The following is a 71,848-nucleotide window of genomic DNA, read 5'->3' on the forward strand; positions in this document are numbered from 1 at the left end:
GTTTGTAGGCTTGCTTGGAAACTAGCAGGAAAAGAAAACAAGTAAGGAACTCTTCATAAGGAACAGCTATTATTTATGATTCCTGTGAAGGAAGGAAATGGAGTAGCCCAGGTGAAGAGGTTAAAAACAAAAGCAAGACACAACAGCACAAATGCTGCCGAGAGCTTGCACAGATGTCACAGCGTTACGGCTTGAGGTAAAAGGAATGTATTTCCTCTTGTCGCATGAATGACTGCATGATTTTATAGCCTTCTGGTGGTGTTTATCAAATTTTTCTCTTTCCCTTTGAGTTAACAGAAACTCAGTTGCTCTCAGGTGAGTGAGACCATACCACAGTTTCTGACTGCAGTGCAAACCTGGCTCTGGAGGAAGGGAACCGATCCCAATAGTTAAAGGCATTTTACAGCTACAGTGTCAAGACATAGATTCCATAATTGAGGTCTCTTCTCACTGGCGTGTACAGGAAGAAGAGTGGTGCTGCTGAGCAGCACTGTGTTTTTCTAATGTTTTGTATTTCACTTGCCAGACCTAATCTTGACCTTGCTATCTGAGAAACACTTGCCATCTATACAGAGCTGGCTCAGAGCACGAACTTTTTACAAAGAAATGGCAGCTTTTTAAAATGCTTGTTCCTAAATGGGACTTTTACAAGGAAAAATACATCAAAAATAACAGTATGTGTCTTTTCCATGGTCTCCCTACCTGTTCTTAAACTTCAGAAGTTGATTGTTAGTGGTGCCTATCTTTCGGTTAGCTTCCCTCAGATTTATGTCTTGCAATTAGTTAACTGAAACTGTATTTAACAGGTATCTATCAGCAGATGACAAAGTACCCCTTCCCTGAATAAGTGCCCAAACCTTTTCCTCGGTATGTGTCCCCTACTCCTGGAGATTCAATAGTTTGAGCTTCATTTGCAAGTGATGCCCGGGCCGGCGTCTTTATATCGTGATTCTATGCAGGTAGGTTTATGGGTCTTTTCAGGATGGTGATAGGATTTGTCCGATGGGCTTGTTTATTTTCTAATGAAAGTACTCTTCAACAGCTTCAAAATAGAGCTGTTTCACAGCTGGATGAGAGTTTCTGTACCTTTTGGCGGTGGCTTATGCACCTCTTCCTTTCAGCTCCTGGTTATTGCCTTGCTGCCTGCTATGGATGCTGCGGTCTTGCACAAAGCCAAGACTGAGTACATCTAGTGTGGCTGAATTATAGAATCATGGAATTATTACGTTGAAAAAGACTTCCAACCGTACCTGTCTACTAGTAAATCATGTCCCCAAGTACTTCCAGTACCTGGTGCTTGGCTGCTTTCACAGTTTAATTAAACTTCAACAGTGTAATTCTGGGGCTCTGTAACTTCATAGAATCATAGAATTGCTTGGTTGGAAAAGACCTTTGAGATCATCGAGTCCAACTGTACCTGCTCAGTACTAAATCACATCCCCAAGCCCTTCATCTACCCGTCTAATACCTCCAGGGACTCCACCAACTCCCGGGGCAGCCTGTTCCGGTGTCTGATAACCCTTTCAGTGAAGAAATTTTTCCTGATGTCCAATCTGAACCTCCCCTGGTGCAACTTGAGGCCATTCCCTCTCATCCCTGTCACTTGGGAGAAGAGACCAACGTTCACCTCACTACAGCCTCCTTTCGGGTAGTTGTAGACAGTGATAAGGTTTCTCCTCAGCCTCCTTTTCTCCAGACTAAACAACCCCAGTTCCTTTAGCCGCTCATTGTAAGACTTGTTCTCCAGCCCCTTCACCAGATTCGTTGCCCTTCTCAATTTAGTAATGCCTAAATTAAGACTCTTAATCCTTGGAGATGACCTAGAAAGTGGATTATTATTTGTGCTGGGCTGCTGTGACCTGTCTTGCCCTGCAAGTCAAAAAGTTGTTGTGGTCAGCTCTGAGGGACCAGACATAGCATAGGAGGTCCTGATCACTGCCAGTGGGGTGGCTTTTGTAGTCACCACAGGCTGGGCTAGCCCTCTTGCAGTCACTGGTAGTCAAGTCATCTCCTCCCGCTAGCAGCTCTTGGTAGTCAGCGTGACTGAGAGTATACCTCATGTCACCTATTCTAGTGACAACTGGTCCAGCTGTGTGATGGGGCAAACAAGGTATAAACCTATTTTGGTATATCACTTTTTCCTCCCAAACACATCTATTTATTGTCTGGCAGATATGGTTCTTAACAAACCAGGCTTTCTCTCTCCCCAGTGCTCATCTTTTGATTTGAGGTAAAGTCTGTGCCAAATATATATTGAGGCAGAAGCTCCACAAGCCCTCTAAACGTCGATTGTAAGAGAACAAGTACGGAGTGAAATTCTCTCAAGCTCTGTAAATCTAAAGACACTCCAGAGAAGGCAATTTTGAGATTGCTCTGGATTTAAGATATTTTACTTGCGTAGAAAATCCAGTTTGTGAGGTGAATAGTAAAAAGTTTAAGTGTTTGGAAACAAACTTAATTTCTGAAAGTTTTCACATTTATCAGGCCTTTGGTTAATCTTGCCAGACATTGGTCTGTAAGTAGCACCAGTTCCTTATATCACCTGCCCTCTTTTCCTTCTCTTGCTGTGAAGGAATCTGTTACACAGGGATGAGCATGTTACCAGTCTTGGCGAAATCAGCAAGTGTCATACTGTCAACAAACATTTAGAAAGACCAGCTCACGGTTACCTCCAGGGACAGCAGAAGTTGAGTGGCTGGTGAGCTACCAGTAATGTTCCTGCTTTCTGCAGGAACATAAATATATAATTGTGTCAGAACAAATGCCTAAGCTCTGTTTGTGATATGTCTAAGACCAAACAGAGCTGGCTCACAGGTAACTTCTGTTTGCTCCTCTGGGAGGAAGTCTTTTGTAGTACTTAACACAAGGATGTTGAACCTCACTGACATCAAGGTGACGAGTTCAAGAATATAATCTATGTACACCACAGCTAAATGGATGTATATACCATGGCTTCTCTTAATGCTACTATGGTAAGAGAGAAAGACTAGGATATTTATTTTCCCACCAGATTTTTACAGGCAAGTGCAAAAGGCAGTGTAGTTTGTTGCCCTAATCTTGTCATTTACAGATTTGATATGTGAAGCCTGCCAAAGCTCATGATAGAAACAATACATCCCAGTCTCCATTTCCACATGCTACAGCTCAGCCTCACTGTAACAGTCCTGCTAGCAGTTGTCTCCTCTGGTGCTATTGAACCATGCCAGTATGGGGTGTTAGAAGGCATTATTCAAGCATCCTACCAATTTTGAGTCGTACTGTGACTTTGGCCAAGTCCATATCACCCTTGTCTCGGGTTAACATGTAGTTTCCTCATTTTCATTAATGTTTAAGAGCTTAAAGCAGACTTTTTCACCCTTCCCTCTTCACTTTCCCTCCAACCCTATATTTTTCTTGTGGCTTTCCACAAAATAACTGTTCTTTAGCAATAAATCATGATTTACTATTATTTTACTCTGGTAGTTCATGAGGAGGGTCCTCAGGGAAACTTAAACTCCATGTTATGAAATGCTGTATGAAGTCCTTGTCTGTTGAGCAAACTAGAGAACAAAAAAAAAAAAAAAAATTGGAAATATCTTCCATAAGTTTACAGATAAACTGACACAGTTTGTTATTATGCCACATCCAGGAATGAATGCAGCAGTTAGATCAACTCATGAATCATTCTGTCCCTGTTCTCAAGATGAACGACTGTGAATTTGTGTAACTATGCAGTATCACTGTGACAGAGAAATTGTTGAGAGAAAATTTAGTGTAAGCTGTTAAAAAAGGGCAAGGGGGCATTTATTCACAGAATCTTTAAGCAAGTTGGTTTTATCCCCTCACACTCATTGTCCTACAGATTTAATTCACTCACACCAAAACTCACATACTCAGAAGCACCAATACATAGGTGCCCAAGTGGCCTTGTCAGGATCACTTGATTTTGACACAAAGGAACAGGGATGCCAACTTCCCTACATGCCCAAGGTTCCCCTTGACTGAGGAAAATAAAGTAGTTTCTGGACAGCTCCATCATATCCCTTAGGAGGCATCAGCTGATATGTGGTTATCTTTTACATCAGAATTCTGCTTACTTTGTTTTCCATAAATGATAGGCCAGGTTGCTGCCCATTGCCTGCTTTTCCTTCTTTGCAACATATGGGTTTTCCCGACAGGAAAGGCAAGGCATATCTGATGCTGCAGCCTTGTTACCATCCTCCTGGTAATGTTGGGTCTTTTGCTTAGAGGTTGTCTGTGTCGTGGCCGTTTTCAAAGTACAGGTCTTTGGCCTCAACACAAATAAAGCAATTCCTTTTTTTTTTTTTGCTGGGAATGGGTTTCTGTGTTAATGAAACAGTTCATTCTTTTAATCCTCTATTCTGCTGCTCCTGCTGGTGCTTGCATGCACTTCCATTCATATCAGTCTTCATTTTTCTGTTACAGCTGCTGTAGATACTCCTGACCCTTTTTTACTAGTATTTATAATCTCTCTAAAATATATCATTTAATGCCACAAACAACTTTTGACAGCATGTAGATGAATGCTCTGTTTAAATGTAAACAAAGCTTGTAAATGTTAAAGTATCACAGTCAGTGAAAGAAAACTAAAATCTGGGGAGGGCTCCATCCCGTATGTCTGCTGAAGCACAGCCTTATTAAAATGCTGAAATATGTATAAAATAATTAAAACACTGAGGGGGCCAGTATAAGCAGCTTGAAAAAAAAATAACAAATAAGAAAATTATGCCAAAAGAGTAAAGGGAAAACTGACAATCTGTATTTCCCATGACGTGCTGGAGGGTTTGAACAGACTGCTCTTATGGGTGCCGTGAAGTTACTGCTCTACAGTTACTGTTAGTGGGAGAAGGGCAAACCATTCATGGTTTACTATCTTCTTGCTTGTGCTCAGCAGTGGAAGTTTTATGTTATCGCTGACAGGAGGCAAAATCCTGGCTTCACCTTAACTCTTGAAGCTGAGATTTGCTAGCCCTAATCAGTGCTGGCTATGGAGTCATGAGAGGCGAGTCTGCATTTAGCAGCCAGTGTTAGAGCATGTTACTACACGATAGCATTAGACACTTTGAAATGTAGGATAGCACAGTAAAGTCACTAATCAGTCTTTTGCAGCTAGTTATTAAAAAACACTATTGAAAACTGACCAGGAGGAGCCTGAGTGTTCCTGGCCCTATTTTAGCTACTCGCTATTACTTGGAAGTAGAATCTTGAAATATTTTTTCATATTAAGCCTGTTCTTCTCTGTAACTGGATTCATTTGTGACACTGTGGCTGTGTTTCCTATGTCAGTAACTCTAACAGATGCAGTTAAACAGGACAGCCTACAAACAAAGATGAAAATTGCAAATGCACGATGCAATACCTTAAAGAATTCTCCTCACACTGAAATATAGCAATCTAAAACATTCTGGAAAACATTGGTGCTAAGCTGAAACTAAAGTTTAATTTTAGACTCAAAATATGTTATATTATATTTATCCTTCTCAAAATCATAGCATTTGCCCTGGGAGTACAAAAGAATGTTTTCTTGAAATTTACAGGTGGCAATTTATAATTAGGGATGAACTAAAGAAGTTTGACACTGACAACCACACTTCTCAAAGCAGTAGTGTTAGTTAATTGAATTGTTCTCTTTCTCACTTCTTCTTGAGCTAAGGGATACAGTGGTTTACTATCAAATTAGCCTGTAAATAAATGTCTTCAATTAGTGGTTATTTTGAGAAGAGGAGAGCTTACCTTCTGCAGAGGAGAAAAATAATCTTTTCCCTTTTGAGGTAATTGCATTTTCAGGCCTCTGTGAGTTATGGAAAGTGACAACTATTTGGAGATGTCAGCTGTACAAGGAGTAAAATGAGAAATCCTCAAGAATCTTAAAGGAATTCAATGCATACTCTCTTATAATCTGTTCTTACAAACCTTCACACAGTACTCTTGAATACAGAGTTGAAAAGTCAGTAACAGGCTGTCATAAAGTTGTCTGAAAGACGTCCCTGCACATGTCTGTCTCTGGACTTACTTCTTTGAAGTGCTACCTGAAATTCATTGCGTGAACTTACAGTAAGATGTTTTGGAATAATTCCCACAATGTTTGAATTTACGTTAAATCACTGCCAGATATTTCTAACTCCTACTTTCATGTTAGTCTGGAAATATACCAAAAATTAATAACACCTTAATAGCTTAACAATGTTCAATGCGGTCCTTTTCATTGGCCTCTTAAGAACCAATGACTAATTCCCACCATGAATAAATGTTCACTGCAAATAATCAGAAAGAAAAAGGAAAAAATGCACTGTGCAATGTACTCATTCATTCTACAAATGGAGCTTTCAATATTCAGCACCAAGTGTTCTGTGGTATATGTTACACAAGTCTTGGGAACAGCATGCTTCGTAACAGCATGCTCCCAGTCTTCTTGAGAAACAGAAAGAACAGTTTACACTATGGCTTATCGATTAAAAAAAAAACAGCGTATATTTCCAAAAGAGCTGTTACAATGGGTAATGACCTCCTAAGCATATAAAGAAATTGAAATAGTCACACTGCTCCTAGGGATGTTACTGACCACAAGTATAGTAAATACAGTGGGCTTGGTGAGTTAATAGGAAGCCTGTTATAGCACTCATAATTTGAAACCTTCATAATTAAAGATAAAGGGAAGGGGGGAACAGTCTACTAGTATCTTAATCCTTCCCCTGTATCCAAATTGACTTTTTAACCATACATTTCCTAGCACTGAGATTGGAATTGGCTTTATAAGTCTACACAGAAAGACTCTTAATTCCTTAGGAAGAGTAGAACAGAATGACATATATAAGAATGCAGAGTACTTGTTTTAATAATACAGTACTATTCTTAAAGCAGATCTTCAGCCATCTGATCACCACCCGTCTTCTTGAGGAGAATATTCTTTTCAAGAGCTCCAACCTGCCTGTCAGGTTACCTGCCTATTCCATTAGTGTAAGTTCCTCAGCCTCAGCAGTTTGGGCTGATAGCAATCATTCCTATAATGTCTGCAAGTTAGACATGTCGTAGTCCATCACAGTACAAAAGATATGCTTGAGCACTGGACTAGATCTCAGAAATCTGGATTTTGTTCTTGTTTCTGTAGATTATCTAGATGGGTAACTTGCAAGGCTGCCACTCTATTCCTCAGTTTCTTCATCTGCAAAATGGGGAAAATTATATTCACTAGCTTTTAAAAAAACATTTTAAAATATACATGGTTAATTATTAAGTAGCGTGGATTTTCCCGTGAATAACACACAGCTGCTAACACACTGACTTATGCACTTTTGTATTAGCATCTTTATTTAAACATTCACTATTCCTACTGTGACAGAGCAAAACACTCATTTTGTCAAACAGCAATTGTAAAGAAGCTTTTATCCAGCACAAGTGTAATTAGAATAGTACAGAAGTGATGAGATTGTCACCAGCTTTGAGCTCGAGGGACTATCTGGTATTTTAAATTCAAGTAACTGAAGTAGCAAAAATAGTTTCCAGTTCAAGTCTGCCCTCCACTGGCTTTAATGAAATACTGCCAATAAATTTTGCATCAATAGTGTCATTCTGTAATAAAGTGGAAGAACTATATTAATAGAAGCTGGTACAATTTATTGAGAGCTTTGGTTATAATTTATTTAAAAAAAAAACGTAATAGTGTATAAATTTATTTTAGAAGTCCCATTGAGGCTCCCCGGCAGATTCTTGTTCTTCGGGCTTTCAAAAGCCTACCAGCATATCAGTCATATCAGAGCTGCTGGAACTAACATACAAGACAAGAAGTAACATTCTGTACATGGTTTTAAAGACGTTTAATAGAAAAATTACAGAAAAATATTTTAAAGAAAAATACATAAACAATTTTAATACATAGTGCTAAATGTAGTAGTCAAGTACTAATCTCCTAAACGAGACCAGTATCAATATAGTCTAATATTTGGTCACTAGAAGCAGTCTTTCCTCCTAACATGTGAAAGGACAGAACAATATTTATTACTGTGTCTATTTTAGAGAGACCTTTCCATCACAAATCCCACATTCAATTAACTTACCTCTTAACTCAGGAGGACTCATTCTCCTTCCTGTACTCTAATAAGTAGGAAGGTAATTGTGGGGGAAGCTATCTTAGGTATACTTACTCACATATTTTGATCTTGTATGATTTCAACCTCAGTGTGACATTTGTGTCTGGAATACAAAATCTGTACCATTATGCACTGCAGGATGTGATCAAGTTGAAAAGCCTCTGGTTCATTTATCTTGTCATCTTCACGCTTCATTACACTTAACAGCACCTAATCTCTTGTGACTGTTACCTAAACCTAAAATAAAAGAGTAAAATGTGGTTTCTGTAGATGTGTACTTAACATGCACTTGAAAAAAAGGGAAAGAATAAAAATATCACATAAATGCCATTTTACTTGGACCTTTCAAATGCTTGAAGATCAGGGTCAGATTCATAGCTTGTGCTAAGTATGCCTAACAGACTGTATAAAGCAGAACATAAGGAATTTTCAAAGTTCCTTGAATGTCCTCTGCATCTGCCAATATTCTTGCTGAAATGGCTATAATTCAAAATAAAACTTTTAGAACTTCATATAATATTTTACAGCAGTGAAAGTCACACATCTAATCTGTCCTTACTGTTTTGGTTTCTGTTCTGTTTTTGGTTTTTTTTTCCCTTACTAATCGCTCCAGCATGTACTGTTACAAATTACTCTCCTAAACCGGACTCTAAAAAAACAGAATCTGAAATGACTTCCATTCTGCATCTCTAGAAGATTACTGTTTGAGATTTCAATAATCCTAACTGAAAAGCAGCAGCACTGTCACACTGACAGTTATTCCCCTGAAAGGTCACTGGTGTTCTATGCATTATTGGAAAGAATCTAAATTGAACTTACAAGTATCTGAATTAGGCTGTCAATATATAGAAAATATATGCCTTTGTGTGTACTTGACAATAGTTTGAAATTAGTAAAACATAAGAACGTACACATTTTTACCTCTTATGCTATGAGCTCTGCAATTTGCAAAAGTTCTTAAAAACTACTATAATGACAACACTAAAACCTAGACTATCTTCGAAGTAAGAATTAAAGCCATACTTTAAATTTCTTTTAAGTTACGCTAAATTCAAATTTAATTAAAAAAATCTTAATTTTAAAAAACACCTTTCCCCTTTTGGAGGCATCAAAGAAATAAGATACTTAGGGACATACACAGTAACTATATATACATATAACAGTAACTTAAGGCGAAAACAAACTCACATTCTAGCAGAAAACCCACATGGACATATTCCACATCCACCCAGCACATTTGCATTCAAGTGCTCCCTTTTGCTTTTGTACTTGTTTTCTCTTTGTTTATAACCAGGAGATAATTAGTAGCTTTTGTTGTACACATCTATTTTGTAAAATCTGAAAAGGTACATCCAAAAGCACTATTGTAAATCAGTGAAGTGAATGCTGTGCATCAATGAGTTACGATTTTCAAATATTCTATTGTCAGGAAAAGTTCCAGCAGCATGTTTATTTTTTGTAGATGGATGCTGAGAAAAACTATTCCAACAAATGCTCACTGAAGAAAGAAAGCAGAATATGACTTGATTGTAATTCTTATTTTTCAAATACTCCACTTCTGTGTTCTGTATCAAAGAGAAGTATTTAATTTTCATGTGCAATGCCATCAGCTGAGTGCAAAGACTTACATTCTCAGTTTCATGTCTGCCCCACCTTAATACAACATACTATAGTCAGGATTAGTATAAAAACAAGTACACTGAGAGCAGACTGTTTTGGAAATCACAATATATTCACTGATTTCTCATCTTGTTTCAATCATAGTAAAAATGTTCCTAAAATAAGCATCTTTTAAGTCCTTTACAGTCTTTATAGATGTGTGCTGTTGTAACTTATTCCCCAGCAACAAAAATATAGTCGAGATCTGTTGACAAATAAAAGGTATATATTCAAATATCTTTAGAGGAAAATCCTCCTACTGAAATCTTCACTTCTCAGATGCTAAAAACACCCCTTAATTTAAAAACAAAGAATGAGTAAGCATGGATATTAGTTTTGGCCTCAGAAAATCCTTAAATCCATCAGATTTTTGCGTATCATAGAAAGAAGGCAAGGGATCAGATTATTGGTTTCATCCTCGGCCAAGTACTGCAATCATAAAAACATGCATTTAAGAACTGCTATGTTTTTAGAGGAACCAGCAACAGTAAAAGATAGCAGCAGTATCTTTAAATATAAAGCTTCATTTTCATTATTAAATGAAGATGGGGAGAGTGGGAAAGTCAAGTTTCTAACAACAGTAAAGTTGTGCAGCAGCTAATATTCAATTTTCAAGCACAACAGCAGTTCTTCGCAAAGATGTGTGAAAGCATTTGACAATGTTCTGTTGAACACTGTCTCACCTCAGACTGCTGTTTCTCCTTCACTGACCTCAGGATCTGTAATGAAAAATAATGACATTACTGTGCTTGCACTCAGCTGCATGTTACCACTTAGTTTTGTTTCAGTTCAAACAGACAAATTGTATAGTTAATATACTGAATATAAAGAATTACTACACTTAACATCTTGTTCCCACCACTGATAATTTTACTAATTTTCTAGATAGGCATCTGACAATATCACTTTACTTGGAAATGTCCTATATCAGACAGTGACCAGAGTACAGCCAACATGTATCACTCAGATATTCATATGGAAGAGATTCTAATTTGGACAGATTTTTTTTTTTTAATATGGATTACTGCTCTGTATCCCAAATTTGTTCTGAAAACATGTTGAATGCAAAAACTCAAACATATTCACCCCCAAGTAATCTAGGTCTAAGTCTTCTTTATTTTGATTTGGTGCTTTCCATTTCTATTTGTCTCTTTGTGAAATGTGGTCTCTACAAACTGACAAGTTATATTTCCCATACCAATAATACTGCAGTGTAACTGGGTTTTAGTAGACTAACAGAATGGGATACTAAAACAGAATGGAATTGTTATTACTAGAGCACAATTAAAAGAGAAAATTTAATCATAATAAGAGAGTGAAACAGAATGTCTGGTCATAATATAGCACCTTTTCCCATTTTTAATGACATCATATTCAGCCTGTAATGAAAATCTGTTAAATAACTCTTCCTTATATTCTTGTATTGTTTATACTGACTTACAGTGTATCTTCAAGTACAAAATATCTAACTTAGTACCTTCAAAATAAGTTCCTCCTAAAAAGAGTAAAACTTGAACTTTGTTCCCAAGCAGATGAATTTAATGCAGTTTCTTGACAGTAAACTGAAGGGGAAATCTCAAGAGAGAACAACAAACACATAACAGAGGTCTGCAGGGATCTCCGATGTAGTTTACAGTGATTTTTCACCACTTTCACATGTCGCTTCACTTTGTCTCCTTCTTCAGCCTTCTGAGATACAAACACCATTGCATGGCTTTTCTTTGTGTTGTGTTGAGATAAAGCTTTAGAGGTTTGGAACTCTTTGACCTGAAATATACCCCTTGCACCAAACAACTGAGGCAAGCTAAAGCTAATCAGACTGAGTGACATTCCCCTGAACCACAGACTGATGCTTAAGTGATTCAATCTTGCCCCATAAGAAGCTCAATTCCTTCCCTCACACATAAAACCAGAAACATTTGGCCATTCTACAATGAGCTTTAGTGTTATTTACTTGCCATGAAAGCACAACACTTGCAGAATTACAGCTAATCAAGTTAATAAAACACTTCAGTGGCAGCTCTATCTTTCATGGATGAATATATATTACTAGCTGCCTAAGACCACCACAGAAAAGTCTTCATTAGTGTTTTCCACAGATCTGGATGTTTTACTGATAGTGTTCCATTATTCTGGAGGTACTTTTACTATATTGAAGTAAAAACATCTTGGTTGCTTAACAATGAACTGGAGAAGCCCTGCTTGCATGACGATACTGGGAACACTTTATTTTTTGAAGTGAAATGAAAATGTCTAGTTAGTATTTTTCTACCTATGCCAACAGCTTAACTGCTGCAGAGAGTGGAGTTAAGCCAAAACTGATTGTTTTTGAAAACTTCTTAAAGCAAAACTAACTCTCACAAAGCCAAATGACACAACACAAGCTTTCGTTTACTGTGTGTCATTATTTGGAACACACTTTCTTGCTCCTCGTGGCTGAGAATGTATAAAGAAAATACTTCACGTGCTATTTGTCATGAAAGTATATTCTTCAGGGGAAGGTGCGGGCTCACATTCCAAGGTTCATACTAGTGTTCACCTGCTGATGAACTACAGCACTGGGATAAGCTATTCAGTTTATTAAAAAGTCACTCACGAACTCTAAGCCTCCACTGCACTTCTTAGGTATTACTAAACATTTATTACTAACACGTGTAAGGGATCTGAACAGGCTGGACCGATGGGCTGAGACCAATGGCATGAGGTTTAACAAGGCCAAATGCCGGGTCCTGCACTTGGGGCACAACAACCCTATGCAGCGCTACAGACTAGAAGTCTGGCTAGAAAGCTGCCTGGGGGAGAAGGACCTGGGGGTGTTGGTTGACAACCGACTTATCATGAGCCAGCAGTGTGCCCAGGGAGCCAAGGCCAATGGCATCTTGGCTTGTATCAGAAATGGGGTCACCAGCAGGTCCAGGAAGGTTATTCTCCCCCTGTACTCAGCACTGGTGAGACCACACCTCAAATACTGTGTTCAGTTCTGGGCTCCTCACCACAAGAAGGATGTTGAGGCTCTGGAGTGTGTCCAGAGAAGAGCAACGAAGCTGTTGAGGGGGCTGGAGAACAAGTCTTATGAGGAACGGCTGAGAGAGCTGGGGTTGTTTAGCCTGGAGAAGAGGAGGCTGAGGGGAGACCTCATTGCTCTCTACAACTACCTGAAAGGAGGTTGTGGAGAGGAGGGAGCTGGCCTCTTCTCCCAAGTGACAGGGGACAGGACAAGAGGGAATGGCCTGAAGCTCCACCAGGGGAGGTTCAGGCTGGACACCAGGAAAAAATTTTTCACCGAAAGGGTCATTGGGCACTGGAACAGCCTGCTCAGGGAGGTGGTTGAGTCACCTTCCCTGGAGATGTTAAAGGACAGGTGGATGAGGTGCTGAGGGGCATGTTTTAGGGATTGATAAGAATGGTTGGACTCCATGATCCAGTAGGTCCTTTCCAACCTAGTGATTCTATGTCTACATGACTACAAATACTGATGTATCCGATCAACATTTTTAATGTGAATGAAAGACAGTGCATATGGACTGGCTTACCTGAGGAAACACTATTTGTGCATTCTATAAAGTGACAGCATGTTTGTGCCACCACATCACCAAAATACTTTTTTATCCCATTCCCACTCCCCAATTTTGATTATTGGTAGGCCATGGCAAAAGCACACTGTGGGCTGCCAGAGTCCCTCACATGGCTTGCAGTTTGCTAATTGTCCACACATGGAAAGCAAACTATAAGCTTTTATTTTGATCATCTCAGAATGGCAGAGCAGGCATCTACACATCAGAAGAAATAAGGTATTTGTACAAGTGTTATTTATTACAGCTCTGGATTCTTTTTTGGATCTGAAAGCACTGACCTGTTGATATTTTTAATGTGACAAAATGGCTACAGAACTTCATAATTGCCTTAAGCAAACCAATACATTACATGCAGAACTTTAACTGTGTCTGGTAAGTAAATCATGGCTATGCACAAATCTGAGCAGATCTCTGCACTGTCACTAAAAGTGACTTCTAAGAACTTTTCTCAGAGTTTCCACATGCAATTAAACTCCCTTCAGTGTGTGACAGGAGTCTGATATGGTTAGCAGACATGATACAGACCGCCAATGTTAAATATAGTGGTCACATCAGTAATACTGGGAACCTGAAGACCTGGATCTGGCATTACAGCAGCAGGCAGCACACCATTTGAGAAAGAACGAAAACATGGTACAGATATAACTGGCTGCCTCAATGGCACTGATGTCACATAGCAAGATGTTTTAAAAGTGGTGTCAATGGCAGTAGCTAGGGGGTTAGGGCGCTGCAAGGGTTCTTGCAGAGACCACTCATTTATTAGTTAGTAAAGAAAGTGCCTCGGTACTTACCCAGGATCTAAGTTTGTAAGGACAACAAACCCTAAGTGTTGTATCAGCATTTTTTAGATATTAAGTCTAAAAGCTCAATATCTCTCCCCATATTTCCAGTCAAACTTTTATTCCCATAACTCCACGTTTCCAGTCTGAACATATTGCACAGTCTCATATCAAACACAGAGAGACATTTCCAACACAGAGAGACATTTCCAGTTTCACCCCAAAACATTTTTACTCCATCCCTCCTTGCACTTACCTAGAGGCACGTCCTGGCCTCCAGAGGCGGTGCCCAAAGTGTGTGCACACCTGGAAAGCTCCTGGAAATCAACACAAACACATCAATGCGGCACCTACAGGCAGATGAAGGCCTACAGCTTTTGTAAATACACCCACCTATCCACCTACCCCCTCTCCACCTCCCACAGCCCCCCTGCACACCCCTCCAGCCCCTCAACATCCACACCCCCCTCAGCACCCCAAAACACCCCCCCGGACACCCATACACTTCTCCAGCCCCCCACAATCCCCCCACAGCCACACACCCCTCCAGCCTTAAACCCTCCCACACCCACACATCCCTCCATCCCGCCACAACCCCTCCACACATCCCTCCATCCCTCAACCTCCTCGACATCCACACATTCCTCCACCCTCCCAACCCCCCCACACCCCTCCTCACAACCTCCACACATCCCTCCGCCCCCCCAACCCCACCACATCCACACATCCCTCCACTCCCCCAACCCCCACACATCCACACATCCCTCCACCCCCCAAACAATCCCAAACAACCCCACACCCCTCCAGCCCCCCAACATCCACACACCTCTCCACTCCCCAACCCCCCCTTTCAGACAGCCCCACCCCCGCCGCAAAACGCCACGGTTGGGCGGGGCTGCTCGGATGTTGCGGGTGCGCATGCGCGGCGCGCGGGCCGCCCCGCCCCGCCTCGCCCCGCCTCGCCCCGCCTCGCCCCGCCTCGCCCCGCCTCGCCCCGCCTCGCCCCGCCTCGCCCCGCCTCGCCCCGCCTCGCCCCGCCTCGCCCCGCCTCGCCCCGCCTCGCCCCGCCTCGCCCCGCCTCGCCCCGCCTCGCCCCGCCTCGCCCCGCCTCGCCCCGCCTCGCCCCGCCTCGCCCCGCCTCGCCCCGGGGCCGGGGAGGGGGTGTTGGTGGCTCCTCCCCGCGGCGCCATGGGGGCCCCGCCCGCCGCCGGAGCGTCACGAAGGCGCCTGGACTCCTCCTCCTCCTTCTCCTCCTCCTCTTCCTCTGTCCGTCGCCGCCGGGATGCCGAAGCTTAGCAAGGAGGCCAAGCAGCGGCTCCAGCAGCTCTTCAAGGGTGGCCAGTTCGCCATCCGCTGGGGCTTCATCCCCGTAGTGCTCTACCTCGGTCAGTGGCGCGCGCGGGGCGGGAGGGGGGAGGGGAGGGCAGGAGAAAGGGCGCGCGCGTGGATTGGGGGGGCGCCCCGGAGCCGCCCAGGCTTCGCCGACCTCATAGCGCATGCGCGGCCGGGGCCTGCGGGACACGTGGGGGCGGGACTGACAGAACTGTGATGTAGTTTTCGTAGAATGGGGTTGGGTTGGAAGGGACCATGAAGGTGATCTAATCTAACCGCCCCCCCCCCCCCCCCCCCCATGCAGTGAGCAGGGACATCTTCGTAGAATCGCTTGATTGGAAAAGACCTTTGAGATCATCGAGTCCAACTCCACAAACTCCCTCTTCCATAGCTACTAAACCATATCCCTGTGCTCCTCATCTTCTAAACGCCTCTAGGGATGGAAATTCGGCCACCTCCCTGGGCACCCTGTCCAGTGCCTGATGATCTTCAACCAGATGAGGTTGCTCAGAGCCAACCTGACCTTGAATGTTTCCAGGGACGGAGTATCCACCAGCTCTTTGGGCAACCTGCTCCAGTGTTTCACCACCCTCCACGAAAAGAATTTCTTCCTAATATCTAGTCTAAACTTCTGCTGTTTTAGCTTAAAACCATTACTCCATGTCCTGTTGCTACATGCCCCAAGTTTTCCCGCATTTTGGTTATATTTTTTCTTTTAAAAAGGGGTTTTTTTCCCATTTCCCTTCCTGGAAGCTATTCCCATGCTGGTGTTGGAAAAACATCTCTACGCTAACACTGGGAGCAGGTGCTGAGGCAGCTGCAGTGGGCAAGGACCCTCTGGGGAGCAGGCTGAGTGTGCACCGGAGCTCAGCACTAGACGAAGCTTTGGTCTAATCACTGATCAGAGGCTGCCGGGTTTGGTAGGGTGACCTGTATGCTTCCTGCCATCAGGAGTCAGTGTATGAGGAGAAATTTACCTGGAATCCTGCATTCAGTTCTGGAATTGTCAGCACAGGGAGGACATGGATTTGTTAGAGCAAGTCCAGAGGAGGGCCATGAAGATGTGCAGAGGGCTGGAGCACCTCCTCTATGAGGACTGAGAGAGTGGTTCCACCTAGAGAAGAGAAGGCTCCAGGGAGACCTTAGAGCAATATTCCAGCACTTAAAAAGAAGCCTGCAAGAAAGCTGGGGAGGGGCTCTCTATCAAGGAGTGCAGGGACAGGATGAGGGATAATGGTTTTAAGTTGAAAGAGGGTAGATTTAGATCCACTCTATGAAAGCTGCATGTAGCCAGGAGCTCTGCTTCATGGTGCTGAGAGGGTCGGCCAGCCTCTGGCTGAGGTTGAATTTCCACCTAGGTATAGGTTACAGTCTTTCCCAAAATTATGTGGTTCCTGTTTCTGAACTGCAGTGGAGCATCAGCCTTGGCATCATGCCTGGTGCCCAGGAAGTATTTGGCTTGCTCCTGTTATGGGTCTGGCTGGACATCACTACCACTGAGTTTGGGCTGTATGCCATCAGCTGTCCTTGTTGAAGAGCCTGACCTACTTAAGATATACACGTGCGCAAAAGGCCTGACACTTTTTTTCACTTCTATAAAAAGAGGTCTCAGGAAGGCTTATCCCTGCAGTTCTTCTGGCCTCCTTTCTCTCTGAATTCTGTTGGGCCTTTTGGAAAAAACATCTAAAAGAGGCGAGCATTTTGGCCTTGAGTGCAGACATGAAGGAACTTGATGTGTTTACAGTCAAAGTTGATAGGTTGTTTTAATTAATTGAGGGGAATGCAGTGTCCAATATGAAAGGCTTTGATTCTTGACATAATAACAGTCAGGAAAAAATTGGTCTCTGCAACAGTTACATGAATGCTTTAACAACTACAAGTAAAAGGTAATTTCAAATACTATGAAGAAAACTAATTGGTAGTGTTAGGTTTAATGTTTAATTTCACTTCCATTTTTAGTTTATAAATTATTTTTAGCTGATAATTTTTGGCTGGGAATTTCAACAGTGTTTTCTGACCTAATTTTGATTTTACTTTTATGACAGTATCTATGAATATGGGAAAGATGCTCTTTGTTCTGAGGAACACCAGAAGATATTAAATAAGTTACTTCACATCATATAAAGTCATCTTATTGTGTTTACAGTTACACTAGGCACCTTGATATTAGTGCATTTCTGTTATGTAGTAGTGAGAAACTAATTTGTAGCAGTTTAACCTCAGACTTCCAGAAGATAAGTGTGCTTTTCGATGTCTACATTTCTTTCTTATAAATTTGTCTACTGTAATGAAAGGACATTAAGTGTGAGCAGATGGGAGAGGGAACATACAGGTGCCACCTTTACTTACCGTAGGTATTTGGAGGTGGCATGCACTCAAAGTCTATAGAATTGGAAGAACCTCTTTTGTACTGGGACTACATTTGAATCTGGGAGGGAAGGTGTGGTGCAGTGGAAAGGCAAGAGGCTACACAGTCCTTGGTTTCAATGATTGAAGGTAAATTTTTGTACTGACCCTTTAATGTATGAAATACGTGCTAAACTAAATGTAGGCAAGGAAACTTTTAGAAATTTTGAGCTTCTAACTTTCTCTGAAAGGCCTTCTAGGTCAGAATGGGATGCTCAGGGGATTTATGAGAGAGCCTGGTATGTGAATGTGCAATTACAGGTCGTTAGTCTGGGGGTTGTTTTGGTTTGGTTTTTTTGTTTGCTTTTTCTAAACTTGCTTTGAAGCGGCTGTGGCCGCTCAACAGCTTCATGAATTTTAAAGCAATTTTGCTGGACAGTATGGCAACCAAAGCAAGTGGGTCAGGATGTTTAATAGTCTCAAATCACACAAGGTTATCTTCAAAGAGCTAACCCAGTGCCTGTGAAGTTAATGGAAGTTTTTCCATTAACCTTCATGGCCTGCTTCAAGCAAGTTAACTTTAATTATTTATTTTCTGTAAATGAGGGGGAAATTATATATTTTTCATGTAACATCCATTTCTAGATAGCAAGTGTAGGATTGAGAGCGAGTTGAACAGTGCATGAATTGCGTGATTCCACTTCAAGACTTTTAATTTACAGTCCGGTGGGAAAGGTATTTCATACACTGAACCTTCAGCTCCTTCCCTAGCATGCATGTGCTCTAGTGAATTGGTATTTGAGTCATTAGCTGGGATGTACTGCTTGTATTTAACTTTCTTTTCATTTTCCTGTGTGTTAGTAGATTAACAAATATCTTGTTTCTTTGCAAAGCTGTAATAAAAGCTTTTTGAACAGTGCCAGTCAAAATAGAAGATTTTAGGTTTAACTGATTTAACATTTAGATTTCTATCATTCTGAATTGAGTGAACTGTTACTGAAATATTACTTTTAAGTTCTGCATCAGATGTCTTTGCAAAACATTGCCTGTTAAGGTGCTCACTTCTACCAGTACTGCCTCACTAGGTTGTTTTCTGAACAGCATTTAAAATCTGCGCATTCATGTGTGCATATGCATGTGTGTCTGGATCTTTGGCGTAGATAACTTCCTCTGGCTCACATATCTAGTGGTCCCTGAATTTTAAGTCCAATAAAGTTGCAGATAAGATTTTTTTTAAAACAAACATACATGAAACTGTGCACTTGTATTTGTTTTCTCTGCTTTCTAATGCTGATAAGAATGTGCAATTTTTATTCAGGTTAGTACATAACTTCATGAATCACCGTTCTTTGCTCTGTAGGTTTTCTTTTTTTGTTGCAGTTTAATGGGCTGGAGTAATTTGACGGTGATTTAACTATGTAGGAATTTGCACATGCATATTTATATATATGTATGTAATGTATGTTTCACTTCAGGTTTTAAGAGGGGTGCAGATCCTGGAATGCCTGAGCCAACTATCTGGAGGTATGTATGTGTTCCAAATGTGCGCGCAAACCCAGTGCGGTTTTGGGTGTTGTCTCTGGACAGCAACAGTTGCAAAGGTTGCTTTCATCCATTATGTTTAATTGTTTAGAGTGGAAGGATAGCTTGTTGAGGTTCTTTTTTCTATAGAAATACAAACAGGAAGACAGAAAACCACAAGTTCTTGGGAGGGCCTTTCTCTTAATCTCACATGGCTTTCAATATTTGGGACTTCCTGTACCTTTTCCGTGGAAGTTACCCTTCTAATCTGTTGTAGAACTAGTTTCTGCAAGGTTCTATTCTGATGAATAACTTCTTAGCTTTCTACCGCAGATTTAAAACAAACCCCGATGTCCTCTGTCTTTGCAAATACGGTAGTAACACTGCATAAAAGCTGCATGAAATGAAGATCTATATCTTTCAATGTTAGTCACTGTCTTGAAGCTATGTGCATTTATGCATGTTGCCCCTTGTGGGACTGTTTGTCAGTACTGCAATGTCGTGGCATTAGTAATGCTTGAATTCTTGTGGTATTTGAGTTTTATTGGATGGCTTATATGAGTCAAACTAATTAATTTAGATTTTTGAAGAAAATATGACTCTTCTGTTATTTTTGAAATAACTGTGGTTACTCTGCAGAACCAAGCATTCCTTAGACAAATAATTGATGGCCTTTATTGTTTGCAAAGTCGTCTATTAAGTCTGGTAGCTTCAAATAGTTACAATGTATAGAAACCTCATTTTTAGCTTTCAGTGATTGTAGGTAGCTACTTTTAATTAGGGTATATTTTAAAAAGTGTCAAGGTCATGTTACAATTTCAGTAAAATCTTCTGTTGTCCTAAGAACTAACTTGTTGAAGGTGTTTGTTTCTCTGTTGAGCTTTACTGGTAATTTGAGGCTTTTTCTTGGTCCATTGACTGTGTCTCTCTACAGCATAAAGTATGTATTTCATACCAGAGTGTATGTACATATGTACCAGAAGCATGCATTCAGTCTAATCTAAACATCACGGATGCATGTTTTTCTGGGCACATGTTCATGCTTTACTGTAGGCTTAAATTTTATTTTAAAGGTGACTTTATTTCAGTATTTTGGGGGGTAGTGTTTATTCTATACATTTACAGAGCTGTACCTTCAGACTTGTGCATCACAAATATCCATTTAAAACCAAGTACATGCAACAAATCTGATTTTCCTTTCCTCCTCCCTCCCCTTTCAGTCTACTTTGGGGATGAAGGATGTGACGGTCCTGTTCTAAAACCAGCTGATGGACAGAGAAAGTGTCTGAAGATTCGTACATTCCAGAGGATGAGGCGGATGCTTACACCAGCTGGCTCAATCAGCTCGCTAATGACATAGGTTGTACATACAACAAAATGGAGTTTATATGGACCTAACTTATTTGCACTACAGTGTAATTAAATAAATACAATTTGAATGGATACACATTGTTTTGAAGTCTTTACACAAGTATAATATAGTAATTTAGTTATTACAGAAAGGATAACCCATTGTGTGTGGGTTTTTTTCCAAAATATGCCAACATTCAACCCTCGTACTTATCCCTGCTATGATGGTCTTTTGGGTAAAGATTCCTCTTTATCTTTACAATAACTAGAAAACTGAGCTAATGTTTTAAATACTTCAATATTCTTTAATGATTCCTTGCCTGAATATTGGTAAGCCTCTGCAGCTGCCCACTATGCTGACATGGGTGGGGGTTTTTTGAGGGCTGGATATTTTGGTCGTTGCTCTTGGATTTGTTCATCTCTGGATTGAGAGATACATACGTTTTTCCTGACATAGTCAGACAGTAAAAAGTAAGAAGTAAACTTCTCTGTCAAATTTATCTTTAAAGACTGTACATTTTTCGTAGTTTGTGCTGGGGTGGGTTGACATGATATAAGTGCTCAGGGTGTCTGTATACGTATACAGTTCTCTTACAGTAAGAGGAAGGAAATTACACTAAAGAAGGTATATGCTCTATTTTTACTCCAAAGTCTTGCTTTTTGGAATGTTGTTTTTGATTTCAGTTGGTTTTCTTTCTTTCAACACTGAAATTCAAGCACTGAAATAGCAACCGCTTGGTTTCCGTCAAAGAGCAGCTGCATTGGGTAGATCCTTCTCTCACTTCTAGAACTATACAAGCTAGTTTGTATCTGTGCAGTGATTTAAAATATCAGTGCTTATTGGCTCCGAATTATCATTGCAACAAAAGTATTCTAGAGTTCAGGTTGTTTTTTTTTTCACCCCACATATTGTTGCACAGTTTTTCCATTAATTAAATATCTTCCATTAATTAAATATGTAAGGAATAGGAGATTCCTCCATTTCTCATCTGCTGTGAAAATTCATGGTAAAATGTTGCTGTGTTTAAGGGTAGATCTTAGTGGCAAGAAAATCAGAAATGAGACAAGGAGAAAAAAATTACATCAAAATATAAGAATTGGGAAGAAAGAAAAGTGGGAAGCATTTGTGAGTGCTAATGCAAACCATGTTCTTTAAAATTCCATTAATCATGGTATTTAATTCAAATGTCATGAAATGGTGGGATAGCTACTAGTAGACGCAGGGGAATAGAGTAAGGACTGAATGCAAAACACTGTTCTTGTGACCCTATATCCTGTTGATACTGCAGCTCTTCTGGTGCCTTTTTTCTTACGGTAACTTGAGATTACTGTAACTGTTCAGATGTCCTAAATTGTGAAAGGAATTCAAATTCTGATTTTTTTTTTTAAATTATCCTAATTACAATACTGATGAAATAATCTAGACTAACTCAGATTTCTCAAAATCAAAGTTTGCATTTCGTAAGGGTGCACAGTGAGTGGATGGACCCAAACACCTGTAGAAGTGTATTTCATGTGCTCTATTTTGTGTCAGCCATTTGGGGATGTGGTTTGTGGGTCTTAACCGCCACATGGTTGTTCTGGTGTCTTTCCAAGAATAATAGTATTTGGCAAGAGCTAGAGAAATAGGGAAGTTTTCTCATTTTCTCATTAAAAGCTTTACATAAGCTTGATGTATCAAGCACGGGCCAGGTTCTGTGACTTCACCATACTGTAAATTTCCCTTAAAAGTAGTTGGTTTTCTGATACTTGGAATTATTGGATAAATACTGCTTATGCAATTTTAAAATTTCACTAAGTACGTTGGCTAGCAAGTATTTGGTAATTCACTGCTATTGTGGAAATAAGTGAACTTATTTTTCTCAAAAAAAAAATCAAGTATGGTTCAGGAAAGTCAGTGTAGAACTTTTTGGTTTTCAAATTGGGAGGAAAAGTGTCCTTCATAGTATGTTCAAGGCAAGCTAAATTGAATGTCAGCGTGTGGTATAACATTTTTCATTTGTACAGCTGGTGTTTCATTCAGCATAGGTCTCTTTGTGTAACTTAAAGGAGAGTGAAACTCCTTTAAATAAGCACGCCTTTTTTTTTCCCTCTGGAAAAAAAAGAAGAATAAGCATTAACCATACATTTTGCTAATTAATTGTAAAGTAGCAAAAACCAGAATGGGAGTAAATTTTTTTCAAGTTTAAAAGTGAAGGAATCTTTGGTAGCAATGTCTTAAAATTATTTTGCAGTTATCATTTTCACAAAATTCAGATGTGCTTATAAGAGCAGATCAGTGTTCTTTGAAGACACATGTCAAATGAATTCCTATGAAGAATCTTAATTTTCCTAAATACTGTCAGCAAATATGCTTGTTTTATCAAGACTTTTTCTGGTTTTGGTGTTTCTAGGGGGAAGAGGGCAGGTCTCTGGAGTAGAGTGGAGGGACTCCTGTTTGTCAAGGCTGTGGGCTAGGAACTTCAAGTTAGGTGTTACTTGTTCTGAGTGTTTTAATCTCCTTTTACTTTTACGTCTTTCTCCTGGTAAAACTCAAGAAAGTTTTCTTTTACTCTTGGATGGGATACACTTAAAGAACAAACATGAACTCCCCTGCTCGACTATATTGACCTCTGTCAAGTGAATCGGTGGCTTCTGCAGCCAAATATGGATTCTTCCTGTAGTGATGCAGTCCTGCGAGACTATGTATGAACTCTTAGTGTTCAAGTAAAGCCAATGAGTCTAGTTTACTGAAAATTGCGGTGTGACTTACGCAGCCAAGATCAAGGCTACAGTCTGTGATGTGTGAAATAAAATCATTGATGCCCTATTATGTGCTGTGGAGATTGTGCTAACTTTGAGTTATCTTCCTCTGATCTTACCTGGAGATAAGGAATTGTTCAGCTGTGTGCCTTGTGCCTGCAAAGTGGAGGTGGAGTGTGCTGGTGGTCGCCTTAGTGTTGGGGAAATATCCCAGGTGGGAGGCTGTTCCTGGAGCCTATTGTACCTTGCGTAAGAGGGTGAGGGGAATGTTTCCATCTGGACCAGACTTAGGAAGATCAAAGGATGCCATGGTTCTTAGCTCATTGCTGCTTGCCAAAACCAAAGGCATCTTGAGGACTTTAATGCAAGAAGAGTGCTCTGTTCTCCATCTTCGGTGACCTGCAGTCCCATGCCTGTGATCCTTTCACATCAGGAAGACAACATTTCTCCTTGTCAAAAGGTTCTGGTTGGCATCTCGGCCATCTGCTATGAGTGACAATGGCAGCAGTGGCTTTTGTTTTGTCTTCATGGAGGGTATATGTGAACAAGGGATTGTCCTTGACGCAGAACTGAAGAAAGGGCTGTTTCTCCTCCTCGAGCCAAACTGTGTCTGAAATACTAGCAAAGCGTCAGGAGGTTCTGATGGGCAAGGAGCAACATGGCATCCTGTCTTCTGAATGTCTCGTTCACTGGCACATTAAAACTGCCTCTTCTGTCATTGCATTCATCTGGAGTCAGAAGATCAGTTATAACCTGGTACCATCGAATATTTGTGGTGGACAGCAACTCTTTAGCCCTTGGCAGTGACAACTCCTTAGCAAAGTGTCTCCTGCAAGCTTGGCTTTGAGGAGCTGCCCTCAAGTGTGCACAGAGGTGCAAGAGTTGTTGGGCTAAAAGAAATGCAGGAAGGAAGAAAATTAGGGTCTGGAAAAGAGAATAAAGGTCAGTCAAAAGAAGAACAAGGAGTAGAAAAAGCAGACAAGATTTTTTTAAAGAGAAAATTAAGTAAGAAGTGAGGAAAGAACAGGCATGGAAGTGAGAGAGGGAGCTGTAGAGCCCTGTGATGCTTCATGTGTGATACTGAGGGAGTCTTGTGAATTTGGTGGGTTTTTTGGTCTTGATGTGTGGACTTGGGATCTCCTGGAATTTGAATTGTAAAAAATTGTACTAAATGGGAGAATAAAAAAAAGATATCTGGCTTTCCATATAAATTTGTTCTTAGTAAGTTAATCTACTAAGGGGCCTACCTTTTTGCTACAAAAACTCTTCAGGGACTGGCCAATTGTGAGGCAAAATTGAAGCTGATAAGAACTTTGGAACAAGTATTTAATTCTACTACAAATTCCTGTAGACGTGGCTGGTATAAAGTCACTGTACTATATCAGATCACAGTTATAAAACAGGATATATCACTATATATCCTGGATGTTTTTGGAAAGATCTCATTACAGTCTTGGAATTTAAGCTATGATATTGATGTTATATTTGGAAAGAAAAGTTCATTACATCTCTTCTCACCACACAGTAGAGACCACATCCTGGTTGAAGTTCATATGACTAATTTAATTTTTACAAGTGACTACTTAATTGCAACTTCTAAATACTTTTCCATGATGATGTGCAATGAAAGAGCTGTTTCTTGGTTAAGCTTGTGGGTTACATGCATTGTTTCTTGCTTATGCTTATGTTGAAGGCTTCAAGGAAACCTTATAGTGACCTTCCAGTACCTGAAGGGGGCCTGCAGGAAAGCTGGAGAGGGGCTATTCATAAAGGCTTGTGGAGATAGGACCGGGGGGACAGGTATAAACTAAAGAAGGACAGATTTAGACTGGACATTAGGAGGAATTTCTTGATGAGAGTGGTGAGACACTGGAACAGGTTGCCCAGGGAGGCTGTGGATGCCCCATCCCTGGAGGTGTTCAAAGCCAGGTTGGATGGGGTGTTGAACAGCCTGATTTAGTGGGATGTCCCTGCCCGTGGCAGAGGGGTTGGAACTAGATGATATTTAAGGTTCCTTCCAACCCTTTACTATACTATGATACTATGTTAATTCAGAGTTAGGGGATGGGTAAGGCAGAGGGGATGCTTATCTGCTAAGTGGAAAAGTGTATTTACTCTTTAGTTATTTATTCTGATTAAAAAATCAACTCCAAGTTTCTAACAAAAATAAGTTCAAGCAACTTCAGTAGCAAGCCATTATTAGTCTGGGAAGTCAGATAAACCTGGATTTCCAGTTATACTCCAATTCTCTTTTTCAGGATCCACTTTATATTCGTAGAGACACCCTAAGTGGTGCAAGTTGTGACAGTGCAACTTGAAAACAATCCCTTTCCAGACAAACTGGAAGACTGCCTATACATCTGCCATCATCACAAATGGTCTCTCTTCTAACAAGGTTCTTTTTATAGCCCTGTCCAGGGTCTCTGAGTTGGGAGGGTATAGGTCTCACAGTTTAAACATCTTTGAACTTCATTGTGTTTGTTAATGCATGCCAATGTGGGATCCACAGGCACAGTAGGTATATGGTCCCTTTTCCCTTTGCCTCTCTTCCCAGATTTTTAGAAGGGGAAGAGGAGACAAAGACTGTTGCTGAGCAATAGTGACAGCATAGGAGCTAGTTCTTCTCTTTTTACTTGAGGATGGGACTTCGAGCTTTTTCTAAGTGATTTTACTTTTGTGTGTCTCTGTAACAGCCCTAAGTGATTCTCTCAGGTAATAAAACTGTTAGTACAATTTGCTTATACATCATAATGTCCCTATTTTATGGTACAGAATGTAGAACTACGTATTAATACATAATTTCAAAGGAATAAGGAAACAACTAATCATAAATACATTTGCTGTTGTAGAAACCAGTCAGAATGTTGCCCTCAGTGCAGTTAAACCAGAAAAATACTGTGTTAGGTAAGCACTGTCTGGTAGAAATAAGTGTGGCATGGCAAATCAGATCTCAGTTTTCTGAATCTGAAGATTAATGTTTAAATTTTTTTTTAAATATTTTCTCATAGAAGATTGAATCTTCTTAGATTCTGGTTACTGAATGGAAATTCAGATTGCAAAATTTATGTAGTGTGTTTTCTGGTGACTGCCATGGTCAGTCTTGAAAGTACACCAAGCTTGAGTTAAATATGTTTAGATTATGGAAATTAATTGATTTTGTTAAGAGTTCAGGGAGATAATGGTATTTCAGTGTTGGAGCCGGCAGAGGTTGCGTTTTCTGGGAGCAAAGGCATGAGGTTTGATTTTCTTTATCAAGGAGAACAAAGAAACTCACTGAGAGATCAGAAGTTGTTATCTAATCATTCAACTCAAGAAGTGAGGTTTTACAGAGAGCTTCCTATCCAATATCACAAGGTTTGTAGTAATATATATATATATACTTGGCAGCATTTCTTTACCATTAGGATCTGATGTGTGCTATTGTATACTTACCTTTCCACCATTTTATCTTTTACATTGAATGCAGAAAAGATTATTAGTCACAAATAACTGGCAAACTTAGGGGGAAGTTTGCCATCAAGTTTAGCAAACCTAATGGCTCATTACTTAGGTGGAAGTTTGCCATCAAGCTGAGACAACCTAATGGCTCATTACTACTGAAAAGTGATCCTGCTCTCCTTGCTTCACTGGTGGCTTAACTCTTGTAGCATCACTCTGTCCTGTTAACCTCACTTGCCATCAGCTATTAGTAAAACCTGTGAAGGTACTAGAGATGCAGACAGTCACTTTCAAGTAGCTGTTGTTCTTTATGCCAGATTTTAGCATTTATATCAGTACATAGGCTTACTGGGCAGGGAATGGTAGTGAAGCCTGTGAAGTTTCAGGCTGAAACGTTTTCCTTTTTATTAAAAAAAAGCTTACGTGTCTGATGGAAAAAGATATGGGTAAAAAAGAAAAATGGTGCTTAAGACACTGTCATTGTGAAAAAAAATTGCATTACAGTTTGCTTTTGTATTAGGTTGCATTCTTTTTATTTTTTTTTTTTCCTCTGGTCTACCATTTTAGTGTCATGTCCACAGCACCGAGGAATATTTTGTTTCTTATCTTTAACGCTGTCTCTTTATACTGTGGGCTTGCTTGCATACTGTAGACTGTATGCATGCTTTTTAACATAGGTTTACCTTCTTCCTGTATTGGCAAGGCAAATTCAGGATGAAGGGAGTTACTAATCAATTGAGCATCTGGAAATCTGTGTGTGAGGTTAATGAGCGGAGATGCCAGGGGAATATGGGAAGAGGCTGCGTGGGATATGTGGGGAGAGGCTGGTCCTGTACAGCAGCAGCCAGAATGCTTCTTTGCTAGGTAGTTTCCTAGTTTTTATCAACAATTATTAGCAGGTCTTTTTGGTTGGTTGTTTGGGTTTTTTTTTTTGCCTTGCTTAGTGAGTTTGCTTTCAGTGAAGCTGAGCTTCTTTCAATAGAAGTGTTGAGGTATTTCATAGTTGCTACAGTGATTTTTGAGGACTGATTTATAAGAGAAACGCTCACTTTTACTGTTGCTCTGTTTGTTATGTGTTTGCGCTGGTCTGCTAACTAAAATAAATGTTCCCGTGTGCTTGTTAATTGTTGTATAATAGTTTCTACACAGCAAACTGGAAAAGGGACAATAGGTTGGTTAGTTTGAGAGGCCCCATAACATACTCAAGAGTGTTTAGTTCTCCTCTGACCTCCATATGAATTCCCCACTGCAAATATTCGTGTGCCACAGGCACAAATGACTGTAGATTCCAGCAAGTGGTGCTTATCCTGAGGGCAGTCCCTGAAGTTGGCACAGTGACAGCAAAACCATGGCAAACAGGGCAATAGCTGCATTAAAGTACCCTGAGAATTGCGGATGTCTATGGAGGAAGCTCAGGTAAACTGATGATCTTTCTTTCCCTCCCTCTCTCTCTCTCTTTTCACATAGTCATAATAAAGTCTTTAAAAGGTCCAAGGTAGAATCCACATTTGATTCTCAGCTATTATGGACATCATAATAGCCAGAATGGTCTCTAACCAAAGGGTCGCTTAAAAAATCCCTGGGAAGGTCAGCTGTGAAAAAGCTAAAACGGGCTTTCCTAATGTCTCCTCCAGCATGTGTCCAGACAGCCAAAGCAGGGTCTTCTGCACTGTGAGAAAACCCCATTCACCACAGACATCATGAAAGTGGCTACCTTGAGGTCTCTATTCCTTCTTGAGATGTTGCACAACTTGAGATGCTGGTTTTACCATATTGGGCAAAGCTGTGGCTTGATTTGTTTTGAGCCTCTGAGATGCAGGTAGACTGCTCACTGTTTTGGCATCTCCATCGGTGGAATGCATATGTGGACAATTGGATTGCTCAGAGGAAGAGGAGAATCTACTGACATCCTTATCCACATTCCAGCATTTGCCTTTCATCTCCTCATCTGCACCGACAAAGCTCGAGGGCCTACTGCTCCTTGTGTGTGCTGTGAATTCCTCCAGTATGAGCATAGGAGGTATTCAATGAAACAGATGATACAGCTAAGGAACATCTGAGCAGTTTGGTACTCTGGCTAAGGACCTGTTGGTTTTTTATCTACTGTATTCAAGAATGTATTCATGTTCAGTGGGGTGGCTGTGCTAGTGGAATATAAATTACAAAAGACAAGTGCATTAGATCATTAACAGTCACTGCCTTCTCCACAGCAATACATTGATTTATAACTGCTGAGGAAAGAGCCTAATTTTTTTTTTCCTGCTACTTGGGAGGGGAGAAGGATGCTTAATCAAACATTGAAAATTCCGTTGGATGACAGCAGTAAGTCTAATCAGATGATAGTATTCATGTCAAAGCTGTTAATGTGGTATCTTACCATTCTACTTGTTTAAAAGCGATTGCTTGACAATTATAATTTTATGGGGTATTCCTAGTTAAATGTAGGGGGCTAATTGTTTATTTATTTTTCAATAGCAATTATGCTTTATCCTGTTCATTCTTAAGTGCCATGTGCAGTGCATCTGGTTCCTTTATATCCCATTTTAAGAATTATATGTTGATCAAGCTGTGCCTGTAGGGTGTGTATGCACTATATAGGTTACCAACCTCATTATATAGATAAAATTTAAATTCTTGAAAGTGGCTGTTTTGTTAATTGCAGGTATTAAAAATTGGATAGAGTTCCTTAGTCTTATTTAAAGTTCAAACAGCTCATACAGTTGTTTTTATTTAAAATTAGCTTTTATTTGTTCTAAAGATATAAATAAGTCATAAATAACATCTCTCAAATATTTTAAAAAACATAAGTTATACAAATTTTTCTGGCTTCTTCTGAAAATATTTTTCATTGAATACGTATTTAATAAGTTGATATTCTGAATAGTACCATTAGAAATGAAATAAAAGACATTCTTTGTTTAAATTATTTCTAAATATCAGAAAAATAAATAGGAAACATTTTAATAAATATTTTAAATACAATAAATAGGTTCCTAGAAGGAAATAAGAATATATAAAAATGCAAATCATTGTTACTATTTCTGGTTCTTAAAACAGAACAACACTGTCATCTGCCACATGACAGATTTGTAACAAAGGATTGTGCCTGAATTAAAACATTCAGACACTGATACTCCTGGTGTTTTTCAAATAGCGAATGGCCCTCACGGTTTTCTCCATAAATGAAGTAAAGTCTCGGAGGATAAGATGGGTGGTGATTTTCTCTATCCAAGTCTTATCGGACTTCAGCTTGGCATGGAGCGATTCTTGGGTAGCTGAGTCCGGGATGATCACTTCATCAGGATTGATCACCTGTGAAAAAGAAAATATTGGGGTTCCACGGTTATAACTTTGTAATTGAGGTTGTTGGAGAGCATCAGTTTATAATGAGTTCCTGACCACCCTTTCTGGGTAGTGTATTCACCCTTTCTGTGTGGTGGATGGCAGACCTCTGTGGGATGTGTTCTTTCCTAGAGCCCTACTTCTGTGGTGGGATTTGAGGCTGATGTCTGCTATGATTACTGGGGAAGAACTTAGAGGGTCTCGTTTGATCTATATTGTTTGTTCTGGCTTGAATGCAACACCTGGCATCATGGTCCAACTTGCAGGACTGTATAGACTGATACACCTCTCCTGCTATCTGCCAACCACGTGGTTGGTTGGGAAGATGCTAATAGTGATTTGTCCTAAGCTGTACTGGCTGCTTCATCCTGAGTTGTAAGTTAATTAGATGACATTGGAGTACTCTCACATTTTGTAGTAGATTAACAGTTTCCAAAGATGTGAAACTTGTTTAGCTGCTTAGTTCTTACTTTCCATGCATTTAGGCACGTGAGAGACTTAAGCGTTGCCAACTTTGACTGGTATGTGGGATCTTACCTGCGAAATGACTAAAAGGGAGTTATGCTGACTGACAGGTCAGGCCTGGAAAATGCAGGTGGGTACCTTCTGAAAATGGCAGTTACTCATCCAAATCATGGAGCTGTTTTAGACAATTTGGGATCCAGAAGTCTAATAATAAAGTGTCTGCTTCATCCTGCTTTTAGGATCTCTTCTGCCTTTTAACAAGTGACAAAAGCATGCACGCCTCTTTCTGGAACACCTTTCTTTTTTAATAGTATGAATATTCTTGCTGTCCAGACTACTTGAAAGTGGATTCTCATCACACCCCAAGTTACTGGTATATCCACCTCCGTGTTGCGCGCTGTAAAAGTTTGTATCTGGATATCCAGACCAGTATTGTGCTGGTGGATCTACTTGACCACAAGTGGCAGATTCTGTCCTTGCTCCCTTGCCTTAAATAGCAAATAAATTCCTAAACAAAAATGTTCAACCTGGAGGTGAAGACTCCTCTCTCAAAAACTGTAATTTCTACAAGTACAGGTTTTGCTTTTGGTCACTGTGTTTATTTCTGCCTGTTCCAGTTACCTCATTCCTACGAATTTTCCAAAAATTCTAGTCTTCCCCAGTTACGAAACAAACTTTCTGTAAACTCATATATCAAGTTGGAAATCAGTTGTTAGTTGCTGTCTTGTGACATGACTATTCTTCTTAGCTAACACAGTGTGAAAAAAAGCAGGTCAGCTCCCTTTCAGTTTAAGAATGACATAAATAAATAGGTTAGGAAAGCTATGGCAAACACACAATGGGCTTTTCAGATGTCAAAAAGGGGCCTGAAGGAAATAATGCCCAGAGATTTCTGCAGTCCTTACTCACCTGGGTGGTTCTTACTCAGGCAAATAGTTTCCCTGATGACAAAGGAAGTATTTATGTTAAGGGTTATGAATATGAGTGAGAACTGCAGGAATGAAGTGAATTTTTGAAATGTGATCTTTCAAAGCTCTCCCAAGACATAGATGAGTGACAGAAATGAATAGTGTTTAGTTTACCAAATCAAAAGAGAATTGGGTATTTGTAAAGAAGTAAGAGTTTGTAAAGAAGTAAGAGTTAGGTTTTTTTTCCTGGTGATTACAAGGAAAACATGTACTTTTCAACAGGCAGCACATTTTATATGGTCAAGTCACTTACTTACATTCTGGATTTAACTGTTTTCTTTGATTTTTAAGCTACTGAAATCTCAATATACCATACAACTTTGCTTAAAAGTTTGTTTTGGAGAGTTTTGATGTTTAATAATATTGTAACAGGATATTTGCTTTTATTTTTATTTTTTTTTTTTAAAAAAAAAGTTACTTATTTCTGCTTCCCAGGGTGTTGCAGCACTAGAAAGCTTGGACTGAACTGCAGTTCTGCAATTAGGAAGAAGCTCCCTGAGAAATCTTTTTTTCTATCAGCCAGGCAGCATTAGTATATTTGTTCTTCGAACAATATGATGCATTTAATTGTTGGTTTGGAAGTCAGAAATTACAATAGAAAGTAGGAAGAAGAGTGTTTCTTTAGGAAACGAAAGCAAAAGCTTGTAAGACCTGTAAGTTAGTCATGAGGCTAAGTGTCTAAGCATAAGGAACCATCACCTGTTTCTGCTGAGAGAAATGAAAACGGGAAATGTTCAACTTCACATAGCAGCCTCTTTCTCTGACTACACATCAGTGCTAAGCCCTAACAATTATCAGAGTGAATTTAAAACCAACTCACCATCTGTCTTATGGTGCGTGCTAGGTGCTCTGTGCTATAGCACAGCGATTCGATGTTTTGCTTTTCACTGACAAAAGTTTCTTGTACGTATTGAAGGTACGTCTGAAATGTATAAAGCCCACTGGAGATTTTCTTCAAGCATTTATCCTGAAATGAGAAAAGAGTGAGAAAGTCACTTCCAGCTCAGAAATGCCTTGATCGCGATATCGTGCGTGATGTGCAGGTAAGTGGGTGATGCTTAGGCAGAGAGTGGAGGTCTGTGCCACGCCAAAGCCAGCAGGAGCCCGCACAAAGCTTTACGTCAACTTCTTCAGGTTTTTGGACCAGGCGAATAAAACACCGCCGGGGCTTATTGCCCCAGGGATATAGAATTAGACTAGAAAGGAGAACGGTTCCTTGCCTCATCGAAGCCGGCGAGCATACACCCATCTTCCTCCGTCACCTTGGGGAGGTTGAGGTTGTTCCGCACGAGCATTTCCATGCTGTTCTCGCAGACGGTAAACTTCTCGCACATCTAGGGAGAGACAGCGGAGAGGTTTCATCGCACCTTGGCCAGAGGCAGCCAACCCCGGGGGGTGTGTGAGAGAGAAGGAGTGCGGGGGCGAGCGTTCGAGCATCTGAGCGGGTGTGTGAGCGGGGGAGCCCCGAGCGGCGCGGCACCCACCTCCTGCTGCAGCTGGGCGGCCCGGGCGTGCAGCAGCCTGGCCAGCCGCACGCAGTCGGGCAGCGCCTCCCGCCGCCCCGCCGCCGGCTCCAGCTCAGCCTCCCCGGAGGAGTCGGCGGGGGGCAGCGGGGCGGCGGCGGCCCCCGACAGCAGCAGCGGCAGCAGCAGCAGCAGCAGCAGCGCGGCGGGGCGGTCCCGCTCGCAGTCGCAGCCCCGGGGAAACTTCATGACGACGCTGTTTCTCGTCCCTTTCTCCTCGGTGAGGCTGTGGGGTTGAATGAGCTCCGGGCATCCCTGAACGTGTATTTATCGAGGGGGCTTCGAGATTATTCATGGCCCGGGAAAATCCGGCGTGAGAACACGGGGGTGTGTGCGCGGCGGAGCGCGCTGGGCTTGACACAGTGCTCGCCCCTTCTGAACGCCGCGGGATTGTGAAACGGGGCCGGCGGGAGTGAAGTCATCCTGCTCCTGCCCCGTAACTCCTTGAGGCCCGGGACACCCCTGCCCCCGCTCACCTGGACCCGCGGGCCCGAGCCGCTCCCGCAGCCCCCGCCTGCAGGGACCACCCCGGAATCGCACCTGCGTACAGGCATACATTGTATAATCCATGTGTTTTCACATATTTTAATGCTATATATCTTTTATGTTCTTTATAATCTACATAGTTCGGCTGGTTTTTAAACGTATATATATGAAGGAGGGCTACAAAGATGAAGGACCTCCCCTGCGAGGACAGGCTGAGAGAGTTGGGGTTGTTCAGTGTGGAGAAGAGGAGACCTTATAGCGACCTTCCAGTACCTGAAGGGGCTACAAGAAAGCTGGAGAGGGACTGTTCACAAAAACCTTGGAGTGATAGGACGAGGGGCAATGGGTACAAACTGGAGAGGGGCAGATTTAGACTAGATATAAGGAGAATTTCTTCACCATGAGAGCGGTGAAGCACTGGCACAGGTTGCCCAGCGAAGCTGTGGCTGCCCCATCCCTGGAGGTGTTCAAGGCCAGGTTGGATGGGGCCCTGGGCAGCCTGATATAGTGGGATGTCCCTTCCCATGGCAGGGGGGCTGGAATTGGATGATCTTCAAGGTCACTTCCAACCCAAACTATTCTATGATTCTATGAAACTAAATGCGTGTGTTTGGATGCTGGGTATAAGTCGTAAGCTGCCTCTCTCCCTGTGAGCTAGGATGACATAGATCAGGTGCCTGCACTTTAAATGCACAGGGAATGGACCAAAGCCAGGTCCTACAGCTCCAGCAGGAGGGTGGCTGCAGGAAATGCCACGAAGTTCCCTGTTATCTGCTGCCTTATCTCTTTCTGCCTGCCTGGGAGGTGTGGTGGGAATTTTAACCTTTCATGGAGGGACTCTTCACCCAGGGCAAGTGAGCCCATTTGACTCAATTTTGTAGAGGCAAACTGCCAAGGCATCCTGACATTGAACTTCTGGAATGTTTTGACCTGATTTTGGCCAAACGTTTTTAAAAATTAAATTGGTTCCATTTTCTCACACAAGGAAGACCAGAGAAAGACCTGATTCTGCTTCAGGAGGTGCTAACAGGAGGGTAGAGGGTGAGGAGAACAGAACATGGGGCATAAGAGAGATGACAGAGAGACAATACAGTGACCGAAGTTGGGTGTCCTCCTTTGGACTCTCTGTTTTTAAGAAAAAACAGATATTGCTAATTCATTTTCTAAGAATGGCCTGGATAGAGAAGCTCAGGAAAGAAGCAGGGTACTACTGATCTTTTATCTCATGTCCTGGTCTGCCAGTGGCAGAAAGGCAGCTGCAGTAATTTAGCCCAGTAGAGAGGTATTAGCACTGAAACGCAAGTGTGAGGGACTGATTTTCCACAACAGCAATCTCTCTCTTCCTAGTTCCCTGAGCATGACAGAGGGGAGCGATAGCAATAATCTTCTACAACATTAGCTCTCCCTTACCAGATCTGTGGTAGGCATAGGAATAATCCTTGCAATATGTTTACATAGTATCGAATGAAAAGATCCAATTGCAAGGTGCTAAAGGATCAATACAGCCAGATCAGATGAGTTTGGTGCTCCCGACAAGGCCAGTATTTGCCTTCTGATAACCATCAGGGGTAGATAGAGCAGGGACGGGAATTCTTGACTGTGCATAGATGTACATGTCTTGGAGAGCAATTTCCTTGCTCTGCTGGGCAGCTCATAGGCTCTTCACTCAGACAAACTTTTCCTTCACCTTCAGTGAAAACACTGACTATTCCTAAAGTCACCAAAGCTTGGTAGAAGGCTGCACTGCCTTAATAATGTCTTTTCAGCAGAAATTCTGTAAGTTGGTCTCGTTTGTAGCTCTGTAATTTTTAATTTTTTAACTTTGTTTTATGAGTTGTCATTTTCCCCTTGTGTCATGAAAATGCCTGTTTCTTAGCAATTTCCAGTAAACGTTTTTGTGCTGATCACTGCTATATGGGGAACAGTTGTACTAATTTGTGTAGTTGTATCTTCAGAGTGGAATAAAAGCAGTATTCAACTGTTGTTCCTCATCTAAAAGCCTCTAATCCTCCGGTTATTATTGTCTCCTTTTGCATTTTGGGGTTTTGTTTACTCTTTTAAATGACTGTCCCCGTGACTTTTCAGAAGTACAAAGTATACTTGCATGCTTCAGTGGAAGTTGCTCATTAATGCCTTGGAAACTCATTTTTGATAAGGTAGGACAATGCACAGCATTCAAGGGAAGGAGGAACTCAAATTTACACAATACTTCTGCTATTACTCTGGACAGTTTCTAGTGGAACAGCACTTTTTAAATCACTGCAGCACATAGAAGAAATACTTTGCACTGATCTATCTATAGTAATGGTTAAAGTCTGGGGAGGGCTTAAAGGGAGTTAATTAATCTGCACTGTACTACACTGAGCAACACTGATTCATTAGCAGCCACATTGTTCAAAATTTAGTAAGCTCTGAACAAACAGCACTTGCTTATGAGTTAGCTGCCAGTCAGGTGATTTGCCTGTTAGTACTTCAAAATCTGTGAGTAGCATTACTGAGACACTATTTTCTAGATACAGAGGACTTTCTTTGCTGCATAGCATCCTTACAATACTGCAGATTACTGTTCTTAATTTCGCTGTACAGGTTCTTTTGTAGTCATTTATACTATAGAACAGGTGGCTACATCCTGATACACAAAACCTTCCTAAGGTGGGATTTCAGAAATTTATAGTTCAGCAATGAGCGTTACTACTATACATTTCTGTGGAAGCAGAGGGGCCAGTTCTGAATGTTGTAATACATCTCTCCTCTCAGATGGTCCACACATGAAAATTACCCCTGATTACAGTTGAGGGTGAGTTTATAGCCAAGGAGCCAATGCAGGATCATCTTGTGTGTCAAACTCTATTTTCTAGGATCAGTATGGTGACTTATAGATGCATTCCAGAACAGTTTCTATTTCTTCTAGAACTGCTCTGCCTGAGAGCAAGCCCCTGCCACAAAATTTCAGGTTTGCAGACAGGGGTCTGTTTTCAGTAGAGGTGGGTGACACCAGCATGGAAATGCTGCTGTCACTGAAGAGTTCAACAGACTGCAGAGCTGTCATGGATGGTTAAACCTTGTCACCCGTCTTCTGTCAGCCATCACACACATCTGCACAAGGAACCCCACCATGGGCTGAAGTAAAACTTGCAACTAGCGGCAGCAGGAAAGCTTGCCTGCTGAATTCTGTGAGTCAACTAAATGGCTATATAAATGTCATTCCTAGACAGAGAAATAATGTTTCACTCTGATTTATTTGTGTGTTTGGTTTGACTATTTTCTCTTTCTAACAAATGCCAGTGTTCTACAGTAGTAAAACAAACTACTAATATTTATTCGGAGATTATGACTTCAGACTGTACTGTTGATAATAGGAGAAGGAATACAACGGAAAATGTGGTATTCTTCTATAAAAGTGTTAGTTTGTGTGTGGGAGAAAATGCCAGTTGTTAGTAGACCATTCAAATGGGATCATGACAATGACTAAACAAATAACTTCCAGATATCTTGAATGAGGAGGAAAACTGATGTCCAGTTCCCCTGACATATTTCTAGTTGAGTCCCTTAAAGTTTGGAATGAGGAATCTTGAGTCCCTACAGATCATGAAATAGGTGGAGATGAGTTCTTTGTAGTCCATCAAGATGTGAACACTTCACCTATTCTAGAGCTCATTTCTTTTAAGGTTCTCTATATTGAGCATTCGCTGACATTACAGGATCTGTAAACACTTACATGCCTCCTCTCTACATTTTCCAGAGTTTTTGTGGTACGAAGCATTATAGTAGTATCATCTTCAATGGTCTCCATCAAAAATCCCAAGTTTCAAAACTGTAAACTTTTGTTGTCCATGTGTTTTCAAATAAATAGTCACCACTGGCTCTGCTAAGAGCCTGGATGTGTGAGTGTTAACCTAAGCTGCCCTGTGCTGTGTATATTTGAAGTAACAGGTTGAACAGGTCAATAATATCCCGTGTTCATTTTTCTTGTAAGCAAACATTGCTCTGAGAAGCTGCAAATCACCCAAGAGTACTGGTGCGCTTGCTAACAGCCCTTTGCTTTTGTGGCTTTGCAAGTTCTTTGATTCTCTGTTGGTCATCTGCCAGGGAATTGCAGAGTAGTTTGGGGATTTTTTGGTGAAAAGCTCTGGGGACTACTCATTTTTTTTCCCTAAAGACAGACTTGCATCATTTTTAAATGAGACTAGGATGTGTAGTAATAGACTTAATTTTTTTTCTTGAGTGTATCATATGCAAATATAATGAATTTCCATATCTTAAGCTAAATCAGAGGCTTAGAGGAAAAAGTCTTAGCTTTAAATTATGTCCTGATTTTCGGCTTTCTCTGCTTAATCTTGAGAGGAGAAATCATGCTATGGTCTTCTCTAGTCAAGTGCCAGGCTGGCAGGTGTGCAGTCCTAGATGAAAGAAGTCCTGGAGATAACTGTTTTTAGGGAATATCTGAATGTCACAGGTCACTTTAAATAGACACATCTCCTTCAAATCAAAACAATTGCAGGGATTTTAACTCTGGAATGGGAGTATTGTAACACTCACCAGGGAACGTAGGTTTGCAGTGGGAGCACTTTGCTGCTGTGGCTGCACTGATAACCAGCATCAGGAAGCAAGTCCATGAACTTTTCTCATGGGAAAGAAAGGGAAAGGTAGCTCCTGCAGTGTCTCCATCATGGCACAGTGTGGGTGATGCCTTTTCATAGGGCACCAGAGCAGAGAACTGGCTGAGTTAGAAGTACATTAATGGCCTTTTGTCTTTCACAAGCATGATACCTGCACACTAACTGTTATCTGGTTTGTGATCATACTCTGACAATGCACTGTTTTGACAAGAATTCCATTTTATGAGTATTATGTTTTACATTATTGTTGGGCTATGCTTCTACAAAAAAATCTCTGTCCCCTTATAAAAATAAATTGACTGTAAATTCCACTTGTGTTTAAGGAAATTCTTGTTTTCCTTCGAGCTCTCTTTTAAACTGGAAGATGAAAATTCAAAGAAGTTGTGTGACAAAGGAGAAGAGTTAAGTTTTTCAGTCACTGGAGAAGATGATGAAGCTGAAAAGAGAACACAGTGAGGAGCCTGAGCCTATGGGAGATACTGAATGGTATAAGTATCTTTATTGTTTGCTATTTTTAACATAGAATCATAGAATCATAGGTTTGAAAGGACCCACTGGGTCATTGAGTCCAACCATAACATATTACATTAGAGGTAAATTGTGTTTTACAAAGCATTCAAAAGCCAAGTTCTCTCTCCAAGGAGCTTGCTCAATACCAAAGGAAACTGAAGGGGTGTCAATGTTTATCCATAAGGTAATCACACTCGTGAATGCACACCAAATCGAGTTCAGTTCAGTAATCACAGGATCTATTTCACTCTTTCATAAAAGCTCAATGTGTTGCTCAATGAGACCTTTGTAGATGTGTTTACCTTCATTCATGCCTAATATTCTGATGCCCATAATCTCTTTATCAGACTTTTGGATTGTCTTTTAGATGTGCATCCTCATTCTGCTTTTCCTGCTGATTGCCTTTCTGTGATGTTGTATTTTGCCTACACCATAATCTAAGCCATTTAACGATATTGATGTATTTTTTCCTGGATAGCAGCAGTGTCTTTGAGCACTGAGAACAGAAGATGGGTGATACCAGTGATTATTTTTGCCACTGTATGCAAAATGATGCAAGAGATAGTACTTCTCATGCTTCGGAGAGCTTTATTTCTACATCAGAGCTTAGAACGGGGAAATCAAGCTGAATGTGAGTATGTGTAATTTAATCAGAGGCAAGGCTTCAGTGTGTTCTTTTCAGGTGATAACATTTCATTAGCAGTTTGTATGTGTTGGAAACTTTTCTTAGGAGGTGGGTAACTAGAAAACCAAAATGTGCTCTGCACCTGTAATAACTGTTGTCCGATTTCATGATGGCTTTCTTCTTCAGAGTTAGCCACTTTGGTCTTACATTTGGCTTTCCAATCTTATTGAGGAACCTGAATATCACTACTCAGAAAGTTGCATATTGGGGTTTGGGAGCCTTTCCTAGGTTCATTCTAGCAAACTCCTTTATTGTTCTAAACTGAATTTGTGAAAGGAAACCTACTTACTATAGTAGGAGCCCTTTCTAATTACATGCCAGCACACTATAATAACATGAATAGGTCATGCTGGATCTATAATCTTAACTCTTCCCACACTTCTATTATTGAAGCAAAAGTATCCTGAGGGACAGGCTAGCTATAAGGACTTTTATCCCATCAGCAGAGAATTCAAGTGGTCTAGTTCCAACTAGATTTTTCCTTCAGATGGCCAATTAGATGGTCTGATGCTTTTTGTTTAGGTTACTCAACCAGGATGTGGGAGATGTTGAATCATATCCCTTCTCTGTCTAAAGGGATTATGAATCCAGGTTTGCTACTTTCCTGTAAAGTCTCCCAACTCCTAAGAATAATCTGCCAAGATGTTTTCCAATCCCTCCCTTTAAAGTGAACCATTATTTTGTCAGAAAGAGAAGGTCGGGAGTCTGTGTGCCACCTTAGTGGGCTGACCTGGATTCCAGGCGAAGTTTTCTCAAATATGTTGTTCAAGAAATTCAGCCCTTGGGCAGAAATAGAAAGTGATTTCCAGGGAGCTCTCTGACCTCAGAGCTGTTGGGTAAGCCCGGGCAAGGGTGAGGGCTTTGCTTCCTCCATGGGTTGCCTTTTGGGAAGAAGAGTTGGTCTGTATGGTGAAACCCAGGAGAGGTGGGTGTCAAACACTCCTGGCAAAGAGCCCTGGCTATGCGGGAGAAACACCTGCTTTCCAGGGTGGGAAAGCTCATCTCCCAGAAGTTTCTTATGGTCTAGTGCAAGAGCTCCTCATACAACAAGCCACCTCACACTTACCCCTTCCTCAGTGGGGACTCTGCCTCACAGGGGAATACCGTGGCTCTGCCTGCCTCAGTCAGGCACTGCTCTCTGTAAAGTTCCCCAGTATCGCTTGTCCCAGATGCAGGATGTACTCTGTTTCCCTTGCTGATGTTAAAAATACATGCAAAACCAAAAGTTAAAAATAAAAACCAGAAGCAGTCTAGTTGAACCTCTCTCATGTGGAAACCCCTGGCTCTCCCTGTGCCTGAAGCTACATGCGACAGTGGCAATTCTGGTGTGGAAAGGGAACACACTGGGTATCTCCCTTTGTACTTCAGCTCTGTTACATCAAGTGTCACTGTCTGATGTTCTTACTTTGATCTTCTTCATTGTTATTTACAAATGCTCAGATCCTGGGATTTCTGTAGTCTACTTTTTTTCTGATACTGCTTGTCTGGACTTGTCAGGACCCAGTGCTTAGACTTTCAAAACATGTCTATGTGTATTCTCAGTTCTCTGTGAATACAGCAACCATTGGCAAGCAGGAACAGAGAGCTGAGACCTTGGTCAGAATTACAGGCACTTTTAAGACAGGGTAAATTAAACTTTTGTGTTACATTTCATAACGTTTTCATTATCTTTTTGTAATAATCTAGGCAAAGTTTCTGATGTGAAGTTGCATATTGTATAAGTTTTGTAAAATTTTATTTTGTATTATATTTTTTTAAAATCATGTAGAAAATATTCCTTTGAGACTGCTACGCAGTTATCAGCTATGTGCTATGTCTCACATTAGCCTGGTGCCACATGCCTGCTTAGAGAAATCTGCTGCTTTTTATCCACCATTTAGCATGTGGTTCCATAGCTGTTAGGAGCTGATATCAATGTGGGAAAGATGCTACCAAAAGTCAGAAGCCAGTCCATCATCTGACTTCTGCCACGAGTCACTTTTTCTCACCACTTCCCATGTCTGTCAGTGCTGGAGTTTGACCAGCTGTGTCAGACGAGAGGAAGGATCTAGTTGGAAAATAACCTACCAAATGAATTTAATAGAAGCCAGTTTTCAATGAGCTCTGTTCTATGACCTGAGTCACTGCGTGTCTGCCTCAGTGTCTGTGTCAGTGTGACGGAGCCAGCTGCAATGCCTGACTCCTAGGACTGTACCAATAACAAATAGTAAACATCACTGTGGCTTTGTGTTGCACATGAAAAATGTTCTACCTCATCTCAAACTAACGTTTACCTCTCATATCTCCAAAGCAGCACATACTCTTGAAACCAGATAAAAAAAGAGCAAGTTTTAAGACATTGACATGTTCATCACTTTTTATTAACAGACAAAGCTAGTAGTTAATTAAATTTGAATTTATGAGCACTTTTGTCTCCCTACTTGCTTTCATCTCCAGATTTTGGTTTGGACCTATTTGCTGTTCACCGAATGGTCTTTTTGGCTGGCTGAACCCTCTTGCCCATGGAAAGCAATTACACAGATTTTATGCTGTTGTAACTCCACTGATTTTGATAGGACTCCTCTTGCCTGACGAAAGAGAAAAGAGAGTCAAGCTGAAGAGATTTCCAGCCACAGACCACTGTCAGTGCATGCTTTGTCATCTGAATAGGTATGTCCACAGCTGACAATTTTTTTACTAAGCAATGTGATGGGTTTGAAAGACCCTTTAGACTGCAAATTTCACAAGCTCCTGACCTCTGGAAAGCAGAGCTTTTGAAAGGAGCATTGGCATGTGCACAGATGGCGTAGGCAGGGGTCCCAGTGCTCCTGGCTCTACTGAGAACTTCTGTAAAATCAAAAGCCTGCAAACATTCAGCAAAATTAAGCTGGTGTTTTCCTGCTTCTGACAATGATAAGAAATGCATGGGAGGCTCTTTGACATTGCTAGAAGTCCATTACTTTTTGTTTCATGTTGGATAGTTTCCTCATCGTGTCCATACTGAGCAAATTTTTTTTTATGTTTTTCCAGAGAATTGGTCACAGGGGTAATGAAAATAGCTATTTCTCAAAAGAAACAGATCTGTGTCACACAGAGGGAAAGCTGTTTTAGAATTTTCTCAATGGTATGGTAAAATTACTGTAAGAGGGTGAACTCAATGGCAACCTTCCACTGAATTTATGAACTTGGCACAGTTTTATATGTAGAAGGAAAGTCAGACAAATGGATAAAGTGGGATTCTACCATCCCTCTCATTTTTTGTACAATTTGTTCACTCTTTTCTGAGCCTTAGATCCTTCTCATCAAGCTTTGAGAAAACTTCCAAAAGTAGTACCATTGGAACAAATATTAACACAGTAAGAAACATATCTAATTTTTTGAGTTACCACAAGGAAGAAAATTGAGTCAGATCATAAGAGAAAAGCAGGAAGTACTGATCACAAACATTAGATGACATCTGTTTGAAATCCTTTGCTTGCCATTGACGTGAGGCACTTCTTTGCCAGAGGATAAAATCACTCTACCTGTTCTGCCCCTTTGAGTTAGCCCCTTAAGCACCAGTCATCTTGACAGGGCCTTGAGTAACAAGAAGAGCGTAATGATTAAATGTCACAAAGCACACAATGGGACCATGACATTTCATAATTCCAAAATGAGGTCCCAAGTATTCTGGAGTGACAAGCTTTTTGTTTTGAAATGTATTTTCTGTGGCTGCTTAGCAGAAGTGATGCTTTTTAAAAGATTTTTAAATTTTTTTTTTTTATTTGAAAAAAGAAAATGTTGCAATACTTTTAATGGGTTTGATAAGGACTTTTGCCTGAATAGCTCTTCCTGACATCTGTAGGAATCTGTGATTCCAGAGTGCAATGTATCTTGATACTATTGAATTTTGCTATTAATTCCCTACTGATGTGTATACTTTTTATATCCATAACACCATAATCCCCTTCCCTCCTTAGGTTCACCAGAATGTCTTTTCCTCAAAACCAGCTTTTACCTAGGATGTTCCTTAGCACACATGCAGCAGACTTCCTTTCAGTGTTAATAATACATCACACCACGAAGTATAGACCTCAGGTGTCCCTGGCTTTGACCTGGACTGAAGAAGCCATGGGATGCCATTTACTCAGCATTAGAAAATATTTTTTGTTCCTGGTAAAGCACTGGCAAAGTCTTTTGGAGCAGCTTGTGCAGGTGTTTATTCTACTTCTGCTCTTTCCTAATTTATCTTTCTTTTTGCCTCTTGCACTTTGAACCTGCCATTCTCAAGCAAGGTCTATTAGGCAGAAAAGCGTCACATGAAAAGCATCCTTACGTAACACTACTGCAAGGGAAGCCTACTCCTCTGCCTTGCAAAAGAAATGTCAGTGACAGTTTTACATCAACTTAATTTTCTTCCCTTCAGTAATCTGGAATGATTTTAGTAAATCTCAAGTTATTTACAAGAAATAGAAAATGGAATATTGAATGGAGCAGGAATGCTCTAAAAAATGTGGAGAGGCTCCTGGCATCTCCAAATTTCAGTACAGCTGTGAGAGCTGCTCAGTTTTCTTGCCTGGATCAGTAAGTGAATTAGAACTGAGAGTCTATGGGGTTTTTTTTGTGCTAAAATTCAGCTCATGAAGTCCCTTCCTCTGGAGCTTGGGAGCAACGCTGTGTGGATGACGTTACACCTCAAACATGAATGCCCTGAGGCCAGGGAATGCCGTCATCAGGACCTGTCTGTGCAATGCCCCAGGGCCTGGCTGGCACCCAGTGCTGCCACAGAGCAGGTAATTAAAAAGCCACAGTGACCGACTTCCTGAAGCATAGCTCCCATAATCTCGAATATCATCTTTAGCGACACAGCTGTCTTCTTCCTGATGCAGAAAGGGAGCGTGATTTCTTCAGCTATACCCCATACCTATACTATAGACAGTACTTTACTATAATGTAGTCAGCTGTACTATATGCCAGCTATACTAACAGGGACAAGGCAAAGCTGGAGCTGGAGAGCTATCCGGGGGCATTCCCACTCCTCGGTTTAAGCTCCCTTGAACTGATTCATAGCAAAGCTGCTGAAAAGTCCATATGGTGTTTTACAGACCCAGAACAAGGAGGAATAGGCTCCTGCCCCTGCTGTGGGACTGGCAGCAACTATGACCACTCTCCACATTGTAGTGGAGAAACTCTGGCAGAGGGATAGTCTCTAATATAGATTTTAGCCTTGGCTCTGAAAGGAACCATGAGACGGCCTTGGGCACTTCATGTGGCCTGAAGTTCTTCTTGGATGTTCATACAAGGGTCATGTGTTGGATGCTAACTTGAGATATTTCATTGTCTCTGTTTGCATTTCCACTTCTCCAACTCAATTCACGGTGTTGTCTTAGGTGCGGAAGATCTACACATAGGTGCTCAGCCTTGTATTTCTGAGTAACCCTGTTGACACTGATGGCGAGGCTATGCCCACACAGCAATGAAGTAGAGGAGGATGTCCACTGGACTAGGGCTCTGCTACGACAAAGGTTCTTTTATGGTCTGTTGTCTAAAGCCTTCAGCACACATTTCTCAGCACAAACAGAGTGACTATATGTAGTCACCTTTCTGTGAGGCAGTATTTTATGCAATATGACAAGAATATATTAAACGTTTCCTGAAAATAAATGAATCTTTATAGACTGAGCAAGAGAGCACTGGGAGAAAAAGATATATGATGTCCTGGCAAAAAACATCATGCTTAAGCATAGCCAATAGTCGGTTTTACGTAAATAATGTAGTTTTCTCCTGTTACTATCAACCATTCACATTCATCTGCCTGGCACCATTTCTTTCTGTTGACTGCTAACTTTCTAGTCTGCATTTTATTAATTAGAGTTCACAGTATGGATAAATCTAGTTTTTGACAATTCATACCATGTAGGTACCATTTTCCCTAACTAAACATCAGTTACCACAAAATTTAGCTTTTGTGTTCCTACCATTGAGCTGCAACAGAAGGTTGGAATTACTGCTGTTGGCAGTTTTTTCTTGTGTGATGTTTTGTGTTTTCTTTAATGATGGTTTTATAAGGGACTGAGCAGACAAAAGAGTTAGGTCTGGTTTAAATTGCTAGGATGACATTTCAGAATTTCCACTCCACATGCAGTAGGATGTTTTATAGTATATTTTGAGCAGAGGATCAAGATTTTATTCACAACTGTATTTGCATTTAGAAGGTGAAACTGTTTAAAGGTGCAGCAGCACACTAAAAATTGTTTAAGAATCTATTTCTACATGAAGGTTTCTTAAAGATTACAGGGGAAAAAAAATTCTTGAGTAGGCACCTCTTCAACCAAGGAATTTTAACCACTTCAAAAAATGTTCAAGAAGAGTTCAAGAAAATTGGGAGGAAGCCAACAAAAACCATCCTGTTGATATTCCCCATATTGCAAAACTGTTTTAGCTATGGGTACTATAATAGCAGTGCTGGTAACTCTTTTGCTGGGAATGGTGAACAAAAAGAATAATGCAACTGGGATAAACAGACTTGTCTCAACAAAGAAAGAGATTAGAAAGAAATCTGAAGCCTCACCTATTGCTAGTGAACTCCTCATCCGTGATTTCTCCTCTTTTCCTCACTGTTTTTCCACCTAGTAACTCCAGAAATGAAGCTGCAGAGCTACTTTAGCCTTTTGGATCCCCATGACCTAATATATAAGGTCTGACAACAGAGCTATTGTTGAAGAAATTACTAGGTCCACAGCTATGAACATACTGCCCAGTATATTGCTCAGTTTGTCTCCTTTTGCACATTTCTTTGGTGATCATAAGTAATTTTGGACATCAAGTGGTCATCATTTTTCCGCTCCTTCTGCTGTTCAATGTACAATGAGTCTGACATTTCCCCAGAAAACTCCTGGATTATTGTGAATAATCCCGTGCCTGTGAATTTTGGAGGCTGGTACATGGAAGCACAGCCCTGGTAGCAAGTATTCTTAGTTTCAGACCTCTCAGATGAGGACCAAAATGCACGAATGAAGAAGAGCAAACACAGGCCCTTTAGTTAAGAAGGTAGGAGAGCAGGTAACCCAGACAGTCTTATGTGCTCTCAAGAAAATTTTGAATGAAAAGACAAATAGAAGTTGGGACATGAACGGGATAAAATGAAACATGTCATTACAATGCTGGATTGTGTGAGAAGCTATTGAGAAACTTTTCTACACAAAGGAAATGTGTTTCCTTCCTGGGAATTTCAGTTAAGCCTTTTCATGGAGTCTAGTGGGATGCAGTGATAAAGGAGCTATGAGAAAACAGGGATTAGGTATGCACAGAACTAGCTAAAAGGGAGATCACTGATGAGTGTTAGTAAGTAGGTAACGAGGAAGGAGTTAATGAGCTGGGTGCTGCCATGAGAGTGAATATGCTGGATGGAAATAACTGTGTATACGATGTATGTGCTGCTAATGTGGTCTTAGAATGGTCTGGTGAGGTATATCCAACAGGAAGGAGGGGAGCTTCCTGCCTTGATTCAAAGACATTTGTGAGATTTCATTTACATTTGGTTCATGTTTCTGATTGCCTATGCTAAACAAAGATGGACTGAGACAGAAGGGTGCTCAGAGTGGTTAGAAGGATGGAGAACTTTGTACGGGAAGGAGCTGGGAAGTGGACATTGTGTTTAGGCTAGCAAAACAAAACCTCAGAGAGGACCAAGGCTGCTTCCTATCAGTAGTATAAATACCAGGGAGGACACCAATGAGCACATGGTACTGATCTATCTGTGAATAGAAACGCTTGTCATAAATGAGAAAGTGCTTCCTAACCATGGAACAAATTTCCTAACCAGAAAAATATTGTACGGTGGGATTGATCAAGCACTCACACAGGTGCCTAGAGACTGTTGAATCTCCATCTCTGGAGCTGTGCAAAGCTTGCCTGGACAAGACACTGAGCAACTTGATCTCACTTTGAACTGGATGTTTAAGTAAGGGAGTGGTCTAGATGACCTCCACAGTCTTCCACCTAACTGATCCTATGCTCCAGTAGAACAAAGAAGCTCCAGGCACATTTCACAGCACATTAGTAAGAAGTAAAAGGGAAAAGAAAAGGAAAATAGCTCAAAACCCAAGATGCTGTTGAAGCAGACCTTTATAACAAGCTTATTTTGTACACGTAGGTGGTAGGCAGGAAAGAGACCTGAGAACCAGGGTGTTCTTTCCAGGCTGTGAGTCTCACAGGAAAGACATGCAGGGACAAGACAGAACATGTCTTGCCATATCTTTCAGTATTTGGTTCTCACGGCCTAGCATCAGCAATGATGCCTTCTCAGCAGTTTTTGATACAGCCTAACCTGGCAATTTATTTATTGGTTGACTTTATCACTCATTTCCTCAATGTAGCTTTCACAAAATTCAGGGTATTTTGCAGGACAGCTGAGAATGGCCAACTAACAAACAAAAAGAGATACTGGGAGGTGGGGAAAGTCTTATTTTTCAATGAAAAATAAGCTGAGGCAGAATGAGGATATAGAAAAGAAGTAGGGAGAAAAAGAAAAAAATCAAAAGAGAATTAAAGGGAAGAAGGAGAACGAGGAGGCCAGAAGAAATCCAGATTTGCTAAAGAAATTTACAACATTGCACTTCTTTGGCAGGTTCAATGACACAGACTCTCTTAAATCATATAGAAAGTGAAATGGAGTGGGGAAGAAAAATTAACCTTGCATTTATTTTTTAATCACGGAATTATAGAGTTTGCAAAAGACGGGATACTGAGCAGTGTCAGCAACAACAATTTGACTCAACCCTCTCTCCCTAACTTCCCATCTTCCCCAGTGAGCCTACATGAGTTTGTAGGATCATCTCCAGGGGAAAGCGATGATTGATCTGGACCATCCATTCCTGAGACTAGCCAGAAACATCCCTTTCCTGTTTTTAATTCGGTTTTCTGCCAATATCATTCCACTGATATAAGTGCAAGCAATTTGGCTCTTAGTCTAGTAGACCCACAAATAACACAGAAATACGTATGCAAGTACCTGGCTGATACTTTACTGAACTCAATAGAAATCTTGTAATTGAATACCCAGGAAAACACATGTTTTAAGACAGTGTTTTTTTTACATTGAAGCAGCAGGCGAAAAATAAACATAAAAGGAAAAGAACAAATAAAAGATTTTTTCATATGAAAGGATATTTTATTCACTTTTGTTTGTATCTGAAAGCAAATATTTTGGGGTTTTTTTGTAATCTGAAGATTAAGCTACAGCTATTGTTTCTGATGCTGAACAGGTAGACCGTAAATTGTGTGATTCCCAGTGGGTAAGGTTGAACTTGTCCTAAGTTATGTATCCAAAGTATAAGTACAAACCTTTGCTGAGCCATGATGCAATTCTCCTGATATTGCCAATGGGATGCACCCTGAAAAGCTTCAAGAATTGGTGTCTATATACCTGTGAGGTGCAAGATGTTTCTAATTCTGCAGACTCTCTTTGCAGCTTTTCTCTAATTTTGCAAATGGATGCACTGCTTTGGTCTTGCACTGAGAGCCAGGGCATAGCTTTCTGTCTCCTGTTACTCTGCAGTCTGCTGCCTCTCAAGTGACCGTGTCCATTGCATGAGTGGGCCAGTGTGACCCAGGTCGCTTGCAGTACACACGCCCATATTTCTCCTCTCAGCCTGCACTGTGAGCTCTGCATACATAATATGTGTGTGTGGCCATGTACAGGGGGGTTGTTTGCTGAGGCGGTGGGTGTCCTGCCCTGCCAGCATGACCACGGCCAGGGACATAGGTCTGAACATTGAAACAGCCCCCCTCCCCCAGGAAAAAAAAAAATCTTTGAGTTGTTTGGAAATGCTCTGTGTTCATAGCCCTAAGGCAGACAACAGCACATCTCTCCAAGTTGCTCAAAGACCCAGGGCAATTACGCATATGCTGAAGACACGTCATCCCCGGGAATTTGTCAGGCACTTTCGGTTGGATTCCCTGACACCCGAGAACGCTGCAGTGGAGAAGTATGCTAGCTTGGCAGTTGGACACTGTGAGAGCGGCCAAGCAAAAACCGAAATGTGTCCGTGCTTGTAGAGAAGAAGAATTCTCAAATATTTTCTTCCACTTCTCTCGCACACTTGTTTCCTTTTTCCACTATGATCAACACAGAGTAGCTGTCTCATAAGCAATAACCTCAGTTAGCTGCAGCTGTTCACCTCTGATAGTGTCTTTACATTGCACACATTTCCTGTCAGGACTTTCTCACCACAGTTATAGTTAGTGGGGCTGATGCTCTGAGTGGCTAAAATTTTGCTTTGCATCCTCTTCTGAATGCTCTGGTCTTTCAGGATCACCTCTTGAATACATTCTTGCTACTACCCCTTCCAATATCTTGTTCCTCCTTTAAGCGCTTAGTCACAAGTGATTTCAGGATCTATCTCCTGCAGTGTGGTCTCTGCATCTATCTCCTGCTTTGGATCCCAAAGACCTTCCCCTATCTGATCCACCTTTCCCAGGCGGACTGGCTGTCCTTCTCCATCCTTGCATCCTCTGGCTGTGGATTGTCTGTCTCATTGGAGGATGCAACATAGCCTGAAGACAGCGCTCCTACACTGCAGCCAGGAAAACAGTGAAAGGAAAGCTGTACTAGCTCTGGGATGCCAAGGACTCCTCTGCAGGGGCTTGAATCCAGTGTTGGACCTGACTACCACTGCCTCGCAAAGACTAGTGCCACCTCAGGAGGTAAGGGTCACAGCTAGTGCACGGTCCTCTGTGGAGAGGAAGACAGAGGAAGATGTTTGGTCTGAAGTTGGTGTGTGCGGAGGCAGAAAAGTGAAGTGAATGCCTGGGGACTGGGTGGGAAGCGAGCTCATAGGGACAGGGGGATGTTTCACCCAAGCACTTATGAAGTGTCAGCCATTGTCAACATCACCAGCCTCATGTGGCTTGTGGATCTCAAGGATAAATGCTACAGATCACAATTTTATACCTAAAGTGCATTCACTGTTGGGAGAGGCCAACATTGCTGCAGCACGAGAGATTTGAATAATGAGGGAAGGAGAGGAATGAATGAAATGAACCAGTGGCAGGCTGTGTCTCTACTAGTGAAGATGCCAGAGGCTGCTAGAGGGTGTCCCTGGGCAAGGACACTCAGGCCTCTACATCACTTATTTATCAGAATATACCTGTTTCTACTTTAGGCTCAGGCAAACATCACTCTCAAAACAGTTTTAAGGCATGGTTTGGGTGTTAAGGCCCATCAGTGAGAACTGCTGATAGGCAATTTGTGAGCACCCATCACAACCATTTGTGAGTTTTGGAAGGTGAGAGATGGTTTAATACTGTGAATATGGGCTTCAGTGCCTGAGAATGGTTTTAGTCACACTTAGTTCACAAGCAAAGTTGTAGCATCAGATATTTGGTAATGTTTCTGACACCTAAATCAGAGCAAGTACATCCTGGCCAAGGTGCTTAAGAAATGAGAAAGCCTGAGCATGAAGTTATTGAGCCAATTTTCTGCATTAGGTGATAACGTGGCTTGTTTGGCTCCTACCTCATAATCACCCTAAGCCAGACTTGTATTTATGATCTTTGTTATGCACTGCCACAGCCAGTTGAGCCAAATACAGTTGTGGCACTTCACAGCAGCAAAAGGGTGCAGTGTAGCAAGGACCCATGACCTAGGCACACCACGGAAAGGACAGCCTGTGCTTGCAACCCAGAGCTGGGACCTGCCCTTCTCATGCAGCCCAGCAGAGACCAGGCTGCATCACCTAATGCACTGGATGCATTCTCCATTGTGTTGTCCCATGCCTACATTGGAGGAGTCAGTCTTCATTAGCATTGGAGAAATGCCAGTGGTCTGTGGTAGGTTGGTCCTTCCTTTACCCTTGACCAGCTCATAGGGGAAGGGCTGTTGGTGATGATGGACACAGGACAGGCTTCCTACAGAAGAAGGTAGGGGAAGGTGTGGATCTTGGAATTTTGGGAGAGCATCTGTTTGCATGGGGTCTTTCTTAGGGAAGTCTGGTCTGAAACAGCACATAGTGAAAAAGGGCTATACCAAAATCCCCTCGTAAAAGGGGGGCAGTAAAGGATGCGCTGTCAGGTGTGGAAGAATGAATGGGCGTTTCAGCGTCTGGGTCAGATGTCGCTGTACTGTTTTCTGGATGAGAGGTATTGTAAGAGAAGCACCAGCCTCTTCAGTGTAATTATCTGTGTTGTAAACATAGACTCCAGTAAACACTGTCTCTATAGCCTCAAGGTGAGGGAAACCTGTGCTTCAGTTAGCCTCTATTCAAAGGAAACATTTAAACGCATACATAAGTTACAATATATGCCTAAGGACTGCTAAATTGAATCCGTGCTTTAAATATTTTCTCGGTCCTGCTTAGTTCACTTGCCACTACATTTATTACCTCATGAAATCATTCTCCCCAGACTAAGCTAGAATTACAGCCCGGTACAGCCTAGACTTTACACCTGAATGCCTAAAAATATCAAAATAGCTATTATAACCCCAAGTTATATAACCTGACTTGCACTTCTGCTGCACAGTGAAGGAGCAACAGAAAAAAGAAAAAGGAAAATTATTAGGGGAGATGTTTGCCCTCCAGCTGGACTATGTTCTTGTAAAAGCAATAATCTGCGTCAAAGTGATCTAAACACAGCAATCAGCAAAGGAAATTAAAACTGTCATTTTTTGACATAGAATACCACTTCACAAGAATGCAGAACAGCTGTAAGTTCAATGGGCCACCTAATATTTTTTCATATTGTCCTTTTCACAGACTTCAGAATAGTACTACTTGCCTATGGCTCTTGTCTGGCAGTTAAGTGGTTAGAGTTGGTAAATTATTTCTTCTGTTTAAAAATGTATTTTTTGTATTCTCTTGAAAAACAAACAGGATAAACTGTAACTGTTAACTGCTTTTGGAATGTGAATTTTTTTCTAAACCTTCTGAAAAAAGAAAATGCAATTTCCAGGCCCCAGTCTTAGGAAAGAAAACTCCAAACAAACTCACTTCCGTTTTGCATGAGTGTTTTTAGAGAACAAGTTTTAGTTATTATTGTTTCCATTTAATATAGAAATATAAGATAATGCATACTTTACAAACTAAATGGGGAAAAAAAGAGATAAACCGCCTCCAAATAATTAAGTCAAACCCTGTTTTGATTTTGGCTTGGCTGCTTACGTGGCTTTAGAAAAGAAGAACTTGGCAAGTGAAGAAGATAAAATTTTTGCATTTTTAAACGCTTTACCTTTTTTCTTTTTTTCTCTATCATTTCAGGCAAGCTTTCAAGAACTATTTCCTGAACTTTCTAAGAGTTGCTAAAACACATCCTTCCGCCCCTCATTCAGCAGAAAAGATCTGCTTCACGCCCTGCACTGAATGGATCTTACCTTGACGAGTATTTTCTTCACTGTCTTCTCCTTTGGTTTCCACGATGCAAGTAACTTACAGGAACCACAGTGCAAGTCAGCTAAGGAAATGTTCTCTTTACTACTGCTCCAAAATGGAAAGAATATTACCCTCTCCATCCCTTAGGACAAAATGGCAATGAGAGCACTGGCTGCTGCACCAGCCCAGGTTCTGGGGAGCATGGTGCTGCCGAAGGGGCTGCCAGGGGAGGATTCTGCTCAGACAAGGGAAGAGTGAGAGGATCCTCACCTCTTTTCTCCCCTCTCCACTGAAGTCTGCTCAGATAAACTTGCCAATGTTCTGCTCTATTTCCCATCCTCCTAAAGAAGGGAACACAATTAGCTAATGTCATTTGCCCACTTCTGATCTTTACTCAAGGTGAGTAAAGCTGAATCCTACCAGGAGGATACAATACCAGCATCTCTCACGCACAATGCACTAAACAAGCATCCCAGAGAGCAAGAGGCTAAGTATGTAATAAATATTTGTTTCTTCCTACACTTACTTTACTAGTTTTGAACCTCTGGAGAGTACTCAGCTGTTTTATAAGCTCCTATTTATCAACACAAGGCTTTACAAGTGCTTTATTATTGTTGTCATATTATTATTGTTATTGTTATTGTTATTATTGAAAGTCCATTCCACTTTAAGGACTCTGAGTCTATTATGACTCTAATAATGGTACAAGCTGTAGTGGAACTCGTAATAAAAATTATTGGGAGCTCACGAGGCTCTAAAATGAATAAGACTATAAAGAAATGCTTGCCCTCAACACACTTATAGTCATTCTCTGTGAAGATAAATTGCCTACGGAGAAAAAATACAAGGCAGACAGATTTGCTATTTTATTTTAATATAAAATATGCAGGAAACATTACTGGCACAGCAAAATTAAACACCCTGTCAAGCAAGCATAAGGACTTAAATCCACACTTCAATTAAGGAAACATCTTTGCTGGCATCAGCTTAGTATAGCTGGATTTTGCTCCATAAAATCTCAAATGTTTCCTTTCTCTTTATGCCATTCACCATACTAGTACACAGTAAGTATTAATGAAAGTTATAAAACTTTCAAGAATTTAAAATTCTTCAATGAAAGTATAATCCTGCTTCTTGGCTGCATTCAGTCTTGCGTTTTGTGAGGGAGTCTGGTTTTGTCCTGGTTACACCTGAACATTATGGCTTGCTGCTTTGCTGTTGTGCCCCTCACCTGTGTCCTTCCCCATTGGACAACAAACTCATTCTCTGGGCACTGCTACCACGCTTAGGAAAGACCTCAGAAGACTGACCTTCACATCAAATTGTGAAATAGAAGACTAGAGGGTTTTGGGACATCTAGTATAACTAGTATAAGCTCTGTGTCACTCTGTTGCTGCCCAGCAGCCTCTGAGATGGTTTGTCAGTCTTTTATTCCAGCCTGGCATGTTTTTCAGAGTTTGTGAATAGTCACTTGAATCAGTGAGCCTGTGACGAGATACTACACACGCTGGCCTTGGGTGACAGAGAGAAACCACACAGGGATATGGATTTCAAACTCCCTGGCAAACAAAACTCTGCATAGAGCTGTTCAGGGGGGAATTTATATCTGCTTGGTATTTTCTTTTGAGGTTGGGGAGCAATGTTGTAGCTTTGGACCAAAGTAAAGGAATGGCAATGCAAGTGAGTCAGTGGAATGGTGAATAGTCTTGTAAGTTTTTTCTCAGACTGAAATTTGATGTACAATCAACCTAACAGAAAGACGACATTGTAAAAAAATTCTTCCTTATATCTAGTCTGAATCTACCGTCCCTTAATTTAAAACCATTACTCTTGTCCTGTCACAACAGGCCTTGCTCAAAAGTCTGCTCTCATCTTTCCTAGTTTCCCTACAGGTACTGGAAGGCTGCTATAAGGTCTCCTTGCAGTCGTCTCTTCTCCAACCTGAACAACCCCAACTCGCTCAGCCTGTCCTCATATGGGAGGTGCTCCAGCCCTCTGATCATCTTCATGGCCCTCCTCTGGACCTGTTCCAACAGCTCCATGACTTTCTTGTGCTGAGGGCTTCAGAGCTGGACACAGTGCTCTAGGTGAGGTTTCACCAGAGCTGAGCAGAGGGGCAGAATCACCTCCCCGGACTTGCGGGCCACACTTCTTTTGATGCAGCCCAGGATACAGTTGGCCTTCTGGGCTGGGAGCACACATTGTTGGCTCATGTCCAGCTTTCTGTCCATCAGACCACTGTTTGGTGGTTCATTTGTTTTGTTGCAGACCCTTCCTTTGTACATGGTAAACCTTTGTTTTCATTAGGGCTGAAGAGAGGGCTACTTTTCAGAGAGGACTCCTAAGAGGAGAAGTTACAGGCAGCTTTGAGCTCAGATGCACAGCAGTCCTCAGGAGAGACATTAGTGAAATCATAGTGGTCCTCGGATGAACTCTGGCAGCCTGGGTTGGAAACTGTCCTGGTCAGGCAGGGCAGAAATCAGGGCCTGAGCCAGGAGTCTGACATAGCTATATCTATGAGTATGCAGACATGCCTAATGATTGCAAAGTTGAATTTAACTCACTCGTGTAATTTCAGCTGTAAGGACTGGTGATGCTTCCCACAGTTGGTTTCTTGGCTCACCCTTTGGCAGTGGCCCAAACCCAACAGTGTATTCTAAGACGTCAGCAGAAATTTAGGGAAAAAAACCCACCAAAATTGCTCATTTTAATCTTTCAGAAGATGTCAGAGTGCTGAGCAATGAGACTTGAAAGAACAGCGACAAGGAAAGAGTGATTTTTCATCATGAATGAAGAAAATAATATTGCAGATCCCATCCTGAGTTTCACAGATATGTGGTAAAACTGTTAATCCATTCAGTCAATAAAAACCTCAGAGTTTTGTGTATTGCACTATTTCAAATTCATGAGAGCATCTTTTTGTCTTCACCAAATCCTACCTTTTCACACCATCTGCCACACAAACAATGCAGAAACATAATTACCCGGGTCTCTGTGGTGACTAGGTCATGTAATCACACCTGCTTTCCCTGTCACCATCTAATACCTTTCCCATGTCTGCTATTTACTTTTATTTAGGTTTTGTTTAGGCTATTTATTATACTTAGCCTCCCTTTCCTATTTCCCTGCTGCTTAATGTCTGTATTTTGTGTTATGAAATCTAGGGAGGGAAGTCAGCTTCCCAGTGAGGTATCACTGCCACTGACTGAGATTTACTTCTGGCTGGGCTCTCCAAACTGTTGTGCAACATCAAACGGTAAAGAGAACTGTACTATATAGGTCCATATGAATGGATTAGGGAAAATTAAGATTTCCTAAAAGCAGGAAAGTCCAAAAGTCTGAAAACCTCCTTTTACACATGTTCTGAGTTAGTTCTCAGATACTCAGACACCATTCATTGTTCTGCAGCTCTGCTTAAGTAAATCAGACAGGAGAGAGCAGTTGGGTTGCATCCTACCCTCTCAGTGTCTTGGGGATGAGACTTATTCCTATCTTCTTTTGACTCCATGAGATGGCAGATCAAGTTAGATGACCATCTTGGAACAGTGATTGCTCCAACAGTCTTGCAGTGTTTCTCAGAAAAGCTAGCACATGATTTATTGGAAGGTATATCCTCTTTTCTGAGGGATCTTTCCCTAAAAACAACACAATATAGTGCTGTGGTGATATGAGGTTTTCTTCCTCACATTTATTTTTCCTGTGGAGAAGCTGTTGATCCAGGACTATGTTACTATGAATTTAGACCACTGTACATGCTGGAAGGCTCATCTGTGCTTCACCAGCCTGTTTTGCTAGGACCACATCACAGGAGCCGCCATAGAAAGATCAGTGCCAAAAAAGCACTTAATAAAAAGGGGAATAATGTTGTTCTGTATTTCTATTTTGTGCTGCTCAGTCTAAATCCATACCAGCCACACAAGACAACATGAGGTATCTCTTTATAAGAAATTGCCTTCTTCCCAGGTGCTCAGATTGTTAAATGAAGGCTAGAGGGAAGGGTGAAGGCAGCAGCTCAAGTTCCAGATTTCCCTGACTCATTGCTGCGTCCCTACCACGTTCTCCATCTGCTTCCAAGCACGTAATGTTTTCTGCTGAGTCACAGTATGACAAAGCATTTTCCCCTTGTGAGTAATCCCTTCTTTAACCCACAGCGGTGGCAGCAAACCTGTTTCTGATTTCTGCTCTCTCCTGCCCTGGGGGAAGTGACCGGGTCATGGAAAATGTGGATTCTCCTCCATTTTGTATCACCTCCCTCTTTTTCCAGGCATCTGTTTGCACCCAAACTTATCTCTGCGGTACAGGAAGTGCCCGCACCGCCTTCGGGAACCTCCAGTTACCCCACTTACTATCCATCTTATTAAATAGCTCTGCCAGGGGGTGACTGTGAGTGCTTTTTTATGGGGATTTTCTCCAGCATGAACTTCTGTGGTAGCAAAGTTCCTGTAGTACCCCTGCTGCCTTTGCTTCTCTTACTGTATGTTGCAACAGCTTGCACAGCCAGTTTCCACACACTGTCACACTTTAAATCACTCTTGACATCAGCAGATAAGCTTTCGAGAGCCTGCAGCCCAGCCCCCACTGAGCCAGGACAGGAATCTGGATCCTGAGCTGTGTTTTCTCACTGGAGTGTTATGAAACACTTTGGACATCTCTGGACAGACTTCATCTGCAGAGCAAAGCCACCGAAGGCCACTGCAGTGACTCCCAGAGGCACGGAGCTAAAGAGACCTGTTGTCAGTAATGAAGCAGGTTGGATTCAAAAGCAAACCATGAGGTTTAAATCCCGCTTTTAATAAATCAGGTGCCAACATGGGATGGTGACCTTTTTTATCCTATTTATCACATGTTTCAGAGAGAAAAATGTTGGCGTTTTATTATTTTTGGCTAAGGTTCTGCAGAAAGACGATACAGTCAAGTGTTAAGCGTTAAGCACCCAAAGGCATGGCAACTTGGCTAAATGTTGCAGTCTGGAGGGCTGTGTTTGTGGAAGGTGGTGTCACTTCTGACACTGGAGAGCAAAGACAAAGTTACTTTCAGTTAGAGAATTGTGGCCAGGGCTTGATTAGTTAAAAAATGCAGAGCAGTACAAAAGGAAAGTCATAATTATTGAAAAAATAAGCATTTGTTGGAGAGTCGTCATGGTTTAGCTGTACTTGAAACACAATCCCTAATTTCCTTTGTACAAAGCTGGTGTTACAACTGCCCTTTTGTTGTATTTATCTCATCCCCTTGCTCTCCCTAGCAGGCTGGTCCTGACACAAGGGACAGCTGTCACAACACTGCTGCAAACAGAAGGTTAGGCTGAATGAACTTCTGGATGTGAGCCGAATCTACTGTATCTAAGGTCTGGAATAAAGTTAGCTGGTCAGGAAGTTTAGGGAGAATGTGACTGAAAATACTGAAATTTGGCAATTGTTGTTGTGAAATTTCCAAATATCCTAAATACAGGCAGAAGAAGAAACAGATTTGATTTTTTAACATGTTTTTTTTCAGATTAGCCAGCCCTTACCAAACATTGGACGTCATAGGCAATAGCTTTACAGCAATAAACTGGTGTAAGATGTCATTAGAAGAGGCATGTTGAATGAACAGAAGTTCCCTGGGCAGCCTGGCATTGCAGCAAGATGTGCTGCCACTGCAGAGGCTCACGGAGCTCTGCTCAAAGTGCTGCTGCTGCTTTCACATCCTGCTGTGTTTCAGGAAACCTCACTTAGTCTCCCTGAAAGTGAATGAAGTGGTTTCATTCTCATTACTCTGCAGATGTCTATGTTTTATTTCATTTCAGGGGGAAAAGGGAAGGTGAAGAACCATCCCTTCACCAACAAACAGTTATACCTCCTGAGAACAATACAAAGAAACCACAAGCCTTGCAGCTTCTGAAATGCAGGAGGTACTTACCGTATTTTCAGGGAAGCCAGTGAAGAGAAGAAAAGGGAATGTTATCCCCTTATCTCCCTTCCTAGTCTCCTAAGCCCTATGATCTGATTTTTCACAGGCTGAAGAATGCTTACTAAATAACCAACCCAACGATATTCAGTGCTTCAAGAGTCATGGCTAGTCAGGATAACAGCAAATCTGCTAAATGGAAAATGCAAGAGGGCACAGAGGTGACTTCTCCCAGAGCAAGGGCAAGAGCTGTTGTCCAAAGCTTTCCAGGATTGTGCAGGATCCTCTCCTGTTTCCTTTTTCTGTGAAGGAAACTGTCATGAACTGTATTACTTCCCGTGTGTGAAGAAACAGTGATGCCTGGCTGACTCTGTTCCTGCTAGGAGTAGCAGTACTACAATAATTAACCAAACTGGCAGTCCCTAGCAGGTTAGCTACAGTTCTTCTCTTCATTGTACAGGCACGGAATTCAAGGCACAGCGAAGTTTTCTTGTCTGAAGGTACCCAATGATTTAGCATGAACGCTCACATGAAAATCCTTGAGGGCAAATGCTAAATTCAAATGCCCACATTACCAGTTATGTACATCTTTAAAAGTGTTTAACTGATGTTTTGCATGCACACATCTTTACTGATAATTCAAAGTGTGACAATTTAAATTTGTATGTCTAACATTAGAATTCAAGGTAAGAAGACCTCAGGCCTGGAGTTTAATCACAAAACGCAATGAATGTGAACCCAATGGTAATCCACTATTTTCTCCTGGAGATGATGTTTCAATGACCAGGGCTTCTTGAAGACATAACCACATTCTTGGTGCTTCATCTGCTGAATGTAGATTTTGCCCTCATAGCATAGGCTAAGAGAGATCCCAGACAGCTCTAATTGGTAAAACAACAGAGCATGTTGCTATTGCAGAGAAGGTTTTTCTCGGGTTCACCCAGAGCGGGACTCGTTATAATTGGACTCTTTAAACCACTTTTCATAATATTAACAGCACTCTATTATAATTGACCAACAGGTGTTTGGAGCTTAAACACATATTCATTAGGATTGTGGTAGGCATTTTGTCATAGCACTAAATGGTATGGTCCATTCTTCCAGCTTTAGGATTTGCTGCAAGACATGCTTACTCCCCACTACTTTTAGAATATACTGAGGTCTGTGAATTTTTTATGTTGACATAGACTGTATCTCAGACAAATGGGGTTTTAATAAGTTTCCAGGTCTTGGAGGCTAGAACAGATGTGGAGATGACACTTTCTGAAAAAAGTTGTAGGAGTTACAGTTGGAAGATATTTAGCCTGTATTGCAGCTTGCAAGCACCATAACATTCCCCTCTGCAGTTGCGTATTCAGAAGTCAGTCAGTGCAAATCTGATATTTCTTATATATTTTTTGATTATTATTTTGCAGCAATGTAACAGGATCATAGACACCAGCTAAAACTAGACAAGATCCTACAAGTGCTTTCAGTTTATTTGAAAGAAGGTGGAACATGACCATTTCCTATGAGTGTGGCTGATTGCTTCATCCCAGTATCACTTCTTCCAGCTTCCCTCTTATCTCTTACCATGTACCGCACTATGTAACTATAGATTTTCAGACTGGTTTTGGGGATTTGAATCTTTCAGCAAGGAAAGTTGTTCTATTGCTTCATCTTTTCTCTGAGGCTGTCATCTTTCCTAACCAACTCTTACATCCAGGAGTGCCTCGCGTTAGCAGTGCCTGGCTTTGTGTCACAGTGTTTGTCTTTGTTGTTGAAATGTTGACGTTTCTGTCCTTATGGGGAATTCTTACTCAGAAAATCTGTCGTCTTCTTCTTCTTGGCCAGAAACAGGGTTAACTGAAAAATAAATCTGGTAAAGCATATTCTGGAGTGAGAGGGCTGAGACGGTCCTGGTTCCCCAGTGCTGAGCAGTGGTGTGAAACTCCCCCAGTTCTCATGTTTGCTTGGTGACACTTGGGTTTTGACAGATCTGCATACAACAGCAGCAGAAATTTCTGAGTGAAACCAGCCTGGCTCACTGCCATCTCTTTGGCTGATGATGCTGTTCTTGGATTTCCTTGGAGCCAAAGAGATCACAGCCTCTAAGTGCTGCAGCTTCCCAGCAGCATGCTGGAAGAAAGGACTCTGTCACTAAGTCTTTTATAATGTTTGGCTTAATATCAGTTGAAATGACACACAAATTGCGTCTAACGACATCCCCTCTGACCTTTTCCTGTAATGGCCTGAAAGCTGTGTACTCTTGTCATGTCTCTCTGTTTGACCACTGTGTTTGTTTTTCAGTAGTGGTGGGGTCTACTTCTTAGTGTCCTTAAGAGTGTCCTCTACACATAGCTTGGGTACAGCTCTTTCTTTTTACGTGTTTTGACTCTGAAGTAAAACTATGCGGAATTCAATGCACAGGAAATGATAACCGTCCCGTGGGAATTCAAACTGCATATTACATTAATTATGTCAAAGAATGCAACACTGGCATCTTGGACTTCAGTTTTTAATATCTCATAGTGTCTCTTCCAGTGAATCATACCGCTCAGAAATCATGTTTTCAATAGCTCCCTAAATTATTTTGGAGTCAACATCTTAGGAGAGACTTCCTCATTCCACTGTTCTGGAAATGGATCCTTCAAATGGCAGTCTAGCACAAGGATTACTTTACTGGGTTACTGGCCTCCCATCCAAAAAGTAAGTCTTTCTACTTCTGAATGCGTTATGATGTTTTTCCAGGATAAATTATACTCAGGTATTTCCATTCAGTGTAGTGGACAGTAAGATAGCTGGCTAGTTTTGGCACACAGAAAGAAGGTGGGTATTTTTGGAAGCACTTAGGAAGTGACTAAGTTGCTCCATCAGAGCAAATCGTGCAGCAAGGCAGGACACAACCTGGAAAGCCTCCCAAGCATTCCTAGTCATAGAATCATGGAATAATCTGGGTTGGAAGGGACCTTAAAGATCATCCAGTTCCACCCCCTCTGTGATGGGCAGGGATATCTCCCACTAGATCAGGCTGTCCAAGGCCCCATCCAACCTGGCCTTGAACACCTCCAGGGATGGGGCATCCACAGCTTCCCTGGGCAACCTGTGCCAGTGCCTCTCCACTCTCATGGTGAAGAAATTCTTTCTTATGTCGAGTCTAAATCTGCCCCTCTCCAGTTTATACCCATTGCCCCTCATCCTATTGCTACAAGCCTGTGTAAACAGTCCCTCCACAGCTTTCCTGCAGGTTCCCTTCAGGTACTTGAAGGTTGCTGTAAGATCTCGGAGCCTTCTCTTCTCCAGGCTGAACAAGCCCAACTCTCTCAGCCTGTCCTCAGGTTCTCCAGCCCTCTGATCATCTTTGTAGCCCTCCTCTGGACCTTTTCCAACAGCTCCATATCCTTCTTATGTTGAAGATTCCAGAACTGGACACAATACTTTGGGTGGGGTCTCACAAGGCCTCCTAGGCTGCGAGCATACATTGCTGGCTCATGTCGAGCTTCTCATTGACCAGCACCCCCGAGTCCTTCTCTGCAGGGCTGCTTTCAAGCAAATCATCCCCAACCTGTACTGAAATCGGGGATTGCCCCAACCCAGGTGTAGGACCTTGCACTTGGCCTTGTTGAACCTCATGAGGTTCATACAGGCCCCCTTCTCCTGCTTGTCCAGGTCCCTCTGGAGGACATCTCGTCCTTCCAGTGTGGCAACTACACCACTTAGCTTGGTGTCATCTACAAATTTGCCAAGGGTGCTGTCAATATCATTGATAAAGATACTAAACAGCACTGATCCAAGTACAGACCCCTGAGGGACACCACTTGTCACGGATCTCCATCTGGACTTCGAGCCACTGACCACTACTCTCTGAATACGACCATCCAATCAGTTTCTTATCCACTTTACCGTCCACCCATCAAATCCATATCTCTCCAATTTAGAGAGAAGGATGTTGTGTGAGACCATGTCAAAGGCTCTACAGAAGTCCAAATAGATCACATCCATTGGGTTTCCCTTGTCCATTGCTGTGGCTACCCCGTCATGGAAAGCCACTCAGTTGGCCATAGAGGACTTGCCCCTGGTGAAACCACGCTGGCTGCCGTTAATCACCTCCCTGTTCCCCATGTCCTTTAGCACATCCTTCCAGGAGGATCTGTTCCATGATCTTCCCAGGCAGAGAGGTGAGGCTGACAGGTCGGTAGTTCTCAGGGTCGTCTTTTCTACCCTTTTTAAAAATGGGCACAATGTTACCCTTCTTCCAGTCACCAGGGACTTCTCCTGATTGCCATGACTTTTCAAATATCATGGAGAGTGGCTTGGCAACCACATCTGCCAATTCCCTCAAGACTCTGGGATGCATCTCGTCAGCTCCCATAGACTTATATATGTTCAAGTTCCTCAGGTGGTCATGAACCTGATCTTCCTGTACAGTGGGAGGGGTTTACTCCCCCCCCACTCACCATCTTCTTGTCCCTTGACCCAGAGGGGTGAGGAGAGCCGTTGTCAGTGAAGACAGAGGCAAAGAGGTTCTTAAGCATTTGAGCATTCTCTTTGTCTGTTGATATGAGGTCACCATTTTCAATGATCAGTGGAGGTACGTTCTCTTTGACCTTCCCCTTCTGATTGATGTACCTGTAGAAGACCTTCTTGTTGGTCTTCACTTCCCTCGTCAAGTTCAGCTTCAGCTGCACCTTGGCCTTCCTGACCTCATCCCTACACAACTGGGCAGCATTCCTATACACTTCCCTTCACTGCTTGCACTGCCTGTTCAGTTCCCTCTTGTTCTTGAGTTTGACCAGCAGGTCTCAACTGAGATACACTAGTCTCTTCCCTTCCCTGCCTGATTTCCTACATATGGGGACTGAGCGCTCTTGTGCTTCATGGAAAGCATCCTTAAATATTTGCTAGCTCTGTTCTGCTCTTTTGTCCCCAGGGACCATGTTCCAGAGGGTCCTACTTAGTAATTCCTTGAAGAGCTGGAAGTGCAGCAAGGCAGGACACAGATTGGAAAGCCTCCCAAGCATTCCTAGTGCCCTCATCCCGTCAGCAGTGTAAAGTAAGTCTCAGTCACAGAAACAACAAAATGCTTCCTAATAACGTTCAGTGGTTACTTTAGTCTCATCCCATGTCTTTTTTCCAACCTTCTTTTTCATGTGTAGCAGAATCAAGTTGCTGTAAATAGTCTCTCTTTGTCTGCCAAAGGTTTACAGGGGCAGTAAATGCTGTGATCTCTCTGACTTCCAGTCTTTCCCTGGGCTTTACCTCACTGGGCAGTACTGACTGCAGAAGAATGTGTGTGTGAATGCGTTTGCCATTTTCGGCTGGCTCATCACAGTATTTTGGCTTCTAATCAGGCTGAATAATACAGTTGTATTCTGATTCTTATTTTTATTCTCTCTTTCATTAGCCTGAGCATTGATGTTACTGTGACGTAACACTGTGTGTTGAGCTACCTGTTCTGCCATGATTCATGTGCTAACGGGTGTTCTGTTTGGACCATGTTAACTCTGTCAGGCTGTGAAGTCAGAAGTGAGCTATTTCCCAGGAAAAGCTTAATGTGTTTCTAAAAGATCTGCATGTACTATCTGTTAGTAGCCTGACTCATACATTTTTTTGGGGAAAAAAATCCAACTCCATGGCTTTTGGAAAACGGACTTTTGAGAAATGTCTCCTCTCTTCAGAAGCAGAAAAAGCAGAACGCATTGACAGTTGGTGAGTGATACTGGTAATAAACTGTCCCATTACTATGAGATAAAAGAGTACAAGGATCTCTCTCAGGCTGACTATGGAAAAAATAATGACAATAGAATAAAGCTCATTTGCAACACTGAATATAGTGTTAGTCATCTACAAGCATGCTGAGTGTGTGCCTGCTCTGGAAGGGGAGTTCAGCACTATTTGCAGGGAGATGAGAGGACTGAGTACACTATATATTCATGCTCTAATCTGTGGGCAGGCCAGGAGAGTACAAGATTGACCCTCTTTGACCTCTACTTAACACGGGGAAGAAAAAAGCTCCCAGTTCTTTGCCTTCAAGGCCCTGGGAATGGAGGTTTTTGGAAGCTGGAGGAGGTAACAAAAACATTCCACCAGGACCCCATACTGGTGATTTTCGCAGTAAATCCAGTGACGGAAGTTGTTGCATTTTTGAACTACCTCTCTTGAGCATCTTCTGGCAGCACATTTATGGTAGGATGAAGTTCAGTAGAAAGTGCAAAACTTTACTAGAAGGCTGGGGAGTTTCTTGAGTACTTACCTGAAATTCAGTATTGCCATGACTAGTTTAAAAGCTTAGGTATAGCGGGATATAGCTATCTAAAACATCGATCCTACCTTATTGGTTTTAAGGTCTGACTCTTGCCCTTTATCTTAAGTTAAAAAAATGCTGCTAGAACAGAACGGCAGGACTGTATGTGGTCTTTCCATCAGGTAGCAGGGAATGGAGAAACATATGACAACATCTCCTTTGTGGCAATTTACAGCAGGTCTTTGGAACTAACAGTATTTTGTATTGACATTCATGGACAAAATAAAGGCATATGAAATGCACTGAAGACTAGACTATCCGTGGAGGACTGCCATGCAGAAAGACTACTGAGACCAGCAGCCATCTTCATGTATAGCCTCCATGGGTTTAATTTATTCTCCTGCCACAAGGATGGACAAATGATCTTTGAGAGCAGTTCAGTTTCCTCACCAAATGTGAGTATTTTCTCTATAATGTATGGCTTACCCTACATCTCTCGGGAAGACATGGGATCTTTCTGGAGATACAGCCACAGGATACTCCCACGCCCGCTCTCTGTGAGCTCTGCTATGCCCCTGCCCCAAGAGAAGGATATGGGGAGCTGGAGGAGGTGGTGGCAATGAAAGAGGAAGGCTGAAGAAGGCTGCAGTGGATGAAGGGCATGGCGTTACAAGCCCAGTTTGGGGAAATAACAAACTACCTGCAAGATCGTGAGTTTCTTAGAGGTAGCAGAGTTGTACTAAGTAGCTTTTTAGGACCATCTGGAGTACAAGGAACATAAACCAATCTCTGGTATAATACAAAAACATCTATCCCCAAAGGAGTTACTTGGTTTGAAAAAGATTACTTAATTTTTTGGCAGTGGAAAGCCACTTAGAGGAAAAATTTTATTTTTAAATAAAGCTTATCAATCTTTCATAATATTTTGCATTTCTTAGGAATGGCGTGGGTTTTTTTGGCTCAACAGAGAAGGATTATAAAAATAGTACCACGGACTCCTACTACCTTTCTAACAGCTAATCAGTAGTTTTATGCTAGAATAAATTCTTTTTATCAAACTTATATGAGGTCCTCTTTGCCTGCTCAGTGATAACTCCCTAGGAACTCCAAAGAATAAAGAAAAAATCCTAATTCTTATTTAAATAGCAGAACTGACTGTTGGCCAAAACTGCTGAAATGTTTTTCTTACCTTAAGATATTTGTGAGTTATTTTTACTCTTTTACTTCACATAATATTGTTAAAAAACCTGTCTAGCTATTTTTAGGAAGAGTCTTCATTCTGTAAATGTGCTTTAAAAATATTGCAGATTCTCTGGCTGCTGATTTTGATGAGCAACATGCATACATCCGGCATTTAGTCTTTGTGCCAAGTCCTGCTGTTTAGTCCAGCACTAAGATCAGTGTTTCATGGACACGTTCTTCCTTCTGCTTCAACACCCACAGAAATCCTATGATCAATATTGATGCCCTGACCAATACACCACATCAAAGAATTGGGATACTTTATATAGGAAATGTAACCTTGAGTTTATGTTTCAAAAAGGGTTTTGTGTGCTTGTTGGGGCTTGTATAATATTTTCTTAATAGCAAGTTCAGGTATATTGTAATGATCTCGGGTCTAATCTCTGAAAGTCTTACTGGCTGTATTCTGACTGTATTAAGGAAATTATTTAGGAAGCAACAGAGGAGGGGGGGGAATTCAGCTGTTATTTGAGAAAGTGTAGTAGCTAGTTTGTCTGGGAAGTTACACAGAAATCCGTTTAAGAAAGACATGACGGCTGTGAATTGTGGTATTTGTTACCTATGTTCTCACATTAGGGCATGCGTTATTTGGCTTGTTCATCAAATTGTAAAATTAATATCTTGCGCAATATATGCAATTTGTTCCTTTTGAATTCCCTCCCTTCAAGTCCTGATGATAGTGTGTTCCAGTAAGTCAACAGTAGAGAATTTTTTCCTTCCTGGTATTTGTCTGAAGCTTCAAATAATGTTGTTTTAGCCCTTACAAACTGAGAGCAACCAATAGTAGTCAGACACATCTCTTGTTTCAAAGTTGGCAGACGAGCCTGTGAAATCCCACACTCGTACCACTGCCAAGTGGAGAGGGAAAGTAAAAGGAGGGAAGGAGAGCCACCAGTATACTGTAGAGCCGACTAGCGGGAGATGCGTCAGCAGAATGACTCCACTTGACACAATCAAGTAGGAGACCGTGGGGGTTCATGTACAAAGAATTACACTTATTACTCCTCAGAGCTTTATTTGCTGCTGGAAATTATATGTAAAACAGAAGAAGCAGATTAGGAATGAGATCTGAGGGGACAGTGAAAGTCTGCTTGTGCTGTAACAAGTTTCATTAGAAGAGAGGCCCCCGGGGGTTGATTTGCAAAATGGTCTTGACCCTTTTAAAAACAATGAAACAATATTGAAAGGGTTTTTTTCTGTACCTCCTTGTCTTGAGTTAGTTTTCAGAGTATTTTAAAACATCACTTCCCCTAAAGTATTTCATAATCATTTAGGTATCAACTATACTTGCATATTAAGGATACAGCAGCTCCCCTCCAAGGGTTAGAACTCAAAATGAAGGTATTCAAAGCAATACCCTCTCAGTCGAACCTGAAACTGAATGTTGAGAGACATGCTTAGTTCAAAATGAAAAGAATAATAGAATAATTTAGGTTGGAAAAGAGTTTTAAGAACATCAAGTCCAACTGTAAACCTAAGACTGCCAAGTTCACCACTAAACCACGTCTTTAAGCACCACATCTACACATCTTTTAAATACTTCAGGGAATGATGGCTCAACCACTTCCCTGGGCAGCTTGTTCCAATACTTTATGACCCTTTTGGTGAAGAATTTTTTCCTAATATCCAATCTGAAACTCCCCTGAAGCAACTTGAGGCCATTTCCTCTCGTCTTTTCACTTGTTACTTGGGAGAACAGACTGACATCCACTCACTACCACCTCCTTTCAGGTAGTTGTAAAGAGCAATAAGGTCTCCCCTCAGCTTCCCTGTTCTCCAGACTAATCAGCTGGAGTCCCCTCAGTCTCAACTCTTAACAATTGTGCTCCAGACCCTTCACCAGATTTGTTGCCCTCCTCTGCACACACTCCAGCACCTCAATGCCTTTCTTGTACTGAGGGGCCCCAAACAGAACACAATTTTGAAGGTGTGGCCTCACCAGCGCTGAGTACAGGGGAAGAATCTCTCCCTTAGGCTTACTGGCCACACTGTTTCTGCTACAAGCCAGGATGCTATTGGCTTTCTTGGCCACCTAGGCATCCTGCTGGCTCATATTCAGCTGGCTGTCAACCAACACCCCGAGGTATTTTTCTGCCAGTCAGCTTTCCAGCCATTCATTCCCAAGCCTGTAGCATTGCATGAGGTTTGTGTGACTGAAGTGTGGGACCTGACACTTGGCCTTGTTGAACCTCATACAACTCACCTCAGTCCTTTTATCCAGTCTGTCCAGATTCCTCTGTAGAATCTTTCTATCCTCAAGAAGATTAACACTCCTGCCCAACTTGGTATCATCTGCAAACTTACTGAGGGTGCACTTGATCCCCTTGTCCAGATCATTGCTAAAGATACGAAAGAAGACTGGCTCCAAAACTGAGCCCTGGGGAACACCACCTGGGGCTGGCCATCAACCAGATTAATCTCCATTCACCACTGCTCTTCGGGCCTGGCCATCCAGCAATGAGTACATACATCCACACCATAAGCAGCCAGGTTATCTGAGAGAATGCTGTAAGAAAAAGTCCAGGTAAAACACTAAAGCCCAGTTAAACAACATCCACAGTCTTTACCTCATCCACTAAATGGGTCATCTTGTCATAGAAGGAGATCATGTTAGTGAAGCAGGACCTGCACTTCATAAACCCAAAAAATAAATGAAAAACCTTAGTTTCAAGAAGTTGTAGCGAGACATTAATTCCTATAGTTGTTCAAATACTTTTTTTTTTTTTATTGGCACTGAAAGTTACCACCAGTAGGGAAGGATTCAGGCATGGACCTTTTGGTACCTTCTGTACTACATAAAGTGAACCACTGGCAATCTCCTTTGCATAAGAAGCTCCCCTAGGCCACTGATAATTACCATGCTTTAAAAGCTAAAACAACATTTTTCATTTTCCAGATACCTAAAGCCAAACTCATTGCAACGTTCAGCATCTTTGCAAAAAAACTGTGACATCTGGAGGAACAGAGACAGTATCAGAAGACAGGAAGATCTGATTCCTCTGCCATTAAATGAGGCAATTTTTTGTGAATGAAACATTTTAAGAAAAATGTTGCTATTTTTTGTCCAATCTATTGATAGCTTCATAAAAAGTTCTTTGTCTTCAGTTACTCACAGGAATAATACTAACGTCATCTTTCCCCTCAGATAAATGCATATTTCTGAGGTTTTAGAAGACTGTGGTAGAAATTCTGTAGAGGTTAGCACCTCTTCACCATCCCTGGAGTAGAAAACTTCAGGAAAGACACAGATGGTTATAGGTCAGAGTGCAACCACCTGTTGAATAAAGAGTGAAAGTGCTGAGCAGGTGTCTGCTGCCCTGAGCAGCACTCATCCAGCAGGACCCCATGTGAGGTCCCCCAGAGAAAATAGCTCATGTTTCTGGGAGTAAAGACAACCTCATGATGAATATACGTGGGAGGATCCAGAATGATTCAGGCCTGCTAATGTGCTTCTAAGTATGTAATCTGCTTCTAACCTATTTATCTGTAAGTGGTATGTAATATTAATCACAGGAAGTAACTATGGACTTGAAGTGGATGAACCTTTATAGCATCTCTATGGATCACTTTTTAAAGGGCACATAAACATGATTTCACTTGAAGAATCAAAGTCCATTTACAAGTAAAGTAAGTGCTTTCAAAATAGATGGAAGGTGATTTTTAAAGCAGTGATATTGGTTTTCATGTCCTTTTTAATGACTATGGGAAAACCGGTATTTCCGTTCAAATACTTCCTCTTTTTTCTCACTTCTTACCTTAACTGTACGTAGCAGGCTGACTAAAGTTTTCCTCATTTGTTGGAGGAACTCTTGGATGTCTCTGAGATTAGGCTTTGCAAGGTCTCATGCTGAAGGGGCAGAGATGCTGTTTCGTTGGCCAAAATCTTTCTGCTCTTCTTTGAGCCCAAAAGTTAACCAGCAACTGAAGCCGAAAAAGTCAGTAAACTGAAAATTGTAAAAGGAGAAACAATCTAGCTAAAAAAGTTTTAGTTGCCCAGCTTTCATTTTGCAGTGTCAGTGTTTATTTCCTTAGTTCCCTTCTCATCACTGCAGATTTTCCTAGAGCCAGCAGATTCTAAAATTCTGCTTTGGTGACTCCTTTCCTTCCAAAATGAAAGAAAACTTTTGGAGAGCAAATTATTAAGAAATTAATATGTATACTATTTTTGTCATGGTACATTACATATAATTGAAAAATCTCCTTATCAAAATAAGTTTATTTTTCAAGTTCTCATCATGATTTTTAGCTAGTTTTCATTACCAATGGCAATGCAGCATAGACATTTAACTTCTAGTATTCTCTTTAAAAAGGAAAATCTCTGTATATCGTCAATGGGGTGAAGGCTCCCATACCCTTTGCATGGATGACATTGGGAGGTGACATGGGGTTTGAAGGAGCATCTCCAGCTGGTTTACATGCTTTTTAAATCTTTCCTCCTTAAAAGTCAGTGTCATGGCAAATTAAGAACAGTAAACAGTAAAATACATACATTTCTGCTGTTCTTCTCTTAAACATATGACATCAAAGTAAGGGGAAGTAGGAAGTGTCACATATGACTCAATCTTGTAGTTCAAAAAAGGCTTTATACTATTACAGTAGGAAAACTGCAAACTTCCTTTAACCACAATGTGATTTGCTACATGTTTGTCCTGTTGCCACATACAAATGAATGGTATTGCAAAAAGTAGGACAGAAATTCTGAAAGATTAATATCCTGTTTCACTTAGGGCAAAGAAAAACATGTTCATCTAAGAAAATGAAAGCAAGTTATGTGGTAATGGATTCTGCAATTGCTTCAAGAAAGTAACAATGAATTAAAACCACAAGTTAGCCTGAAAAAAGGTCTCTACCTCGTGGGTCTTTTTTTTTTTTTTTTTGTTAAGGTCTCTTATTCTAAAAGGACTTTGAAAAATGTAGAGTTTCTTGTCTCGTACCTAATTGCTGCAGTTAAACTGATTTACCAGACTACTTTAAGCTGTCTCTAAGAATCTCCTACTCAAAATAAGATTTGTTTCCAAAAAGCGCTGTCCTTAACTTTATGCCTTTTTAATTGTCTGAAACATTTGATCACAAATCTTCGTTTTAAAGTGCTTTTTCCCCCTCTATTTTGAACAATGGCACAGTCCACTGAAATAAGATTTCTAGTCTGATGAAAATATGACTTTTCCAGTTGCCCTTCTAAGATATGATTTTGATGGATCAGTCTTTGTTAGAGGAACAGTCTCTGCCTGTATCAGTGTAAAAATGGTACCCAGTGTGTAGATGTAAAGCATGTAATCATAGAATAACCAGGTTGGAAAAGACCTCTTGGATCATTGAGTCCAACCATTCCTATCTGCCACTAAACTATGTCTCTGAGCACCTCATCTGCCTAACTTTTAAATATCTCCAGGGGTGGGGACTCAACCACCTCCCTGGGCAGCCTCTGCCAGTGCCCGATGACTGATATCATAGTATCATAGTACAGTTAGGATTGGAGGGACCTTAAAGATCATCTAGTTCCAACGACCCTGCCACAGGCAGGGACATTCCACTAGATCAGGCTGCCCAAGGCTCCATCCAACCTGGCCTTGAATACCTCTGGGGATGTGGCAGCCACCACCTCCCTGGGCAGCCTGTGCCAGTGTCTCACCACTTCCATAGTGAAGAAATTATTCCTAATGTCCAGTCTAAATCTGCCTCTCTCGAGTTTATACCTGTTACCCCTGGTCCTATCCCCACAAGCCATTATGATTAGCCCCTGTG

General features: G+C 41.4%; 2 protein-coding genes and 1 non-coding gene across 3 annotated transcripts; 1 reads left to right on the forward strand and 2 right to left on the reverse strand.

Annotated features, from left to right (window-relative positions):
- Positions 1-10,083: 10,083 nt before the first annotated feature.
- Positions 10,084-10,171, reverse strand: LOC128851543 (small nucleolar RNA SNORD93). Its single transcript, XR_008448911.1, has one exon. It is a non-coding gene; the product is annotated as a small nucleolar RNA SNORD93 (small nucleolar RNA).
- Positions 10,172-13,835: 3,664 nt separating this feature from the next.
- Positions 13,836-20,742, forward strand: TOMM7 (translocase of outer mitochondrial membrane 7). The gene is made up of 4 exons (XM_054057894.1): positions 13,836-13,875; positions 14,955-15,485; positions 19,254-19,302; positions 20,520-20,742. Exons 1-4 carry the CDS (start codon positions 13,836-13,838, stop codon positions 20,533-20,535), a joined length of 636 nt encoding a protein of 211 aa, XP_053913869.1. The 3' UTR covers positions 20,536-20,742.
- Positions 20,743-29,657: 8,915 nt separating this feature from the next.
- Positions 29,658-38,538, reverse strand: IL6 (interleukin 6). The gene is made up of 4 exons (XM_054060157.1): positions 33,089-38,538; positions 32,825-32,938; positions 32,425-32,571; positions 29,658-30,141 (listed from the first exon to the last, which is right to left on the reverse strand). Exons 1-4 carry the CDS (start codon positions 33,314-33,316, stop codon positions 29,950-29,952), a joined length of 681 nt encoding a protein of 226 aa, XP_053916132.1. The 5' UTR covers positions 33,317-38,538; the 3' UTR covers positions 29,658-29,949.
- Positions 38,539-71,848: the final 33,310 nt, after the last annotated feature.

This window comes from Cuculus canorus, chromosome 2 (genome assembly GCF_017976375.1).
Source record: "Cuculus canorus isolate bCucCan1 chromosome 2, bCucCan1.pri, whole genome shotgun sequence".
Lineage (NCBI taxonomy): Eukaryota > Metazoa > Chordata > Aves > Cuculiformes > Cuculidae > Cuculus > Cuculus canorus.

Bases quoted from the DNA above. Each gene is read 5' to 3' on its own strand.
- TOMM7 (XM_054057894.1), top strand. From the start codon at position 13,836: ATGATACAGACCGCCAATGTTAAATATAGTGGTCACATCA. The intron at 13,876-14,954 runs GTAATACTGGGA...CCCCCCTTTCAG, and splicing joins TAAATATAGTGGTCACATCA to ACAGCCCCACCCCCGCCGCA. The intron at 15,486-19,253 runs GTCAGTGGCGCG...GTTTCACTTCAG, and splicing joins CCCCGTAGTGCTCTACCTCG to GTTTTAAGAGGGGTGCAGAT.
- IL6 (XM_054060157.1), bottom strand. From the start codon at position 33,316: ATGAAGTTTCCCCGGGGCTGCGACTGCGAGCGGGACCGCCCCGCCGCG. The intron at 32,939-33,088 runs GTGGGTGCCGCG...GTCTCTCCCTAG, and splicing joins CCGCCCAGCTGCAGCAGGAG to ATGTGCGAGAAGTTTACCGT. The intron at 32,572-32,824 runs GCAAGGAACCGT...TTCTCATTTCAG, and splicing joins TGCTCGCCGGCTTCGATGAG to GATAAATGCTTGAAGAAAAT.